This window comes from Somniosus microcephalus, chromosome 6 (genome assembly GCF_052327205.1).
Source record: "Somniosus microcephalus isolate GS21.2 chromosome 6, FLI_Smic_1.0, whole genome shotgun sequence".
In the NCBI taxonomy this organism is placed as follows: domain Eukaryota; kingdom Metazoa; phylum Chordata; class Chondrichthyes; order Squaliformes; family Somniosidae; genus Somniosus; species Somniosus microcephalus.
In genome coordinates, this window is record NC_140992.1 from 93,356,033 (window position 1) to 93,428,121 (window position 72,089).

The following is a 72,089-nucleotide window of genomic DNA, read 5'->3' on the forward strand; positions in this document are numbered from 1 at the left end:
GTGCTACCGATACATGTATGAAATAGATGAATGAATGATGCATCGGTCAACATTGCTAGCAATTTCATTTCATTTTCCAACTGAACTAGCAACAGCAGTATAACATAGCTGCCCAATGTTACCACACTGCTGCATTTGCCAAAGTAGAAGGGTTATTGATGCAGCGATGTGCCTATCTGGGTAGCAAGTTCCTGCTCCTCCCATGCCACCGCCACCTGGTCTTCTTCACCTGTGCATTGTAGCTAATCAGGTGCTACCTCCTCAAGTTTATTAACTGCATCTTCAGGGATGTACTGTGCTTCAGTTGTAAATGTTGGTGAGAGTGATGCAGAGTACTGTGAGCTGCCATATTGTTCTGGGTCACTGGTAGTACTATCAGACTGCTCTTCCAGATCTACAGTGACAGGAAGGGGCCAGCATGTTGGAATGTTGCTTTCAAAACACACCTTCAAACAAGGATCCCATTATAAGATACTAACTATGTGTGATGTTTATGTGGTTGTTAGCATGCCTGTATAGGAATGAGTAGAAGAGGAATCAGACATAAGAACTGATTGTACTAGCCCTGAGCTTGAGAGAGGCTTGTGGTTTCTCCTTCCCCTGCTCCCTCCTTGCTCTTAAACACATTGGGCCAGAAATTCGTGACCAAAGGCGTGAGTACGGTCGGGGTACTCACGCATCTGGCCGTTGGAAATGCCGGCGTTCAGCATGAACAGCGCATGCGGGGAACGCCGGCATTTCCAGACCTCGGAACGAAGGGGTTCATAGGCACAGCGCGTGCGACTGCACAGGCAGCGCGTGCGACTGCACAGGCAGCGCTTGCGCAGTGAACTTCGTAGATTTCATTCATGGATTCAGTGAGGGTAAGTCCTTACAAGTTACACTTGAAAAAAGCAGGTGTAAAGTTGTTCCAAGGCTGCGGAGGAAGATATATTTTATCGTGGAGCTTCTGAAAGGCAATATTTTTGTTTGGGAAAGGGAGGGAAGTTATTTTAAGAAATTTTAAGTAAGTTTTAAAGTTTAATTTTTTTTTTTTAAACGGGTTTTCAGAACGGTAGGTAGAAGGAGCAATTGTGGCTGTGTGAATGGAATGTGAAAATGAGTGTTCTAAAATGAGTAATGTAACATTTCCAGCGCTTTTAAGAAAGAAACTTTTCATCAGTAATAAGTAATTATGTATGTATGTCCGCATATATTCCTTTACGTATATGTATGTATGTTTTATATTCCTTTACTAATGTGTATGAATGTATGTTTTTAATTATGATTTTCCAATAAGTTACTTTCTCTGAAAGTCATAATTAAATAATACATTCATACACATAAGTAAAGGAATATATACATAACACGCAAAGGAATATATACAGACATACATACTTTCAGAAGCTCCATGATAAGAAATATCTTCCTCCGCAGCCTCTGGAGCAACTGTACCCATGCTTTTTTCATGTGTAAGTTGTAAGGACTTGACCTCACTGAAATCATGAATGAAAGCGGCGAATTTTACTGCGCATGCGTTTTGCCTCTGAACCCCTTTGTTCAGAGGACAGGAAATGCCGGTTTTCCCCGCATGCGCTGTGCATGCTGAAAACCGGCATTTCCTCCGGCCAGACGCGTAAGCACCCCGACCGTACTCGCGCATTTGGAAGGGAATTACTGGGCCAACATTTTACATGTAAAAAAATTGAAAAATTTAACAATTGTACGATTTGCCCCCTCGCATCTGCGACTGAGGGTCCAAGGAGGTGCATTGCGCAAGAGGTCATCGTCGTACATATCCTCACACTGTTCCCTTTCGGGAACTGTATGAAGTGGTGGAAGGATTTATGGCCTTGATTAACGCTCATTCCGCGACCGTAACCATCTTTGAACCAGCCATTAGGGTGGTTAGTCCTATGGCGTGAGGGTTTTACGGGCTCCCACAACCCATCTGAGGGGGGGGGGCCACCCACACCCACGGACGCATGTATCCCGCTGGATGTCCACCCAGAATTTATAGTTGGAGCTCCGACTCCACTTGCCGGGACTGTCTGGAGTGGGGTTCGAAACCCTACTCCTTCTGGCCCAGCGGCGGGGATGCTTACTGCTGCGCAAAAGGCCCACTCCGCACAAAAGGTGACACCCATACGTTTCCTGCGCCTTTTCCCTCCCCGTGACTGGAGCCCTATGCTGCCACTTGAAAGACCAAGCTATCATCTGCCCTTTTTGCGGCGCCTTTGACTTCTCATTACCAATTATGAGCAGGCGCTGCGCCTCCACCTCCTTGAGGAGATTGCTGAGGTCATCATCAGTTCAATTGTGAGTTCTTTTAATGCCGTGAATTGTGCTCATTCCAGCCATTTCACGTTGCTAATCGGATTGGGCCTTTGGCATAGCGGTAGGATCCCCGCCGCTGGGCCAGATCAGGGTAGGGTTTCGAACCCCGCTCCAGACAGTCCCGGCTAAGTGGAGTCGGAGCTCCGGCTCTAAATTCTGGGTTGACATCCAGTGGGATATTTGCGTCTGTGGGTGTGGGTGGCCCCCCCTCCTTGTATAGTTTGTGGGAGCCCGTAAAACCCTCCCGCCATAGGACTAACCGCCCTAATGGCTGGTTCAAAGATGGTTACGGTCACGGAATGAGCGTTAATCATGGCCATAAATCCTTCCACCACTTCATACAGTTCCCCAAAGGGAACAGTGTGAAGACACGTATGACGACGACATTGCTAAATAAATACATGGAATTAAAAAAAATCTTTTAGGGCTTTTAAAAGTCTTTAAATTGCTTTAATTCTGTTTAAAACTACTTCAGATTCTTCAAAATAATGTAAACCTTTTTAAAATTTTATAAAAGTTCACAAAACATTCATAAAATAGCAGATAACTTACTTTCCCTGCAGCTGTGTAACTACAAAGTCCTCTGCAGCTGCTTGGAGAGATTGGGGGCGTGTCCTACTACAATGAGACCTTAAGGGGCGTGTCTCACTTGCACTGCACGCTCCAGGCTTCGCGCTGGCTGCACTCCTGGGCGGTGTGATGTCATACGCTGCCCGGGATTCTTCTTTTTGAAACACCAATTCCAGGCGTCCCTGGAGGTGATTGGCAGGAGCGTCGGGTAAGTGCATATACGGGGCTTGCACGCGCGGCAAGCCCCGTTCACGAATTTCTGGCCCAATAATATTCTGGGTGGTCTCCTACAAGGGAACATAAGGCTTGTAATTTATAATCCCTCTTCCGTTTCAGGTGTGTTCCCTTGTATTCTGTGCCATCTTGTCATGCAAGCAAAGAGGTAATTTTCAAATGTTGTAATTTGAAAGAGTATCTGCATAGTGATTGTTATGCAACCCAACCTGCAGCGCCACCTTTTAGCAATCATGCAGCTAGGTTATGTTATATTTATTTTATGTCTGATGCCCTTTGAACATGTAAGTGTGGCATGGCTTTCATTTGTAAGTTGCAGCTTGAATGTGGGTATGCATGAGAAACAATGAAAGGGCAGTAAGGTTATGTGAGAGCTTGGCATAGGCCAACTGCAAATGTGGAGCAGGTTGACAAGCAACATTTTGTTCCATGAATATTCAGACCATCTTCCTGATAAATGGTACTGCTGGGTTGTCTCACCTTGCCAGATTGCAGAAGGTAGGTCAACTTCTTCCCCATCTATTCCCAAGTCATCTGCAGAGTTCACTGTGTTGACTCAGTCAGCACCTCCTGCCAGGCTCTGCACTGCTCTTCATAGGAGAGGTGTCCCGAAGTGCCAATTGTTGTGTATGTACCTTTAAGAGAAGAACTGATTCTATACTGCAGTACTGGCAGTGACCACCCCTGTATATAAAGCCATAGCAGGCTTCTGTATTTCAGTCTTAAGTTACCCTCTGTTCAGTAAATACCTGTTATTATTGTTCTCCTGCAGTCCGTGTATTATTTATACTCGGACACTACATTGGCGACGAACAGGTTTGAACTCACCTGCAGTACTGCATCACCTCACGGGGATCTTTCCTTGCGAAGAAGCTTCTTGGAAGTCGAAGTCAGAACAACGGGCGTCGACCGCGGGCAACCGCCCAAGGATTCATCGGAGTTCAGAGAGTTGCAGGAGAGGCTGTGGAGAGCTGGGCTTGGCTCCCCAGTCAAGGTGTTCCAGCAAATCGTGCTGGTAGCAGGTAGTGCGCTGACCCTTCCAGACTGCGGCGGGCTTGAGCTCGATCGAGCGGCTCTGCAAAGGGGCCGTGCAGCGTCGTCGGGAGGAAAGAGAGAGAGAGAGAGAGGGTGGAGCGCACAGGGCGTAGTCGGTGCTCAAGAACCGGGCAGCGTAGCGAAAATAAAACAAGGGGAAGGAAAAGTGAGATGCGCCGAAGCCGCGGGTCGCCGCCATTACCCTGCAGTACGCTAGGAGCAGTGTGGCAGCAAGGGGAAGAAGGAAAAGCGCGGGAGGCGCCATTTTATTCCATTGGCGAAGAAGGAAAAGCGCGGGAGGCGCCATTTTAATCCATTGGTGAAGAAGAAAAAGCGCGGGAGGCGCCATTTTAAATCACCCAAGATGCCGAAAAGTGGCAGTATCACTGCTTTTGACAACGAGGTAGAAGACTGGACCACGTATGTGGAAAGAATTGAAGTGTACTGCAAGGCAAATGAGGTGGCCGATGGAAAGAAGGCGTCGGTGTTATTAAATTTGATGGACGCGAGAACGTACAGCCTATTGCGGAATTTAATTACCCCAGCTAAACCAATGGAGAAAAGTTTTGAAGAGATTGTTAATATCTTACAGGAACACCTAAACCCTACACCGCTGCTGATAGCAGAAAGATTCAAGTTCTATAAAAGAAACCAGCACAAAGATGAGAGCAATGCTGACTATCTTACGGAACTACGCAAGTTATCAAAGCACTGCCAGTTCGGAGCAGGACTGGCAGACACCTTACGGGATTGTGGTGATTATTCTTGTGTTGTAAGAAGTATTGTGATTGGTTGCCTGCTTCCTGCCTTGAGAGATATGCTGTAAACTCATTGGTAGTTGATGTCATGTGATTTGTGGTGGCCATCTTAAATTCAGTTCTCTACAGCCTTGGTTGGGACTGGGTGTTGAAGATGTGCTGCTGGGTTTTTAAGGTTAATAAAGCCTAGATTTAGAAAGGCAAATCTACTCTTTATTTCAATTTATTAACCTTTTGTTAGAATGGAGCGATATCTTCAACCGGAACGATTTAATGCTGACCCTAATTCTGCAGGAGTGGATGATAAATGGAAACACTGGTATCGTACATTTAAAAACTTTTTGGGTGTGTTGGATCAAGAGTCTCTAAATAAGTTGAATATACTGATCAACTACATTGCTCCGGATGTGTATAAGTATATCTTGGACTGTGAAACTTACGAATTGGCTATTGCTACATTGGAAAAGATTTTTGTTAAACCAAAGAATGAGGTATTTGCACGTTATCTTCTATCTGCCCGTAGGCAGCAGGTGGGAGAATCTTTGGATGCTTATTTACAAGCACTTTGGCGCCTTGGTGCTAACTGTAATTATAAGGCCGTGTCGGCAGAAGAATATAAGGAAGAATCGGTACGGGATGCTTTTATTAATGGATTACTGTCTAGATCAATTCGTCAGCGGTTATTAGAAAATAAGACTTTGGATCTCAAGAGTGCTTTTGAGCAAGCCTCTACATTGGATTTGGCTCCGAGAAGTTCGGATTCTTACGCTCTTTTTAATCGGCCTGCGACTGTGGTTTCGGCAGTTCCGGATGAAAAGGAATTATGTGGACTTAATAGGAGTGGTTTACCAGATTCTGAAACAGTTTCTACTTCGGCTGCTGTTGCCTCTAGAATTCAGAAGTGTTATTTTTGTGGGAACGCCCGGCACCCTCGTCTGAAGTGTCCTGCTCGGGAGGCTGTGTGTAGTAAATGCGGCAAGAGAGGTCATTATGCACGTGTTTGTAAATCAATTGCCTCCTCTGTGACTATTCAGCCTTTAGATAGGGCGTTTATTGCATCAGTTTCTGCTGCCTTTGCTCATGGCCTAAATAAAGCTACAGTTACGGCCCAAGTTAATGGGTTAGAAGTGAAGGCCCTTATAGATACGGGCAGTACCGAGAGTTTTATAAGTCTTCAGTTTGTGAAGGAGAAGCGTTTGAAAATTTCACCTGTTACTTATCAGGTGTGTATGGCTCAGATGACTCTCACTTCACAAGTAGCTGGTTGTTGCCTTGTGAAATTAATTCTTCTAGGTAATACGTATACTGATATACGCCTATCTGTTTTGCCTAATCTCTGTGCGGATATTTTGATTGGTCATGATGTGCTTCAATTACACGAGTCTCTCAGTCTTTCTTTTGGAGGAACTAAGCCACCTTTATCTATTTGTGGATTAACTTCTTTATCCATTTCTCCATTATCACTTTTTTCCAATTTGATGCCGGATTGTAAGCCAATTGCTACCAAGTCAAGAAGGTATAGCAGTCAGGATAAAGAATTTATTAATTCTGAAGTACAACGTCTTTTATTGGAAGGAATCATTGAACCTAGTTGTTCGCCCTGGCGGGCACAAGTAGTTGTCACCACTAACAAGAGACATAAGAAATGAATGGTGATAGACTACTCTCAAACTATTAATAGGTATACTCAATTAGATGCGTACCCTTTGCCTAAGATTGATGAGCTTATCAACAAAGTATCTCAGTATAAGGTTTTTAGCACTATTGACCTAAAGAGTGCTTATCATCAGATTCCTATTGTTAAGAGGGATCAACCATATACGGCCTTTGAGGCTGGCGGAAAGCTGTATCAGTTTTGCCGAATACCATTTGGTGTTACTAATGGTGTTGCCTGTTTTCAACGGACAATGGATGCTTTTATAAGTGATAACTCTCTCTCTGACACCTTTTCATATTTAGATGACATCATGGTGTGTGGCAAATCAAGGGTGGAGCATGATTCTAATTTAGAAAGATTCCTTCAAGCTGCGGAAAAAGTTGGTTTAACTTTCAATAAAGAGAAGTGTATCTTTTCGACCACTGAGGTAAATCTACTGGGGTATATTATCTCGGGAAACAAGATTAAACCAGATCCAGAATGCCTGCGACCATTGATTGATTTACCTTGTCCTACTAATTCTAAGGCTTTGCAACGAGTTGTTGGACTGTTTTCCTATTATTCTAATTGGATTGCAAACTTTTCGCAGAAGATCCGGCCCCTTATTCAGGTTACAACATATCCTCTATCATGGGAGGCTAGGACGTGTTTTGATAATTTCAAAAAGGATATCCTTGGAGCAGTTGTGCATTCTATTGATGAGCAGGTTCCCTTTGTGATTGAGACGGACGCTTCCGATTTTGCAATTGGGGCTACTCTGAACCAAAATGGAAGACCTGTGGCCTTTTTCTCACGTACTTTGAACAATAGTGAGAAAAGACACTCCTCAATAGAGAAAGAGGCATATGCAATAGTAGAAGCACTGCGTAAATGGAGACATTATTTATCGGGGCGACATTTTATGTTGGTAACTGACCAAAAATCTGTGTCCTTTATGTTTGATGTCAAACATTTTGGAAAGATCAAGAATGATAAAATAATGAGGTGGAGGATTGAGTTGGCATGCTACCATTTTGATATAGTTTACCATCCGGGGAAGGATAATGTTGCTGCTGATGCGCTGTTGAGGGCTTATTGTTCTGTGATTCACGGAGATACGCTTATTAATCTTCATAATGCTTTGTGCCATCCTGGTGTTACGAGGATGATACACTTCGTATGCAGTAAGAATTTGCCCTTTTCAGTTGAAGACGTCAAGTGGATGACTTCATCATGTTCTATCTGTGCTCGGTGTAAACCGAATTTCTTTAAGCCTCAACGAGCTCATCTTATAAAGGCTACTTCTCCTTTTGAACGTTTGAGCATTGATTTTAAGGGGCCTCTTCCTTCAACGACTCAAAATCGATATATATTTACTGTTGTGGATGAGTTTTCAAGGTTCCCTTTTGCTTTTCCTTGCGCAGACGTATCAGCTGCTACAGTTATCAAATGTCTGACTCAACTTTTTGTCATCTTTGGGATGGCTGCGTATATCCATTCAGATCAGGGAAGTTCTTTTATGTCTTCCCAGTTGAAGGAATACCTCCAGAGTCGGGTAATCTCTACTAGTAGAACTACCCCGTATAATCCCCAGGGTAATGGACAGTGCGAACGATATAATGGGGTGATCTGGAAGGCAGTTATGTTGGCTTTGACATCCCGGAACCTTAAGAATACACAGTGGGAAATGGTATTGCCTGATGCCCTGCATTCCATTAGATCATTGCTTTCAACGGCTACTAATGTGACCCCCCATGAAAGGCTCTTTAACTATCCGCGGAGATCTACTACGGGATATTCGGTACCTTCATGGCTTACTATGCAGGGACCTGTGCTGCTTCGACGCCATGTTAGATTGTCAAAATATGATCCTTTAGTGGAGGAGGTGGAGCTGTTGGAGGCAAATTCCCAATATGCTCATATTCGATTCCAAGATGGGAAAGAAAGTACTGTTTCAATTAAAGACTTGGCTCCTTGTGGTGGCCAGCCCTCTTCTGAGGATATTAACAGTAGTCATGATTCAGATAATGTGGATGTCGTCACAGATACTACGAATATTTCCATTCCTATTGCAGATAATTATAATTCTATTAGTCAGCCCTCGATGGATGTTCATGACCATCCCAGTTTACCTCCTGATGGGATTTCTAATCCGGAAACCGTTGATAATCGGGATATGGATAGCCTTCCTGCAGAAGATACTTCCGTGTCTCCTGGTGTGGGAGGGCAAGGAATTTCACCAAGGTTAAGAAGGTTGACACGAACAAGATATCCGGTCGACCGATTGAAAATGGACTTTTAAAATAATTTGATAGTAATGTTTTAAAATTGTTGAAATATTATATTTGTATTGTTTTAGTTATAAATAATTAATTGTAAATTGTAAAGGCTACCTAGGTTGGAGTATGTTTTAAAAGGAGGGGTGAATGTGGTGATTATTCTTGTGTTGTAAGAAGTATTGTGATTGGTTGCCTATTTCCTGCCTTGAGAGATACGCTGTAAACTCATTGGTAGTTGATGTCATGTGATTTGTGGTGGCCATCTTAAGTTCAGTTCTCTACAGCCTTGGTTGGGACTGGGTGTTGAAGATGTGCTGCTGGGTTTTTAAGGTTAATAAAGCCTAGATTTAGAAAGGCAAATCTACTCTTTATTTCAGGGATAAGTTTGTCTGCGGGCTCCAGAGTGAAGGAACCCAGAAACGACTACATTCAGAAAAGGACCTGACGCTAGTACAGGCTTTGAGCGTGGCAGTATCCTACGAAGCAGCAGCACGGGGAGCTGCGGAAATACAACAGAAACCACAAGAATACAGTGCTAACAAAATGGCGTATGGAGCAGAAAAGTGCTATCGCTGCGTCAGAACAACGCATGATCAGAAGGACTGCTGGTTTAAGGACAAAGTATGCAGGCAATGTGGGAAAATGGGACACATAGCAAGAGTTTGCAGGTCGGGAAAGAAAACCAACACTACAAGAACGACTAAGGAAAAGTACAAGAAAGTAAAGAAATTGACAGTTCGGAAGATCAGGAGAGTGATAAGGACTCTGGGAGCAGGAGACTAAATTGTCTAAAGTTACACAACGTGATCGCAAAGGAGGATCACCGAACCATTTGGGTCACCCTCATGATACCAGGGTCCCCAGTAAAGATGGAATTGGACACAGGATCAGCCCTAACTGTCATGAATCGATGAGACTATGAGCGGCTATTCTCGCACATACCCTTGAAGGACACGTCCATTGTATTGAAGACATACACAGGGCAAAAAGTCTACCCCGAGGAAAAATAAGGGTGCCAGTTGAATACAATGGCAAGGAAACACAGAAACTGTATCTATATATACTACCAGATGGAGGACCACCATTATTGGGACGTGAATGGATCCGAAAAATACAATTGGATTGGCATTCCATTCAGGCGCTAACTGTGACTGATAAAAAGGATGATGACGTCACACCTGGACGACTGTCAAAAATTCTAACTGAGGCGAAAGAGGTGCTCCAACAAGGACTTAGGACTCTAAAAGGAGTAACGGCAACGATAAAAATCAAAGATAACGCAAACCCAAATATTTTTAAGGCCAGACCGTTACCTTACGCGATCCGCCCAGCCGTTTAAGCAGAGCTGGAGAGTTTGGAGCGTTCGGGTGTGCTGTCCAAGGTGGACTGGAGCGAGTGGGCCACACCCATCATTCCTGTAATGAAGAAATCATTGAGCAGCACGCCTGGGGAACCGAAGAAGGTTCGCATCTGTGGGGGCTTCAAGGTAACTGTGAACCCAGTCCTGCACACAGTACAATACCCACTTCCACGGATAGAAGATATTTTCGCCTCACTATCTGGAGGGAAACGCTTTACAATGATTGATCTGGCCCAAACGTATCTACAAATGGAGGTGGAAGAAGCGTCTAGGAAATACCTCACGATAAACACTCACAAAGGCCTTTACCAGTACAATTGACTGGTATTCGGGGTAGCATCAGCCCCGGCTATTTGGCAGAGGGCGATGGAACAAGTCCTGCAAGGGATCCCGGGGACCCAGTGTTATTTGGACGACATCCTGGTTACGGGCGAAAATGACAGTGAACACCTTGCCAACCTGGAGCAGGTGCTCACGAGATTACAGGAATATGGGCTACGAGCCAACCGCCCCAAATGCGAGTTCTTCAGGAGACAAATCTCGTATTGTGGCCACATGATTGATGAGGAAGGGTTGCATAAGTCACCGGACAAGATTGAGGCTGTAGTCAAGGCTCCAGCACCGGAAAATGTGTCGCAACTGAGGTCGTTCCTCGGGTTGGTGAACTACTACCATAAGTTCTTGCTGAATTTATCTACAATTCTGCACCCACTGAATGCCCTACTGCAAACTGGAGCAACATGGAAATGGAGTGATGAGTGTAAGCGTGCCTTTCAGAAATGTAAATGCCTAATCACTTCAAAAGAAGTATTGGCCCACTACAATCCAACACTACCGATTCGGTTAGCATGTGATGTGTCTCCCTACGGCATTGGAGCGGTGCTGTCACACAAATTCCCTGACGGTTCAGAGAGGCCAATAATCTTTGCGTCGCGCTCGTTAACCTCAGCCGAGCGTAACTATGCCCAGATTGACAGGGAGGCCCTCAGCCTGGTGTGGGGGGTGAAGAAGTTCAATCACTATCTGCACGGGCAGAAATTCACCCTACTGACTGATCATCAGCCCCTGGTCTCCATTTTTAACCCAAAGAAGGGCGTTCCGGTGATGACGGCGCAACGGCTGCAAAGATGGTCACTTTTTCTAGGGGCACATCAGTACGACATAGATTACAAGGGTACGAAACAGCATGGAAACGCTGATGGGCTGTCGCGCCTACCGTTGCCTACGGTAGAGGAAGCACCTGCAGTGGACCCTGTTGAGATATTCCATGTGACCATAGTCGAATGTCTACCTGTTACAAACTCAAGTATAGAGAAGGAAACCCGAAATGACCTGACACACTCTCGGGTCTATGATTTGACGGTGAAGGGATGGCCAGCACATGGCGACTCACTGTTGCCAGCATTCTTGCCAAGGAGAGAACAGCTGTCAGTGTGCCGGGGGACATTGATGTGTGGATCCTGAGTGGTAATTCCACCCAAGTTGAGAGATAGAGTGCTCAATGAGCTTCATGAGGGTCATCTGGGAGGGGTAAAAATGAAGAGCCTAGCCAGGGCGTTTGTGTGGTGGCCGGGAATCGATAAAGAAATCGAGGATATGACCAAGAGATGCACAGGATGCCAGAAGGTCCAAAACGCTCCACCACAGGCCCCGCTACATCCATGGGAGTGGTCCTCATCTCCATGGCAATGTGTACACATTGATTTTGCTGGTCCATTTATGGACTCAATGTTCCTAATCGCTGTGGACGCCCATTCGAAATGGCCAGAGGTCATCAAAATGTCCTCCACCATAACAGAGAAAACTATTGCAGTCCTATGGACCATCTTCGCCAGGAATGGGTTGCCAGAACAGATTCGCTCTGACAATAGGCCACAGTTTGTGTGAGAGGATTTCCGGAGGTTTCTGAGGAATAATGGGGTGAAGCATTACACATCTGCCCCATATCATCCAGCCACAAATGGATTGGCTGAGAGGTTTGTTCAGACCTTTAAAAAGGCCATAAAGGCAATGCATAATGACGACATACCACTACAACACAAGGTGGATAATTTCTTGTTTGCTTACCGGAATGCGACACATGCAGTCACCAACCAAGCTCCAGCCATAATGTTCTTCAACCGAAGGCTAAGATGTCGCCTGGATTTGCTCAAACCAATCATAAGACGAGATGTTGAGGATAAGCAATTCCAGCACATAAATGAGAAGTCAACCAGGAGCTTCAAGACAGGGCAACCAGTCTTGGTCCGCGACTACCAAACAGAAAAATGGCAGCCAGGAACGATATGCACATAGCAGGGACCACTAATGTACACAGTGGACGTTGGATAGAGCATCGTGAGACGCCATGCTGACCAGATTCTAGAGTCACAGGAACAAGCCAAACCCATACCACGAGCAGGTGCACCTGGTCATCAACCCGAAGTACAGATTGCGTCTACCTCAGAAGCAATGGTATTGGAAGCTGACGAACCAACCAATGACAATGAGCCAGAATCAACTCCACCGCAAGAACAGGATACTCGAGAAAGGCGCTATCCAGTCAGGATCAGGAAGCCTCCTCAAAGACTGAACTTATAAATGATTATTTCAGTTGATGTATATAGTACAGAGAAAATTGTAATAGTAATTAGTTATTATTTAGTTGTTAAATGAATGTTATGTACTGTTTATCTAAAAGGGGAGGAATTGCTGTGTATGTACCTTTAAGAGAAGAACTGATTCTATATTGCAGTACCGGCAGTGACCACCCCTGTATATAAAGCCATAGCAGGCTTCTGTATTTCAGTCTTAAGTTACCCTCTGTTCCTCATTCACAGCATTGCTGGCTGTGCAGCTGCAAGCACAAGCAGAGGGAGCAGCCAGACTAGGAGAGTGGACTAAAGTGGTGGTCCCCTGACCAGGCAGAGGAGGAGAACACTGGACCACCACCACCTCCACCTCCACCTCCACCATCATCACAGCAACTGAGGTGCCTGGAGGGAGAGGACAGAGGAGGAGAAGGAGAAGGGAGGCCAGCAACAACACCAACCAGGGGAGAGGCCTTTCCCATTACTGCCTCCCCAAATTGGCCTCCACTTCAGGAGAAGGAGAGAGGGGAGAGGAACCACTATCAACCAACACCAACTGTTCGGAAGGAGGGAGGAATATCATCTTTCAAAATATCTACAGGTGGGTGTTATTTGGGGCACTCTCCCAAAGACTTTGTATTTTAGGTGGGGGGAGAAAAGAAGAAACAAGGCCGGAACATCAAGGGGTGGCTGTGTGTGTGCGTGTGGCTCTTGCCAAAACTAGGCCACACGCACCACAAATAAGCATCCCTTCTATTGCCTGACCTGGGCCAGCTGGAGCTGCCTAGGTGAAGTGGTTAATTCCATTAATTACATCGTTAAGACCTGGTGCAGGACTGAGCCTGGGCATCTCCAGCTTTCCCAGGTGAAGACATCTTCTCCCCCTGCCAGAAGACCACCACTATCGGAGACTTTAAATTTCCATCAGGAGAGTGCACCCCTGCCAACACCCACCCACCCGCCATCATGAGTGGCGACCCTGCCTTTGCGGCCTCCCTCCTTCCCACCCGCCCTTCTCTCTCTCTCTTTGTCTCTCTCTGCCCCTTTCTCTAAGGCACCTCAATTGACTCTATTAATTAATTGCCTATTGAGCAGAGGAGAGAAGGCCCCTCCCCCAATCTCAGTCAATAGGGGGAGAGGTGTGCCTTCATTTCAAACAGTTCCCTCTGCTCGGTAGAGGACCAAAAAAATACCTGAGGCCATTTCCATCTTTAGGCCTGTGACTTGGGGTGAGTGCAGCCCTTTATAATACCACCCCAGAATGGCGACTGCATCTTCGCCGGTGACGGGCCAGCCAAGACGTATGCGGGAGTGGCAGCCACAGCCACAACTGCTCCCGCTGCTTCTGCTGCCCCGCCACCATTCAGACTGATGACAAAAAAGCTTGGGGTGAAGAGCTACACTCACCCCACTATGACTATTGAGGCCTGCGTTAAAGCCATGGCTGGGGTTGTCGGCCCCTCAGCCATTGTAGCGGCCTCAAAAATGTATGGGAAGGCTGTGTTCTTCCTGGGGTCGGAGTGGGCGGTGTCCCTGGCCATCGCCAAGGGGCTCACCGTGGGCGGGACCTTCCTGCCGGTGGACCCCCTCGAGGCCAACGCGCAGAGGGTGGTTATTTCGAACGTCCCACCCTATGTTCCTGGTGAGCTCCTCCTTCCCCATCTACGCCAACTTGGGGAGGTGAGGTCGGGGACCACACCCATCCCGCTCGGCTTCCGGGAGGCCAGCCTTCGCCACGTCTTCTCCTTCTGGCGCCAGCTGTTTATCCAGCTGGCACGGGAGGAGGACACTGACGGGGCATTCGTCGTCCACCACGAGGGGACCGCCTATCGCATCTTCTGGACGTCGGACGGTGTGCGGTGCCAAGCCTGCAAGGAGGTGGGGCACATCCGGAAAAATTGCCCACCTCCAAGGCCGCCGGATCATCTCGTGCGGCCGAGGCTGGCGCCACCGACGCTCCTCCCCCCGGATCTGCCCGCGCGTCGGGAACGTCTGATGCGCAGTCGACGTCGGGGGCCGATGCCACCAAGGCCTCTGGCGGGGGGGAGGGAGCGTGTCCGGCCGGAGGATGGCGCGGCGAAAAAATAAACACCCTAGGGCGGGTCCCCCCATGGATGGCCAGCCCTTGCCCCTTGAGCCCCTTACAGCCGTGCTCCTCGCGGAGTTAATCAGGGCAGATGCGAGCGGGAGGGGCCTCGTGCCCGAGTCTGTGGCCGCAACCGCCGCAGCGGTAACGCCGATATCTGCGGCCGGGCTCGGGCCCGAGGAGCCCGATAAACCTGCTCCGTCGGAGGGAGCTGAGGAGGAGGCCTCTGCAGGCATGGAGGTCTCCCTCGCTCCCTCCGTGCTAAAAAGAAGGCGCGACCCCCTGGAAGAGGAGGAGGACCGGTAGGAGGAGGGTCCCTCCGAGCAGGGGGAGTCGTCGCCCGCCGCGGGTACTGCGCCCCCCCCCCCCGCTGTCACCATCACCAGCGATCGGCAGGGGTCGCCTGTCCCTCGGGAGGCTGAGGCAGATGTGTCTGTCCAGCACGTGCCTCCCGGGGACGGGGACGAGACCCTGCCCGTGGGGGGGGGTCATGGAACAACCCGCGGTGGAAATAGATATTCTATCGGTGCCGTTACCCCTCGCCGGGTCGGGCGGCCTGGGGTCTGGGTCGGGCGAGCTCGAGGATAATGAGCTCACCCAATGCAACCCGGACATCTCCCAGGGGCTGCTCGACCTGGTAGAGGTTTTAATCCAAAACACCCCATCCGCTGGGCCGGAGGTTGGTGGCGGGGAGGAGGATGGCCCCCTGGCTGCGTCCCTGGTGCCAGACGTACTGGAGGAGCTGGGAATTGTTCTCTTCCCGGTTTCTCCGGTCGTTCCGGCGTCTGGGGCGGAGGGGAGCTCTGAACCGCTGCCGTCTTCTGGCCCAGCACCCCTAGAGGAGCCCAGGGAGGAATCCTCTGCCGCCGATCCTGGGGGTGGGATCCGGGCAGAGGCGGGGCTGGCTGGTGCGGCCGAGCCGTTCGCTGCGCACTGCGCGGCGGACGGGTCGGCCGCGGGTGACGACCCCCTGGAGGAGGATGGGGACTCGGTGATGGGCACGGAGGACGATTCAGACTCCAGCGCCGACGAGGCAATGGATGACCTCGTGCCCCTTGCCGAGTCTCCCCTCATTCCCGTAAGGGAACTCCGGGATTTTATGGCCACGTGCCTGGGTCGGCGCAATAAGGTCCGGCTGGCCCTCGACAGGTGGTCGGAGCTGGCGCTGCTCATCGTATCCGTCCGCGCCGCCGTTAAGATCATGGGCGCGGACGAGGGTGTGAATCCACTCGAGCTGCGTCGGCTCAGAACGTTTCTCAATGGGCTGCTGAGGAAGTGGCGGCTGATCAGCGGCTGCGCTTCCTCCCCCCGTTAGGTATAGGTAGAGGTTGCACTATGCTTCTGACATGAAGATAACCATAGCCAGCCTCAACATCAACGGCAGCAGGGAGGTGCGCTGCAGATTCAATAACTTCTCGGTCCTTCGGGGCGGGAAGTATGCGGTGTGCTTCCTGCAAGAAACCCACACCATTCCGGGAGACGAAGCCACGTGGCTCCTGGAGTGGCAAGGAGGGGTCAGGATGAGTCACCTCTCCAACAATTCCAGCGGGGTGGCTATCTTGCTGGCCCCGCATTTTCAGCCGGAGATCTTGGGGGTCAAGGAGCATGTGCCGGGCCGCTTGCTCCAGGTCACTGTTCGGCTGGGGGGCGTGCCGCTCCATCTAGTGAACGTGTACGCCCCTCAGGCCGGTGCGCAGCAAGTGCGCTTCTTCGAAGAAGTGTCTGAGCTTTTGGGCTCCGTCAACGTGAGCGAGTGCGTCATCCTCGGGGGGGATTTTAATTGCACCCTCGACGCGAGGGACCGTTCGGGTCCCCCGCGAAGCCCGGCGGCGATGGAAAAGTTGAGGGACCTGGTCGGGTCCTTCGACTTGGTGGACATCTGGCGAAATCTCCACCCCGACTCCAGCGCCTTCACTAGCGTGAGGTCTGGGGGAGGAAGGTCCAGAATCGACCGCCTCTACGTTTCCCGGGCGTACGTCTCCTGCGTTCCGGCGGCTTCCATGCGGCCGGTGCCATGCACGGACCACCACCTGGTGTGGGCGGAGCTCGCTCCGCTGCGCGCGCGGGGGGGGTCCGCGTACTGGCATTTTAACAACCTGCTGCTGGAGGACGTACGGTTCCGGGATTCGTTTTGTCGATTCTGGGCCGACTGGAGAAGGAAGCGGGGGGGCTTCCCCTCCTTGAGGCTATGGTGGGATGTGGGCAAGGCTCACATCCGTCTCTTCTGTCAGGAGTACGTGAAGGGGTCGACCAAGAGGCGGGAGGCCCGGGTCGGGTGGTTGGAGAAGGAGGTGCTCGACCTGGAGTCCCGTCTCGGTCAGGTCGTCGAGGACCCGGCCCTGCGGAAGATGTACGAAGAGAAGAAGGGCGCGCTGAAGGACCTGCAGCTCATCGGGTCCCGAGGCGCGTACGTGAGGTCGTGGCTCCAGCTCCTGCGGGACCTGGACCGCAGCTCCCCTTCTTCTACTCGCTGGAAAAAAGACAGGGGGTCCGTAAGCAGCTCTTGGGGCTGTTGGCCGACGACGGATCTCTGGTCTCGGATCCGGAGGGAATCAGCGCGGAGACCCGCGCCTACTACGGGGCTCTGTTCTCTCCGGATCCGTCCAGCGAGGATGCGCGCAGAGTTTTGTGGGAGGACCTGCCGAAGGTCAGCCCGGAGGGCGCCGAAAAATTGGACGCTTCGCTAAGCCTGGCGGAGCTGACCGGCGCCCTCCGCCAGCTCCCTAGGGGAAAGTCCCCGGGGCTGGACGGGCTGACCGTGGAGTTCCACAGGGCGCTCTGGGACGTCTTGGGGGGTGACTACGCGCGGGTCCTGGGGGAAAGTTTGGCGACCGGGGAAATGCCCCTCTCTTGGCGCAGGGCGGTCATTGTCCTGCTGCCTAAGAAGGGCGATCTCCGCCTTCTTAAGAACTGGCGCCCAGTCTCCCTCCTCAGCACGGATTATAAAATCTTTGCCAGGGCCATGTCTGCTCGCCTTGGCACCGTGCTGGCCCACATGATCAACCCCCACCAGTCCTACACGGTCCTGGCCCGGACCATCCACAATAACATCCATCTGGTCCGGGACCTGGTCCACCACTCCCAGAGGGCTGGTCTGTTGGTCGCCTTCCTTTCCCTGGATCAGGAGAAGGCGTTCGACAGGGTGGATCACGAGTATCTCTTCGGGACTCTGCGCGCATTCGGGTTTGGGACGCATTTCGTCGCCCGAATCCGAGTTCTGTACGCCGCCGCGGAGTGTCTGATTAAAGTTAACGGGTCCTTGACAGCGCCCCTTCGCTTCGGGAGGGGGGTGCGTCAGGGATGCCCCATGTCCGGTCAGTTATACGCAGTTTGTGTAGAGCCATTCCTGCGCCTCTTGCGGAAGAGGTTGACGGGACTGGCTCTGCAAGGGCCGGGCGTGGAGGTGGTCCTCTCGGCTTACGCCGATGACGTGCTCCTCACGGTCACGGATCCCGCTGACTTGCGGAGGATGCGAGAATGCCAGCAGATTTACTCGGACGCATCCTCCGCCAAGATCAACTGGGAGAAATGTTCCGGACTCCTGGTGGGTCAGTGGCGGGTGGACTCCCTGCCGGAGGAGTTCAGGCCTTTCGCCTGGAGCACCACGCACCTCCTCTATTTGGGAGTCTACCTTAGCCCTGCCGAGGACGCCTGGCCGGCGAACTGGCAAGAGCTGGAGGCCAAAGTCACCGCTCGCCTAGGACGCTGGGCAGGACTGCTCTGAGTGTTGTCCTACAGGGGTCGAGCGCTGGTCATAAACCAGCTGGTGGCCGCCATGTTGTGGTACCGGTTGCTCACTTTGATCCCTCCCCCTGCGTTTGTCGCCAAGATGCAGAAGAAGCTCATCGACTTCTTCAGGGACAAAAGGAAGCACTGGGTCTCTGCCGCAGTTCTGTGTCTCCCGCTTAGGGAGTGCGGTAAGGCGCTGGTGTGCCTTCGCACCCAGGCTGCGACTTTCCGTCTTCAGACGCTGCAGAGATACCTGTACGTCGAGAATTCTCCGAGATGGTGTGCGCTGGCGACGTTTTTCTTCCGCCAGCTGCACGGCCTCAATTACGACACGCAGCTCCTGTTTGCGAAAGTGGGCGGCAGGCGTGCCGGCCTGCGGGAGCTGCCTGTCTTCTACCAGGAACTACTATTGGTTTGGAACTACGTCGCTTCCAGGCGGAGCTCTACCCCGTCAGGAGCGGCGGCTCTCCTCCTCCTCCTCTGTTCCTCATTCACAGCATTGCTGGCTGTGCAGCTGCAAGCACAAGCAGAGGGAGAAACCAGACTAGGAGAGTGGACTAAAGTGGTGGTCCCCTGACCAGGCAGAGGAGGAGAATGCTGGACCACCACCACATCCACCTCCACCTCCACCATCATCACAGCAACTGAGGTGCCTGGAGGGAGAGGACAGAGGAGGAGAAGGAGAAGGGAGGCCAGCAACTACACCAACCAGGGGAGAGGCCTTTCCCATTACTGCCTCCCCAAATTGGCCTCCACTTCAGGAGAAGGAGAGAGGGGAGAGGAACCACTATCAACCAACACCAACTGTTCGGAAGGAGGGAGGAATATCATCTTTCAAAATATCTACAGGTGGGTGTTATTTGGGGCACTCTCCCAAAGACTTTGTATTTTAGGTGGGGGGAGAAAAGAAGAAACAAGGCCGGAACATCAAGGGGTGGCTGTGTGTGTGTGTGGCTCTTGCCAAAACTAGGCCACACGCACCACAAATAAGCATCCCTTCTATTGCCTGACCTGGGCCAGCTGGAGCTGCCTAGGTGAAGTGGTTAATTCCATTAATTACATCGTTAAGACCTGGTGCAGGACTGAGCCTGGGCATCTCCAGCTTTCCCAGGTGAAGACATCTTCTCCCCCTGCCAGAAGACCACCACTATCAGAGATTTTAAATTTCCATCAGGAGAGTGCACCCCTGCCAACACCCACCCACCCGCCATCCTGAGTGGCGACCCTGCCTTTGCGGCCTCCCTCCTTCCCACCACCCCTTCTCTCTCTCTCTTTGTCTCTCTCTGCCTCTTTCTCTAAGGCACCTCAATTGACTCTATTAATTAATTGCCTATTGAGCAGAGGAGAGAAGGCCCCTCCCCCAATCTCAGTCAATAGGGGGAGAGGTGTGCCTTCATTTTAAACAGCTCACTCTGCTCAATACAGGACCAAAAAAATACCTGAGGCCATTTCCACCTTCAGGCCTGTGACTTGGGGTGAGTGTAGCGCTCTATAATACCACCCCAGAATGGCGACTGCATCTTCGCCGGTGACGGGGCCAACCAAGACGTATGCGGGAGTGGCAGCCACAGCCACAGCTGCTCCCGCTGCTTCTGCTGCCCCGTCACCATTCAGACTGATGACAAAAAAGCTTGGGGTGAAGAGCTGCACTCACCCCAGTATGACCATTGAGGACTTCGTTAAAGCCATGGCTGGGGTTGTCGGCCATTCAGCCATCGTCGCGGCCTCAAAAATGTATGGGAAGGCTGTGTTCTTCCTGGGGTCGGAGCGGGCGGTGTCCCTGTCCGTTGCCAAGGGGCTCACCGTGGGCGGGACCTTCCTGCCGGTGGATCCTCGCGAGACCACCGCGCAGAGGATCGTCATTTCCAACGTCCCGCCCTATGTTCCTGGTGAGCTCCTCCTTCCCCATTTACGCCAACTTGGGGAGGTGAGGTCGGGGATCACGCCTATCCCGCTCGGCTTCCGGGAGGCCAGCCTTCGCCACGTCTTCTCCTTCCGGTGCCAGCTGTTTATCCTCCTCCTCCTCGTCGTCCTCCACGAGGGGACCGCCTATCGCGTCTTTTGGACGTCGGACGGTGTGCGGTGCCACGCCTGCAAGGAGGTGGGGCACATCAGGAAAAACTGCCCCGCCTCCAAGGCCACCGGTTCATCTCGTGCGGCCGAGGCTGGCGCCGCCGCCGCTCCTCCCCCCCGGATCTGCCCGCACGTCGAGAACATCTGATGCGCCGTTGATGTCGGGGGCCGATGCCACCAAGGCCTCCGGCGGGGGGGAGGGAGCGCGTCCGGCTGGAAAGAAGGCGCGGATAAAATCATAACACCTTGGGGCGGGTCCCCCCGTGGAGGGCCTGCCCTTGACCCTTGAGCCCTTTACACCCGCACTCCTAGAGGAGTTAATCGGGGCGGACGTGAGTGGGAGGGGCCTCGTGCCCGAGCCTGTGGTCGCAACCGCCGTTGTGGAAACGCCGATACCTGCGGCCGGGCTCGGGCCCGAGGAACCCGACAAACGTGCTCCACTGGAGGGAGCTGAGGAGGAGGCCTCTGCAGACATGGAGGCCTCCCTTGCTCCCTCCGTGCTAAAAAGAAGGCGCGACCCCCTGGAAGAGGAGGAGGACCGGGAGGAGGAAGGTCCCTCCGAGCAGGGGGAGTCGTCACCCGCCGCGGGTACTGCGCCACCCCCCCCCGCTGTCGTCATCACCAGCGATCAGCAGGGGTCGCCTGTCCCTCGGGAGGCTGAGGCAGATGTGTCTGTCCGGCGCTTGCCTCCCGGGGATGGGGATGAGACCCTGCCCGTGGGGGGGGGGGGTCGCGGAACAACCCGCGGCGGAAATTGACGTTCTATTGGTGCCGTTACCCCTCGCCGGGTCGGGCGGCCTGGGGTCTGGGTCGGGCGAGCTCGAGGATAATGTGCTTAGTGGTGCCATGCAGTCAGTGGCTGGTCTGATGCAGACACAGATTAGGGCCACATGAGCACTGACTGCTGCCACCCTCGTTGGATTGGCCAGGATTCACCGGGGTCCTCACCGCGACGCAGCAGGCCAGCAGTCTGTGCTTCAGCAGATTGCTCCGCATGCTGCAGTGCTGCCCTGTGGGAGTGCCAGTGTGTCATCTGACCAGGGAGTGCCTGCGCTCTGTCAGGATGGCAGCATTCCTGCTGCCAACACTGTCACTCCTCCACTACAGCTGCCACCACCCGTAGGACAGACTGCTGCCGCCCATGCAGAGTTGGAGCAGTCAGCAGCCGGGCCCTCCAGGCCCAGAGCTCGTTCAGGCCATCCCCCAAGGGCATCTGCCGACTCACTTTCTGACACTCAGCGGCCTTCCCCCAGCCTTGCTGCAGCCACTGGGGTCCCATTGCGGAGGAGCTGCAGGGTGGGAAGGGGCCAATCTCGCAAGCGAAGCAGATCACCCTTGCAGGCCAAAAAGTAGGAGGTCTGGCAAAATGCTGTGAATTTTTTTAGTGAAGGCCGAGGTTCATGGTTATTTTTGGTTAACTCTTTTGTTCATTGTCTCCAGGTTGTGAGAGCCAGTTATGTGTCTGACTGTTTTTTGGGGGGTTTCTCTGTATTTCTTTGTCATGAGGGAAGGGCACAGTGTGTGTTAAATAAATAATTGTCTTTATTCAGATTGTGCATGTTTGCTCTTTGAACTCTTTGTTGCCTTGACCAGCTCAGGGTTTGCGGAACCGTTCCATTCATGTTCTTTTAATGGCATAAGCCATTCCCTCAGAGGGGGCCTAGAACCGACTTGCAATAAGCCGCTGACGGACGGCCGTTGCACTTTGTGTCTCCTTCCCGTCTTGGTGCTCCTCCTCCTCCTCCTCCTCCTCTGGTGGTGCTCCAATGTCTGCTGGCTGTGGCTGAGTCCTGAGGATAGCCAGGTTATGCAGCATGCAGCACACTACAACGAAATGGGAGACTCGCTCAGGCGAGTACTGAAGGGCTCCCCCGGAATGGTCCAGACAGCGGAACCGTTGCTTTAGCACGCCGATTGTGTGCTCAATGATGTTCCTGGTCGCTTGATGGCTGTCATTGTATCGTTCTTCAGCAGGGGTGCTGGGCACACGGAGCGCGGTCATCAGCCAGGTGCACAAAGGATAGCCCTTGTCCCCGAGAAGCCAGCCTCCTTGGTGAGCCGGGGCTTCGAAAAGGTCTGCCACAGAAGTCTGGCACAGGATGAAGCCGTCATGGCTGCTGCCTGGAAAGCGGGCATTGACAGCTAGTATCAGCTGTCTGTGGTCACACACCAACTGCACGTTCAACGAATGGAACCCCTTCCGGTTGCGGTAATCCTCGGCATTCTCTAGAGGTACCCGCAGAGCCACATGCATGCAGTCAATGGTGCCCTGGACCATGGGGAAGGCCGTTATTCTTGCAAATCCCATTGCGCGCTCCTGCTGCTTGTCCAGGGTCATGGGGAAGGAGATGTACTGACGTCTCCTTTTGAAGAGGGCATTCGTGACTTGACGGATGCAGCAATGCACCGCAAACTGGGAGACATTGGCAATGTCCCCAGTAGCGGATTGGAAGGAGCCAGTGGCATAGAAGTTGAGAGCCACTGTCACCTTCACTGCCACCGACAGAAACGTCCTGCTCCTCAGCTGAGGCTGCATATCTGTCTGAAGCAGGTGGCAGAGCTCAGTGACTACCTCCCTTCTGAATCAAAGCCTCCAAATACACTGCTCCTCAGACATGTTGAGGTATGAGAACTGCTGGCGGTATACCCTGGGAGGGTAAGGCCTCCTGTGCTGACGCCTGTTGGCCCTCCTCCATCTGGCCATGATTGGCACTCTTTCTCGGCATCTCTGAGCCCTCTCAATGCAATGGAGAAACCCAATGTTTCCACCCATTGCAGCCCCCATAATATGTGGCCACTCAAGGCTATGGCACTGAGAAATCAATCCAACTGCAAAGTTCTGGCCTGAAGCCAGAAGTACCTGTGCGAGCGCTGACTCAATGCAGAAAGCTCTCTCCCTTTGTCTCTCTGCAAATCTCTCTGTCTCTCACACAGAAGGAGTGGTCCAAAAATGGCTACCACTAAGAAACCAGGAAGAGCCCCCTTTAAATAGCGCCCCCCCAACCCCACAGCGACTGAGAACTGTTCCAGTCAACCAGTCGCTGGGAGCGCCAGGCGGAATGAAGGGGGGCGCCACTGAAGTTCCGGTTCGGGGCGCACCAAAGGCGTTGCACCATGAAATGACGTAAGGATCTGCATGCGCAGCTGAGCGGGCATTGCGGTTTTGTGCCGCCGCTAAATGTCCGCTCAATTTCGCGAGAGGCGCAGGTCTCGCCGCACCCGGGCGCTAGCCGCTTCGCGCCCCACTTATCGCCCTCTTAAGGCGCTAACGACCGGCGCTAACAACTGAATTTCTCCCCTGTGGTGCTTTATGCCTGATTTGGAATATTGCACAGACCAGGGGTGCATGATGCTAGAGTTTCCTGATACCCAGAAAATGTCTCCTTCTCTCTCCAAGTTGATGAAGTATTTCTTGTTTCATCGCTTAGTTTTTCTGGGTTTTTTTTAAATTGAATCCTCAAAGTTGCACATTTAGCTATATTTTATAAAAATGTACTTTCACACGTATTCAAGTGGTTGTCATGTGGATAACCAGGTTCTGCATTTTTTTCTATTTTCACACATGCAGTGCACAAATAGGAACAAAGGAAACATTTTGTGTGCCTTGAAAAAAAACGGTTCACAGAAATTTAAAATATTTAAATGAAATTGAGTTCTAAGCAACTTAAAACTCATGTTTGTTGTACCCAATTTCATTTTGCAAAATCAACTGTGGCACCTGCTGCTAAAAATAAAATAGCTGCATAGAGATGCATTGTGGTTAGATGAGCTTGAAGTGAAAAACTTCAGTTACGCTTGAGTTCCCCATTGCATTAGTTCTACGTGCTGATGACTGGCTGACATTAACCACTGGAATATAACATATAATTGCTCATAGAGTACAGAACTAGCACAGAAACTAATAATGAAACTTTGATGATACTCTACAAATAGTGTTAGAAAATAATTTGATCTGCTGCCACCTTATTCTGCACCATTAGCAGGAAACCCTAGATGGAATGAGTATATGCAGCTGAGGTATCCACAGTCCAAGAATATTTTTTGTAAAAAAAACCTCCCTTACTCGACCATATTGTCCATTTCCAAGTGTTGATCACCCTTTATGTGGGCGCCAATCCTAAATTTGCCCTAAACCAGTTTGAATCTGTGCTCCCTTGTCCTATTTCCATTGCATAGCTTGAAGTAGTGCCCTGGATGTATCTTTGCTAATCCATTTAATATCTTATACACCTTTACATGGTCACCTCTTAGCTGTCTGAATTCAAGCTTGGACCATCAGGTTTTCCATTATTTCCTCATAATTCAATCGTCCGCCAGACGGGATCAGCCCTCTACATTTTCTTTCTCTCATCTCCAGGGTTTAAAAGCTTCACTTGGATCTTATGACCAAGGCTGTACACTGTACTTAAGCTGCCATATTACCAAGGAATGGTAGCACACTCTTATACTCTACTGATTTAACAACAGAATACATCATTCTATTGCTTGGTTGATTACTGCTCTGCAATAACTGGACATGTAAAATATTGAGTCTACTAACACCAAATTCCATAGACCTTAAATATTACCTACTTTCTTACTTATGTTGAGTTTCATCTGCCTCCTCATCTCCCATTTACAGAGTTCATCTAGTTGTTTTAGTCGGTGCTTGGTTGCCTCAGCAGACTTGAAATTTGCCGTAGTGTAGGAATGTGAAGAGCTTAAGACAAAGAATGCCATGCTAAAACCGTAGGAATCTGACCATACTGCACCTTGAGCACTGTTTCCAGTTATGGTCAAAGAAGATTCACCAAACCAGAGTCAAGAGAAATGCATCAAAACTTGAACATTTTCCTCACTTTGGTTACCCAGTATCAACATCAAGCACTGCTGAGCCAGTTGTAGATAAAGCTACACTTATTTTGCTCTATCAGATACCTTAACCCCAGATTTAGAAGAGTATTATGTACTGCATTACTGGGAATTTTTACATGTCCTGCATCCTGAGTGAGATTGCCAATTGGTGCTGATTATGGGCAGTTCTGTAGTTCTGGCTCACAATCAGCATATACTGGAATGCAAATACTCAAATTAATTTCATCAATAGCTGGCAGATTGAGATTTCTATCCCATTAGCCTGCATTATAACCAAACCTGGGTCGTAAGTATGAAAGAGTAGGCCACTAACCCATTGCACCATGAAGTCCCATATGTGTCTGACTGATTTAATTAATCAGGTTGCTGCACTTCAATGGAAAATTTGATATTGGTTCTGGCTTTATCTTAGCATAAATGGCACTCAGTGTCTCTTCCTTATAAGAAATAGGAGCACGAGTAGGCCATTTGGCCCTTCGAGCCTGCTCCACCATTCAATAAGATCATGGCTGATCTTCTGCTGCATCACTTTCCTCCACTATCCCCATATCCCTTGATTCCCTTAATATTCAAAAATCTATCGATCGCCGTCTTGAATATACTCAACGACTGAGCCTCCACAGCCCTCTGGGGTAGAGAATTCCAAAGATTCACCACCCTCTGAGTGAAGAAATATCTCCTCATCTCAGTCCTAACTGGCCAACCCTTTATTCTGAGACTGTGACCCCTGGTTCTAGACTCCCCAGCCAGGGGAAGCATCCTCCCTGCATCTACCCTGTCAAGCCTTGTAAGAATTTTGTATGTTTCAATGAGATCGCCTCTCATTCTTGTAAACTCTAGAGAATATAGGCCTAGTCTACTCAATCTCTCCTCATAGGACAATCCCCCCATCCCAGGAACCAGTCTGGTGAACCTTCGTTGCACTCCCTCGATGGCATGTATATCCCTTCTTAGGTAAGGAGACCAAAACTGTACACAATACTCCAGGTGTGGTCTTATCAGGGCCCTATATAATTGCAGTAAGACGTCTTTAATTTTATACTCAAATCCTCTTGTAATAAAGGCCAACATACCATTTGCTTTCCTTAATTGCTTTCTATACCTGCATGTTAACTTTCAGTAATTCGTGTACAAGGACACCCAGGTCCCTCAGAACACCAACATTTCCCAATCTCTCACCATTTAAAAATTACTCTGCTTTTCTATTTTTCCTACCAAAGTGGATAACTTCGCATTTCTCCATATTATATTCCATTTGCCATGTTCTTGCCCACTCACTTAGCCTGTCTATATCCCCTTGAAGCCTGCTTGCATCCTCCACACAACTTACATTCCCACCCAGCTTTGTATCATCAGCAAATTTGGATATATTACATTTGATCCCCTCATCCAAATCATTGAAGTAGATTGTGAATAGCTGAGGCCCAAGCACTGATCCTTGCATTACCCCACTAGTTACAGCCTGCCAACCTGAAAATGACCCGTTTACTCCTAAACTTTGTTTTCTGTCTGTTAGCCAATCCTCAATTGGTACCCCATCCACCACCTTAAACATTCACTCCCTCCACCACTGGCGCACCATGGCTGCAGTTAGTACCATCTACAAGATGCACTGCAGCAACTCGCCTTCGGCAGCAAGGCTCCTTCAGCGGCACCTCCCAAACCCGAGACCTCTACCACCTAGAAGGACAAGGGCAGCTGGCGCATAGGAACACCACCATCACAAGTTCCCCTAAGTCACACACCATCCTGACTTGAAAGCTCACCACCACCTTCTCAACGGCAATTAGGGATGGGCAATAAATGCTGGCCTTGCCAGCAATGCCCAGATCCCATGAACGAATAAAAAAAAATCCATGCTAGTATATTACCACTAATCCCATGAGCCCTAATTTTGTTTAATAACCTCTTGTGTGGCACCTTATCAAATGCCTTCTGAAAATCCAAATACATCACATCCACTGGTTTTCCCTTATCTATTCTGTTAGTTACAACCTCAAAATATTCTAACAGATTTGTAAAACATAATTTCCCTTTCATAAATCTGTGTTGACTCTGCCCAATCCTATTATTATTTTCTAAGTGCCCTGTTACCACGTCCTTAATAATAGATTCTAGCATTTTCCCTACTACTGATGTCAGGGTAACTGGTCTGTAGTTCCCCATTTTCTCTCTCCATCTTTCTTAAATAATGGGTTTACATTTGGTACCTTCCAATCCGCAGGAACCGTTCTACAATCTATGGAATTTTGGAAAATGACAACCAATGCATCTACTGTCTCTATAGCCACCTCTTCCAAAACCCTAGTATGTAAACCATCAGGTCACAGGGATTTATCGGCTTTCAATCCCATTAATTTCTCCAGTACTATTTTTTTACTAATACTAATTTCTTTCAGTTCCTCATTCTTGCTAGACCCTTGGTTCTCCACTATTTTCGGGAAGTTTTTTGCGTCTTTTCCTTGAAGACTGACACAAAGGCTGCGATTTTATCATTGGTGGCGGGTTGAGTGCGGGTCAGGTGGTCAGCGCGTTCCGGTCCTGCCTCCGCTTTCAGCCGGTCAGAAATTGAAATTTTAACTTAATTGCCCTATTGAATCTCTGCGTGCGCGCTACCCAGCCCAATTAGTGGTTTCGGGTCTGCTGCGCACCTCTGCTGATGTCTGTCGCATCACTGCTGCAAGATCCAAGGCCTCTCCCCACTTTGATGATGACTCCCTCCATGCTCTTGTGGATGGAGTGAGAGGGTGCAAGGAGGTACTCATAGTCATAGAGTTTTACAGCACAGAAAGAGGCCCTTCGGCCCATCGTGTCTGCGCCGCCCATCCATCCCTGTCCAGTCTAATCCCATTTTCCAGCATTTGGTCCATAGCCTTGTATGCAATGGCATTTCAAGTGCTCATCCAAATGCTTCTTGAATGTTGTGAGGGTTCCTGCCTCCACCACCCTTTCAGGCATTGAGTTCCACATTCCAACCACCCTCTGGGTGAAAAAGTTCCTCCTCAAATCCCCTCTAAATCTCCTGCCCCTTACCCTGAATCTATGCCCCCTTGTTATTGACCCCCCCACTAAGGGGAAAAGTTCCTCTTTATCTACCCTATCTATGCCCCTCATTATTTTGTACACCTCAATCAGGTCCCCCCTCAGCCTTCTCTGCTCCAAGGAAAACAACTCCAGCCTGTCCAGCCTCTCTTCATAGCTGAGGCGCTCCATCCCAGGTAACATCCTGGTGAATCTTCTCTGCACCCTCTCCAAAGCAATCACATCCTTCCTATAGTGAGGCGACCAGAACTGCACACAGTACTCCAGCTGTGGCCTCACCAGCGTTTTGTACAGCTCCATCATAACCTCCCTGCTCTTATATTCTATGCCTCGGCTAATGAAGGCAAGTATCCCATATGCCTTTTTAACCACCTTATCTACCTGCTCCGCTGCCTTCAGGGATCTATGTACATGTACACCAAGGTCCCTCTGACCCTCTGTACTTCCTAGGGTCCTACCACTCATTGTGTATTCCCTTGCCTTATTTGTCCGTCCAAAATGCATCACCTCGCACTTTTCAGGGTTAAATTCCATTTGCCACTTTTCCGCCCATCTGACCAACCCGTTTATATCGTCCTGTAGCCGGAGGCTTTCCTCCTCGCAAGTTACCACCCCACCAATTTTCGTGTCATCTGCGAACTTACTGATCATACCTTTTACATTTTCATCCAAATCATTTATGTAGATCACAAACAATAAGGGACCCAGCACTGATCCCTGAGGTACCCCACTGGACACAGGCTTCCAGTCACAAAAGCAACCTTCGACCATCACCCTCTGCCTCCTGCCACTCAGCCAGTTTAGGATCCAACGCGCCAAGGCACCCTGGATCCCATGGGCTCTTACCTTCTTGACCAGTCTCCTATGCGGGACTTTGTCAAAAGCTTTACTGAAGTCCATGTACACCACATCCACAGCATTTCCCTCATCCACCCCACTAGTCACCCCCTCGAAAAATTCGATCAGATTTGTTAGACATGATTTACCCTTGACAAAGCCATGCTGACTATCCCCGATTAATCCTTGCCTCTCCAAGTGGAGATTAATTTTGTCCCTCAGAATTTTTTCCAATAATTTCCCCAACACAGATGTTAGACTCACTGGCCTGTAATTCCCTGGTTTATCCCTGCTACCCTTCTTGAATAATGGTACTACGTTAGCTGTTCTCCAGTCCTCTGGTACATCCCCTGTGGCCAGAGAGGTTCTGAAAATTAGTGTCAGAGCCCCTGCAATCTCCTCCCTTGCCTCCCACAGCAGCCTGGGATACATCTCGTCCGGGCCTGGGGATTTATCCACTTTTTGGCCCGCTAAAACCGCTAGCACCTCCTCCCTCTCGATGCTAATATGTTCAAGTATGTCACAGTCCCCTTGCCCGATTTCTATGTCTGCATCGTCTTTCTCCATAGTGAACACAGATGCAAAAAATTCATTTAAAACCCCGCCTACATCCTCTGGCTCTACACACAGATTGCCACTTTGGTCCCTAATGGGCCCTACCCTTTCCCTGGTTATCCTCTTGCCCTTAATATACTTATAAAACATCTTAGGATTTTCCTTTATTTTGCTCGCCAGTGTTATTTCATGGCCCCTCCTCGCCCTCCTAATTTCTTTTTTAAGTATGCCCCTGCACTTTTTATACTCCTCTAGGGCTTCTTCTGTCTTTAGTCTTTTGTAACTGCCAAAAGCCCCCCTCTTATTTCTAATGCATTTTTGTATATCCCTTGTCATCCAAGGTTCCCTTTGCTTGTTGGTCCCACCCTTGACCTTTACAGGAACATGTTGGCGTTGTACTCTCTCTATTTCCCTTCTGAAAGTCTCCCACTGTTTTGATGTGGATTTTCCTATAAGCAGCTGCTCCCAGTCCACTTTGGCCAGATCCTGCCTTATCATATTAAAATCGGCCTTCCCCCAATTTAGAACCCTTATTTCCGAGCCGTCTTTGTCTTTTTCCATGACCACCTTAAATCTCACCGAATTATGGTCACTGTCGCCAAAATGCTCTCCTACTGACACTTCCACCACTTGCCCGGCTACATTCCCCAGAATTAGGTCCAGTACCGCCCCCTCTCTTGTAGGACTTTCTACATGTTGGCTCAAAAAGCTCTCCTGGATGCACTTTAAGAATTCTGCACCCTCTAAGCCTTTCACACTCTGACTGTCCCAATTTATATTGGGGAAGTTGAAATCCCCCACTATTATTACCCTATTATTTTCGCACTTCTCGGAGATTTGCCTACATATCTGTTCCTCTATCTCCCCCTGACTGTTTGGGGGCCTATAGTACACTCCCAGCAAAGTGCTTGCCCCCTTTTTGTTTTTAAGTTCTACCCATATGGCCTCATTAGAGGAACCCACTAATATATCATCCCTCCTTACAGCAGTAATTGACTCCTTAATTAATATTGCAACACCCCCTCCCCTTTTACACCCCCCTCTGTCTCGCCTGAAGATTCTATACCCCGGAATATTGAGCTGCCAGTCCTGACCCTCCCTCAACCATGTCTCCGTGATAGCAACAATATCGTACTCCCATGTGTTCAACAACAACTTCAGTTCATCCACCTTATTTGCAAGACTCCTTGCATTAAAATAAATGCCTTCCAGCCCTGCCATATTCTCTTTTGCCTTCACATATTTGCTCTGCCTTCCCAGCTGACTTGTTTTTCCCTCTGTATTTGGCCGTAAATCACCCCCTACTATAGCTCCACTCTGTACCCCAACCCCCTGCCAAGTTAGTTTAAACCCTCCCCAGCAGTGCTAGCAAACCTCCCCGCAAGGATATTGGTTCCCCCCTGGTTCAGGTGTAAACCGTCCGACTTGTACAAGTCCCACCTTTCCCAGAAGCAGACCCAGTGATCCAGGAAACTAAAGCCCTCCCCCTTGCACCATCCCTTTAGCCACGCATTCATCTGTTCTATCTTCCTATTCCTATACTTACTAGCACGTGGCACCGGGAGTAATCCAGAGATCATCTGGATGGAGGAAGCCTCCTCAGCAAAGCAAAGCAGCCTGGCTGCAAATTGCTGAGGAGGTCAACTCCCGATCGTTGTATGCTCACTCCTGGGTCCAGTGCAAGAAAAGGTTCAATGATCTGCTACGCTCAGGAAAAGTGAGTATAACATCACACTTACCCTCAATCTGCTCCCCATCTCCTCTCATCACCAGCACTCTGCATTGTCAACCTACTCCTGCACATCCCACTTTATCCTTACATCCCTTGCACCCTTAACCATCCCTCTCTCTCTATGTACAGAATCACTTCACTATTCGACTATGCAGCCCTCACACTCGCTATCACTGTTATGCAATACCAACAACTAACAACGCACAGGGAGGGCCCTTGGTATTGGCACCTCACTCCATCTTTGTCTCCTTCTAAGCATCTATGCTATGGATTCTCTACACTCCATCATTCTCACTCAAACTCCACTTGTGTCCCTCATTGCAGGAAAAGAGAACCCACAATAAGAGGGAGAGGGCCTCAACATACTGATCTAGAAAACTATCTTGCATACATTCCATGAATTCGTCCTCCACACTATTTTGGTTTGGTTTGTCCAGTCTATATGTAGATTAAAGTCCCCCATGATTACTGTATGGCCCTTGTTACATGCATCTCTAATTTCCTGATTTATACTCTGCCCTACATTACAACTACTGTTTGGGGGCCTATAAACAACTCCCACCTATGTTTTCTGTCCCTTGATTCTACTTCTTGATTTTTGGAGCTAAGATCCTTTCTCTCTACTGACTTTATCCCATCCTTTATTATCAGGGCTACCCCGCCTCCTTTTCCATTTTGCCTATCTCTTCTAAAAGTTAAGTATCCTGGAATATTTAGTTCTCAACCTTGGCCACTTTGCAAACACGTCTCTGTTATCACTATTAGATCAAACCTGTTCATTTCTATCTGCGCTATTAATTCATCTATTTTGTTACGAATGCGTCACGCATTCCGATGTAATGCTTTTAGCTTTGACTTATCTCTAGTTTTCCCTGATGTCACCTTAGTCACTGATGCCTTATACCTTTGTTACTCTCTCTGTCCCTTCCTGACCCACTCTGCTTATGTTTACCCAAAACTCTACTCTGCTCGAGAGCCTCGACATTTCTCGCATTGCTTTTAAATTTACTCTTTCCTGAATCCTCCCACCCCCCTTCATTAGTTTAAAGCTCTGTCTACGGTCCTAGTTATTTGGTTCACCAAGATACTGATCCCAACCTGGTTTAAGTGGAGCCCGTCCCAATGGAACAACTCCCTCTTTCCCAGTACTGGTGCCAGTGCCCCATGAACTGAAACCCTTTCCTCTCACACCACTCTTTGAGCCACACATTTAAACCTCTAATCTGTTTGTCCCTATGAAAATTTGCGCATGGCCTAGTTAACAATCCAGAGATTATTACCTTTGAGGTTCTGCTTTTTAATTTGAATCCTAGCTCCTCAAATTCCCTCTGCAGAACTTCATTCCTAGTTCTACCTATGTCGTTATCCACAGAGGCATGAATCTTTAAGAAACAGATAATGGGAATAGACCCTGTAACAGATACATTTCTTGCACCTTTGGTGCCTGTCCTATAGCTTGGAGTTGATTTAAAATATCTGTCCAACAAAGGCTGGAATTTTCCGGGGGGTCAGCGGGCAGGATTGGTGGTGGGTCGGGTGGTAAATTTGATATTTTTGACAGCGGATCAGGAACCTGCTGTCAACTCGCTTCCATGCGCCTTTCCCGATGTCGGGTATGTCAGTGCTGAGCAGACTCGACAAGCAGTGGCGGGCGACCCAATTCAGGTAATTAGTGGCTTGTTTAGAGCCACTTAAGAATGATTTTCAGTTTACTTTTTGCACGGGGTCCACGCTGGTGGTGGACCATGTCTGTCAAGCTGAGGTGACAGTTCAGTGGCCATTGAATCAGCTGTTGAGTTGACAGCTTCAAATGTACAGTAAAAGCTCCCACCTTACAGAGATATCTTCCCTCAGCCACAAGCTCTTCCTCATTGCATTTCCACAACAGATTCACCATGCTGCAAGTCTTTACACAAGTCTCCATCCAGTCTGGCCTCATTACCTCTCTTGCTATTGACAGATCACTTCTGTCATCTCTACTTCACCTGCCATCTATTCCATCAGCATGGGTGCCCTTTATACTCTCTCACCTTGGTCCTCAGAATCGCACCACAATCAACCCCAACACCAGCAGTACCAGGCACACCAGCAGCACTATCAACAACACCGACCTTCTCCACAATCAACTGATGCTGCACAGGACAGAGGACATCAGCACCCGATCACATTGCTGCCTGGGAGGCCAGGGACGGCCTCACCATGGCCAGATTTACTTCAATTGACGCTGTATACCCTGGTTGCCACATGATGTGCCAGGTTGGTACCACCCCACACCAACACCATAAAGCATCCCTACAATGCCCAAGCCATTCTTTTCACGCTCATGACCATTATGGGGAGTACCATTATGTCTCACCATTCACTGCAACTCACTAATGCACTTCCAAAGGTGCACACAAATCTGTCCAAGAACACAAAGTGTTGAAAATAAAGGCTTCAATATTTGACACCACATTAACAGAAACTTTACATGAACATTGCATGAAACACCCACGTGCCTACCCTTGTGTGTTGTTAGTTGGTATGATTGCACAAGGATGAGGGTGAGTGTGAGGGGTGGCTAGTGAGATGGGGATGTGATAATATAGATAGAGAGGGATGAGTGGAGGTGCAAGGTAAGTTGATGTTAGTAAGGATGTGCAGGAGTAGGGTGCGGAAGGCAGAGTGATGGGGATGTGATGACATTAGGATAACGTTGAGTGTGGCTTTGTACTAATGTTTTGTGATATACTGAGATCATTGAAATGTTTGTGGCACTGACCCAGGTCCTCCTGACCACATCCCTGCTGTGCCCTCCTGTGCAATGTGCAACCAGGCTGTGTCCTGGGGAGGTCTCTTCCGCCGATGGGAAGGGAAGAAGACCTCCCTGCGTGCTGTGACTCCCTCCATAAGCATATGGTGGGAGTCATGGGAGCGCCTGGGTGCAGCCCTGTGCCTTTGTGTAGCATTACCAATGTTTGCAGCACCTCAAGGCTGTAAAACACTGACAGCACAAATGTCAGAATAAATTTGGACATGGTCCCTTTAAGGAAACTGGTTGATGACATGTCATCAAATGATGTCACCAGACCCGCTTTCTCTAATTGGCTGGGAAAGCATTGGATGGGCTTAACAAGCCCAATCAAGGGAAATTAATTTCACAGAGCGGGATGGAGCCAGCAGCGGGGCCAGGACCCACCACAGACATTGCCCGCCACAGACCCACCGAGGTAATAAAAATCGTGGCCTGCTAAACGGATTATAGCACCACTTCCATAATTTCAATTGGGATCAGCTAACTTGGCACAGACCAAAGCTCACAACCTGGAACCTTTCTGATCTGTATGTCTCAGTTCAACTTTCAACTGTGCATTTACCAAATTAATTATCAATTTCTCTTTTGAACAACAGTAGTGATTGATAGAGATTTTTTTTTACTGTCACAAATTTCCACCCAAATTTATTTAAACTTTAATTTGTCCCAATTCTAAATTGACTCTGTTAACAACTTCTTTTTGGACATATTTGGAGATGTGCTACATCCAAATATTTTAAACAAAACTGTATTTCACTGATTGAGCACATAATACTAAATGTTATAATAGGAAACAACTGCATACGACCCAGTATCAGTCATTCATTGTTCTAATGCTATATGCTTTGAAGCGATTAGAGGATCGGGGATCTTTTAATCATTTCACCCCAGTTGTGACATCTTAATGTGCTGGTCCAGGTAACTCCGCTCATGGGTAAGAATTGCTGAAAACAAAACAGATTTTGCTCTGAATATCATAGATTACAAATTCATGATGTATACCAGTTTGTCATTTGATTATTACCTCCCAATTTCTTCACAATTTAATATATTTCCATTTCTCCCCTACAGCTAACTAATGTTACTTCTAACTGGCATAGGAACATAGGAACAGGAATAGGCCTTTCAGCCCCTTGAGCCTGTTCTGTCATTCAATTAGATCACGGTTGATCTGTATCTTAACTCCATCAACCCGCTTTCATTCCATAACCCCATGCTTAACAAAATTCTACCAATCTCAGTTTTTAAATGTTCAATTGAAGGAAGAGAGCTCCAAATTAAAGGTGTTGCTATGGGAACCTGCATGGGCCCTAGCTATGCCTGCCTGTTCATGGGATATGTGGAACATTCTTTGTTCCAGTCCTACTCAGGTCCCCTCCCTCACCTCTTTTTCCGGTACATCGATGACTGTATTGGTGCCGTTCCCTGCTCTCGCCCTGAACTAGATAAGTTCATTCACTTTACTTCCAATTTCCACCCTTCCCTCACTTTCACATCACAGAAATCACAGAAACCCCACAGTGCAGATAGAGGCCATTTCGGCCCATCGAGCCTGCACCGACACATATCCCACCCGATCCCCTTAACCCCTACATCAACACATATCCCACCCTATCCCAGTAACCCCACTAACACTAAGGGTCAATTTATCATAGCCAATCAACCTAACCCGCACATCTTTGGACTGTGGGAGGAAACCGGAGCACCCGGAGGAAACCCACACAAACACGGGGAGAATGTACAAACTCCACACAGACAGTCACCCGAGGCCGGATTCGAACCCGGGTCCCTGGCGCTGTGAGGCAACAGTGCTAACCACTATGCCACCGTGCTGGTCCATCTCCGAATCTTCCCTTCCCTTCCTTGACTTCTCCGTCTCCATTTCTGGCGATCGGCTTTCAACAAACATCCACTACAAGCCCACCGACTCCCACAGCTACCTGGACTACACTTCCTCCCACCCTGCTTCCTGTAAGGACTCTATTCCATTCTCCCAGTTTCTCCATCTCCGCCGCATCTGTTCTGATGATGCCACCTTCCATACTAGTGCTTCTGACATGTCTTCCTTTTTCCTCAACCGAGGATTCCCCTCTACCATGGTTGACACGGCCCTTGACCGTGTCCGTTCTATTTCCCGCACTTCTGCTCTCACCCCTGCCCCTCCCTCCCAGAACCACGATAGGGTTCCCCTTGTCCTCACCTTTCACCCCACTAGCCTCCACATTCAACGGATCATCCTCCACCATTTCCGCCACCTCCAACGTGATCCCACCACCAAACACATCTTCCCCTCACCTCCCCTTTCAGCATTCCGAAGGGACCGCTCCCTCCGCGACACCCTGGTCCACTCCTCAATCACCCCCAACAGCCTGCTCCTTCACCTGGCACCTTCCCGTGCAAGCGCAGGAGATGCAACACATGCCCTTTTACCTCCTCCCTTCCCACTGTCCAGGGCACCAAACACCCCTTCCAGGTGAAACAGCAATTTACTTGTACTTCTTGCAATTTAATATACTGTATTCGCTGCTCATGATGCGGTCTCCTCTACATTGGGGAGACCAACTGCAGATTGGGCAACCGCTTTGTGGAACACCTCCGTTCAGTCCGTATGGGTGACCCTGAGCTTCCGGTCGCCTGTCACTTTAATTCACCGCTTCACTCCCACTCTGATCTCTCTGTCCTCGGGCTATTGCATTGTTCCAATGAAGCTCAACGTAAGCTTGAGGAACAGCACCTCATCTTTCGATTGGGCACTTTACAGCCTGCCGGACTCAACATTGAGTTCAACAATTTCAGATAATAATCCCTGCCCCCATTTTTCATGCAGTATGATTTTTGCCATTCCCATTTGCAACATTTTATCTTTCCTGCCTCTTACAAAAGTACAGGATGTTCTTTCTATTCCTTCCTCCCCTCCTAACCACCCCCCCGTCTCTGCACCTGCTTAATATCTGTTACATCTCCAGCTTTTTCCAGTTCTGATGAAGGGTCCCAGACTTGAAACGTTAACTCTGTTTCTCTCTCCATGGATGCTGCCTGGCCTGCTGAGTATTTCCAGCATTTTCTGTTGTTATTCCAGATTTTCACTACCTTCTGTGTGACAAAGTGCTTTCTGACATCAGCCCTGAATGGCCTAGCTCTAATGTTAAGGTTCTGCCCCCTTGTTGTGAACTCTTCCACCAGAGGAAATTGTTTCTCTCTATCTACCCCATCAAATTAGTTCATAATCTTAAATGCCTCAATGAAATCATCCCTTAATCTTCTATATTCAAGGGAATACAAGCCTAGTCAATTAACCTTGTATTGCATATTCAGATTAAATGTTCTTTTGCATGGAATAGTGGAACCAAATATATATTCATCACTCACATGCTAAAATAGCATATCTAGTCACATTGACCACATGTACTAAATGTTTTAACTGGTGCCAGTGCTTTTGTGGTTTGCTATCTATACAAATGGAATTAGATATTGAAGTCACTAATTGAGATTTTTTCAGAGTAATTTTGAATATATATTTAAAAAGGCGATTTAATATATTCACACAAGAAATTTTAGTTCTATAAAAGCATTAAATCTAGAAAAATCGAGAAAAATGTCTTCAGCTTGAGCCCCTTATTGTACATCTGTGCATTACCGTGGGACAGAGGCATTCAGTACATAGGAAGATAGGAGCAGGAGTCGGCCTTTGAGCCCCTCGAGTCTGTTCCGCCATTCAATGAGGTTCAATGGCCTAACTCCATATACCTGCCTTTGCCCCATATCCCTTAATACCTTTCATTAAGGGATAGACAGCCACCACATAAAAATGTTCTGTTTTCACATCCGTGTTTATTTTGTGTGCACTACCTCATCTTTCTGATCCACGAACATATTTTTGATATCAAAGTTTTAATTTTCCAGTATAATTATTTACCAATTGTTCCAGGGAGTTAGATCCATGCTATAACCTCTAGCAGTACCCGCATCGCACAGAAAGTTGTATGTGGTGCAGCGGCGATAGATGTCCTTTTATTTAAAAACAGGTGCAAAACTACCCCATTGCTGCAGAAAACTACAGCAGTGTTGGGGTGAAGGTTAACGTGACTGAGAGTTGAGCGGATGGTCGGCGGACGAATCCGCTAATGTCTCGCAGATACCCATGTGGGTGCTCGACTCTGGCATCTGCCTGCTCCCCGAGTTTGACTGACACAATTCTTTGATGCCGTAGAAATAGTAGATTGCGTCCAGGCAACAGTTTACATTGGCCAAGTACAGGCAGAAATGCAGAGCGCTGCGCAGGTGTTCGCAGTAGCTTTTGGAGAGGGAACCATTGATGGTTAATGAGTACAGCAGCAGCCCGGTGTGATAGGGCGTGAAGCAGATCAGGAAGGTGAGCAAATTTGAAAGGATGATCTTGGCGGATTTATCCGTCCCTCTGCTCTGTGTCTCGCTGCCTTTAACTTTCAGGCTATGGACGGTCTGCAGGGAGCAGAAAATCATTGTAAGCGCACATATAAAAAATAGTATTTCCAGGGGGGCAATGAAAGCCATTCGCAAAACAGTTGACGAGAGATCGTAAAAGCAGGAATCCGAGTCACTGGTTATATAGATGTAGATGCTTCCTGACCACACGACCAGCCAGATGGCAGCGCAGATGAGCGCGGTTCTCTTCGGAGACGAGATGGCTCTGGCCACGAAAGGATGTTTTATGGCGAGGTAGCGATCCGCACAGATCAGGGTTATCAGCAGGATGCTGGCGTAGGTGTTCACGAAGCACAAGGACTCCAGAAACTGGCAGAACCCCTTCCCCAGCCTCTGGGACCACTCCTTGCGGACATAGTAGCCGTAGATTTTGAAAGGCAAGGCGAAGAGCAGAAAGACATCTGAGATGACGAGGTTGGCCATGTAGATGAGCGGTTTCGTCCGCGCCTTCATTCGACAGCAGATTATGCACAATGTTACTCCGTTCAATGTTGACCCGACAACAATCGTTGGCAAAGTAAATACAAGCAGAATCACCTGATGTGACAAATCAGTCTGGTTCCGCGAGCCATTGACTTCACAAGTCATCGCTGAAAGAAACCGAAATAGAACAGTATGATGGCAGGGTCAAGACAGGCTTTCAAATCAAATGATTGTTTCCCTTCATTGCAAGGGTGACTACACTTCAGAAGCACTGCATTGGTCTGTAAAAGCGCTTTGGGGCGTCCTTGGGTCGTGCAAGGCGCTACGCAAATGCAAGTTCTTTCTTTTCCCCACGTGTTACACCCTGTCCGCACCGTCCCAGACACCATCGATAAGCAACTGCTGTTGAAGCACTCACCACCCGAAGTCGGATCTGTCCGCCGAGTGTGCCTAAAAATGACACAGTAAATGCAAGCCTCCTCTCAGAAATAAAAAAAATCACCCGAGTTGGACGAGCGGTTCCATACGAGCTGAATGGTGCCGCTCCTAATATCTCCCGTTTTGCCAAGTAGTTTTCTTAACATGGGATGGAGACTGGTTTTGGCTCAGACACGATGGGCCGAATGGTCTCCTTCTGTGCTGTATGATTCTAACATGTACCAAAGACACTGATGCGAGAAGCGGATATCGTCAGCAGTAAAGGACTTTCCAAAGAACGAGCCGAAAGTTTCATGAGGTGGTGCCGTCAGACAGCGCGGCACTTACAGGTAGGGAGGATGTGCAAAATGACTTGGAGGTTGGTCTTCTGTGCAATTTGTTGAATTGACCTCTTCCTCTTCCTCGTTGCTAAAGATATGATAAATAATTAATAATGATTTCACAATCAAATTATAATTCTATTTAAAAAATATTATGGATTAAAGACATTTTTTATTGTCAATTTAAGATTTCTAAATACATTTGTACAGTTTTTTAAGTGGAAAAAACCCAACAGAAAATCAGTGTGAAAATATTGGACCCCAAAAAGCCTGGGAAAATTTGTAGAAAATCAGTTTTAAAAACAGGTTTTATTTTGAACATGGTTAAACTCAATGGGCTAAACATTCGATAAGGCCTGAAAACGGACATGGGCTCAGGATGCATGACCCGCCAGCACCCATTGAAAGTAATGTTGGCAGCACACGGCATCACCCAAACACATTGCCCCACACTCACTGACACACTTCCCTTTCTCTCGCAGGCCAAGCTGGCTCACAAACACAGACAGCAGCATGGCTGCATATCCTGACCCAGCTGGAGGAGACTGTACTAGACATCATTCGATGAGCCGTCACTGAGGTCGTGGTGATCGGTGAGGCTAAAACCATTGAGGATAACGTATGCTCATACCGAATCCTTCTTCTCACATCCCACTTCCATCTCATCCCACAATCTCGTCTCACTTACAAGCTGCTGATGGTGTAAGCATGCACAGCTTGCTTTCCCCCCTCCCCGCACCACAATCCTACCCTTGTGCCTTTCTCCTTTCAGATACCCAATAACTTCAAGCTTCCCAGCCAAGAAGAAGCAGATAGTGATGGAGAAGAGACACCGTCACTCGATCTGACACCCACAAGCACCACCTCAGAAAATGGCACTGCGCATACTTTAGAGGGTAGTATAGAGGTGGGATCTGCATGTGGTGAGTCACCGGACATGAGTGGCCTGCAGCCAGGGCAGGGAGAAAGGGTAGCACAGGTGCCGGCTTCCCAGAGGACGAGGGCACACACAAGTTCTGCTGCAGAGGACTCAGATGAGGACTTCGATGGGGCAGCCTTCAGAAGAAGGGTGATGGCCATGCACACAGACATGCTTGGTGCATTGGCAGGCCTGCCAGAGAGCCTGTTGTCACTGTCAAGGAGCATGGAGGAGTCTGACTCCAACTTGGGACAGGGCTTTGCACAGAGCTTAGAGCCCATGGTTTCCAGGATGGAAGTGATGGGCAACTTCATTAGAGCACTTGTGGACCCAATCATGATGCAGCATCTGATGGGCGATGTCTCAGCTTCCATTGCAGCACAGAGCAGGCCAGAGGCTGGGAATTCTGCGGTGAGTGTCTCACCTCCTGACTCCCCAAAGCCTTTCCACCATCTACAAGGCACAAGTCAGGAGTGTGATGGAATACTCTCCACTTGCCTGGATGAGTGCAGCTCCAACAACACTCAAGAAGCTCGACACCATTCAGGATAAAGCAGCCCGCTTGATTGGCACTCCATCCACCACCTTCAACATTCACTCCCTCCACCACCGGCACACTGTGGCTGCAGTGTGTACCATCTACAAGATGCACTGCAGCAACTCGCCAAAGCTCCTTCAACAGCACCTTCCAAACCCGCGACCTCTACCACTTAGAAGGATAAGGGTAGCAGATGCATGGGAACATCACCACCTACAAGTTCCCCTCCAAGCCACACACCATCCTGACTTGGACCTGTATCGCCGTTCCTTCACTGTCGCTGGGCCAAAATCCTGGAACTCCCTTCCTAACAGCATTGTGGGTGTACCTACACCATATGGATTGCAGCGGTTCAAGAAGGCGGCTCACCACCATCTTCTCAAGGGCAATTAGGGATGGGCACTTAAATGCAGGCCTAGCCAGCGACGCCCACATCCCATCAATGATTTTTTTAAAAAGTAGAAGCGACCTAAAGTCTGAGTACTCCAGTGGAAGCTCAGACTTCTGTCATGCAAGCTCAGCTTGCTGCCACGTAAGCTCACATTGCTCTCACACAGGCTCAGCTTGCCGTCACGCAAGTTCAGACTGCTGTTATTGTGGCTGTATTTAACAGTATGGAAAGGGGCTTGCAGGGTCTCACAGCAGTCCAGCAATCTGTCCTCCACCAGAGGCCGAAGGGCCTCTATCCGTGCTGTATTACTCTATGACTCTATGACTCTATGACTCTATTACTAGGATTACTGAGGTGCTGCCCCGGGGGAGTGCCAGTGGCCCCATGGAGTATGAACCAGCAGTCACCTCTTGAAGGGATAATTACTAGTCCTAGCCCTTTTCGGGCTACCCCAGATCAGGTGTATTCCCCAGACATTCACCTTCAACTAAAGTTAGAGATAGACAAATTCTATAAGATGCTTAATTGGGTCTAAAGATCCAGGCTATCTCTCTCTAAAGGAAAGGAATGACTTGAAAATGTTACCATCCTCCAGATAGCACTTTTAATAAGTTTAACTAGACTGTAACCTTCCGGATATTATGAGGGTCCGGAATACTCCCCCAGAATTCTGCAACTCCTCACAAAAGAGTGTACAGAAATTGAGTTCACGAGTTTGATGCAGAAATACTATGTGAGACAATTCTAAAAATATAAAAATGTATTAAAGAACCACCATGTAGTTAACAGCTGGTGATTTAATCGCAACTTTAACAGTTCAAGATATAAAATAGCTTACAATTCTTATTCTCAGAGATCATTATTCTCAAATCTTAACTTTGTTACATTTTTACATTTCTTATTATTTCTAATCCAGGATATCCATCAAAATCAAATAAAAGTACCTTTGGATCCCGGAGACTTAAGGAGTTGAAAACTTACAGAGCCTGCCTCTGAAGTTGAGAATCGCTTACCCCTTCCAGCAACTTCTGACTTTCTATCTGAAAGTTCTATATTTTATACTCTTTCTCAGTGGTATATCCTTTGAAGTTTTCTGCTGATGTAAGCTAATTATCTCAGTCATTCTTTCTGTTGACTTCTTTCTAATCTTACTGTCAGTTCAGCTGTTAACTTGCAGAATCCTGTCTGTACCTTTAGGTGTTCAAAGCTTATCATAAAAAACGGTTATAACAGATGTATTTATTTGATGCCATTCTTATGAAGGTCTTCAATTCAATTCTTAAATCACCTAGCTGGCTGTAAGCAGATGTTGTGTCTCCTAAATGTTCCATTTTCAACACAAACACAATGTGATTGCTTGGTGCATCTATTGATGTAATATTTACAAAGTCTTCTGTTGGTATCTTTTACAACATGTAAATCAAAAACACTTCAACTCGGGTGTTCTATGCATTTCTTAGCTACTTCAATTGGTTCTATCAAGAATTATGTCTCCTGTCTTTCATTTGATATTACTTTTACAAAGGCACATGTTCCTTTAATGTTCTGTGTTTCTGTTCGAAGTGTTAGTTTTTAACACTTTAAACTGGGTAATGGTATTGTGTTTCTCCCAAACTGCAGACTTTCTGGAAGCAACTCTTTGCTTCTTCAATAGGGCCATTGTTTTAGTATTAACAACCAATTCCCATTTCAAAAGCTTGTATGGTGTTTACAGCTTTGTGTTAACAACTGATCTTATCTCAAAAGCCTGTATTCTGTTTACAGCTTGTGTCGTGGAGGCTTTTAGATTTTTAAACCCAGTTTTCATGTTTTAATAAAGTCAGAATTCTGTTCATAGGATGGTGTATTTCTTGGAATATGGCTATTTCCTTTACACTCTCAGGATGACTGTATTTGTCCTCCCACCACTACCACTCCTCCAGTGCACTTGCTGTTGCCGGTCAGCCAGCCAGCCAAACTGCTGCCGCCCAGGTGGTGCAGTCTACAGCCGGGCATTCTAGGCCCAGAGCTGCTCGCGGTCATCCTGCAAGGCCATCTGCAGTTTCCCCACTGAAAGTCAGCAGCCTTCCACCAGCCATGCTGCAGCCATTGGGGCAGCACATCGTAGGAGCACTAGGAAAAGGCACATGACAGACAAGCATTAAGGGGATGCACAAGGGTGATTAGTTGACTTTGTTATGTAGTATTAGATTGAATGATTTATAAATTAGGTTTGGAATGTTTGTTTGGTGCTAGTTTTCATTTCAGCATTGTGGCCAAGAGGAGGCTGTGATGTTCTGTGACAGAGTGATGATAAGGTGGGGAAATGTTGAGCAACAAGGATCTGGGGTTTTAGTCAGGGGAAGTGGAGTCTGATGACTCATCCAGACAACCCATCCAGAATGTGGATTTGCATGCTGCCTCCTCCCTTCCTCCTCCTCCTCCTCCTCAGGTGATCGTGGAACCTGTGGTGGCAAGGGCTGTGCCCTCATGATAGCCAAGTTGTGGTGGATGCAGCAGACCACCACAAATTAGAACACCCATCCCAGTGAGTACTGGAGGGCTCCTCCCGAATGGTTAAGGCAGCAGAAATGTTGTTTGAGCACCCCAATGGTCTGCTTGATGGCATTCCTTGTGGCAGCATGTCTGTCATTATATGACTGCTGGCCAGGAGTGGTGGGGTTGCTGAGGGGCGTCATCAGCCAGATGTAGAGCGGATAGCCTTTGTCGCCTAGCAGTCACCCTCAGGTTCAAAATGGTGGCTGAAAGATTGCTGGCACACCGGACTGGCGCAAGATGAAGGAATCATGACTGCTGCCAGTTTAGTGGGCATTCACCATCATGATGTACAAAAGCAAAATACTGTGGATGCTGAAAATCTGAAATAAAAACAAAAAATGCTGGAAATACTCAGCAGGTCAGGCAGCATCTGTGGAGAGAGAAACAGAGTTAATGTTTCAGGTCGATGACCTTAAGTCAGAACTGGAAAAAGTTGGAGATGTAACAGATTTTAAGCAAATGCAGGGGCAGGGAAAGGGGGGAAGGGAGGAAAGAACAAAAGAGAAGGTCTGTGATAGGGTGGAAGGCAGGAATGATTAAATGACAAAAGAAAGAAAGAAAGAAAGAAAGAAAGAAAGTCTTGCATTTATATCGCGCCTTTCACGACCACCAGACTCTCAAAGCGCTTTACAGCCAATTAAGTACTTTTCACGTGTACTCACTGTTGTAATGGGGTATGATAGTACAAAGCAAAAGGAGATGGTAATGGGACAAGTAAGGAAATAAAAGATGAGTCTAGAAGAGGTGGAAATGGAAATGGCAGAATCATCAACAGATGCCATGTGAAAAAATAGGGGCAGAGGTTATGGTCTGAAATTGTTGAACTCGATGTTGAGTCCAGAAGGCTGTAAAGTGCCTAATCAAAAGATGAGGTGCTGTTCCTCAAGCTTACGTTGATCTTCATTGGAACAGTGTAAGAGGCCGAGGACCGAGAGGTCAGAGTGGGAATGGAGTGGGGAATTAAAGTGACGCCATCATGATGAGCTGGGCATGGTCGCACACCAACTGTACATTAAGTGAATGGTAGCCTTTGCGGTTATGGAACATCTCATCATTGAGTTGCGGTGCCCGCAAAGCCAACGAAGTTCAGTCGATGGTGCCCTGCACCATGGGGAAGCCCGATATCCTGGCAAAGCCACATGCGCTCCTCCTGTTTTCCTCTGTTTAGAGAAAGGAGAATGAAGTCCCTTCTCCTGGAGTAGAGCCTCAGTGACATCCCGGATGCATTGATGGATGGCAAACTGTGAAATGTTTTCTATGTCGCCTGTTCCAGCTTGGAAGGATCCACTGGTGAAAATATTAAATGCCAAGGTCACCTTGAGGGCCAGTGGCAGAGCCGTCACCGCCCTGCTCTGAGGCTGCAGGTCTGGTTCCAAGAGCTGGCAGAGTTCTGGGGCCACCTCCTCGGTGAAGCGGAGCCGATGAACACGCTGCTCCTGGCTTAGGTGCAGGTGGGTGAAGTGCTCCCTGAAGACCCTAGGTGGTTAAGGCCTCCTGCTGAGAGCCCTCCTCACCCATCTCCTCCTCCCTCTGCGAGCAGCTTCTCTTTGCTGCCTCTGCTCCATCTCCCTGTCATGCTGCAGCGCGAGGGGGACTGTAACTAGAGCCCCCATGACTGGGTGCAGGTGGTGTACTCAGAGCCATTCCATCAGCAGCCAATGCTTTTCCAACATCAAGCAGTACTCCCTGTAAACTTTTTAAAAAACTTTTTAAATGTCTTTCAGCAACCCAGTATAAACTCTGCAAGAGCAAGTACAATAGCAACAATCAATTTACTTGCAAGTTGGATGTATCCCTTTAAATAACACTGGTGGGGTTGGGGGGAAGGGAGTCCCTCGTGCAGCTGACCGCATGTTCAGCTGTGCATGTCTAGGAAAGTGCGTTGAATGGAACGTTGACATCAAAAATGGCAGATTGTGCATCAAATCAGATTTACACGATTTGCCTACTCTGTATAATGCCAGCGCATGCACATACCGCCCACGCTATTGCCCTCACTAAGATGGTGAACAATGCAGGCCGTGCCGGAAGTGGGCGGAAGCGAGGTGGACAACAATTTCTTTTTTAAACGGCCGTATCTACTGGCGCTAAGGTGTTGAATTTCGGGGCCAATGAAAATGAAAATAAGGAGTTATGAATAATGGGTGGCTGACCTGATATCGGCTTTTTACACTATCGCCCACAGTCAAATTTACCCCCAAGGAGGTTGTTTTTGTCTCTATTTGAGCAGGAATGGAACGATAATGTGCCTCAAATTGTGGTGCATCCCTGGCCATACTGTTTCTGCCAACAACCAGCTGGTTTTGGAGCAGGTCATGAAACAGGAGGGCAGTACCCCACCCAAACCTGGCAGGCAGTACCCCACACCAAACAGGTGGGCGGTACACCACCCAAAACAGCTGGGAAGTATCCCACCCAAAACAGGTGGGCAGTGATCCACCCAAAACAGTCGGGCAGTGTGCCACCCAAAGCAGGCGGGCAGCCAGTGATCCACCCAAAACAGGAGCACCTGCTTAAATATGAAACTTTAGTGTTTCATTGGAAGAGGGTTGATGACTTTAGAGGTACTAGTGCAGCGTGTGCACGAATGGAGGGAAATTAATTGTGGAAGGGAGGGGGGTTATGCTCTATCCCCACAGCACTAAGTTTACCCGAAAGCAGAAGAAATAGTTGAGTTGGTGAATTCGGAGTCCAGAACTCCAGGACATGAAGTGATTTAAGTAAGAGGACGGCCTCAGGCAAAGCTATTGCCGAGGATTATTAGCTATACACTGCAAGTGTCACTTACCAGTATAAATGATCTTTGACTAACCCCATTGATCTTGTTGCTACTGCATGCGTGGCAGTTATTACGGTATTAACCATTGCACTGCTGGCAGAAGGACTGTAGATTATTGAGGGAATTCCTTGAATGGCGATAGTCAAGTTGTTCAATGAACCTGCTTATTACACTCGCATGCTATAGGCATATCAAGACCCTCTCCAACTAAAACCTTATTCATCATTATCCTGACCATGCACATATAACATTACAATGCCATTACAATGATTACAAACTGTGCATCTCCTTGATATTGCTATTGTTTTCTCACCTTTGCCCTCTCTCATGACTATCGTTCACTTGCAAGACAAGAAGGTATCCAGCAGGAGGCAGGAAATCCATACTGAGGAAAAGCATAGGAATACAGATCTCTGAACACATTCAGCGAGGCCATCCTGTATATCATTGGAGGAGAACATATAGGGAATTGGGGTGCTGAACTTGGAGGCTACCACAGAACTGATTGCTAGAGCTATTATTATGCTCATGTCCAGCACTGTAGCACAAATGTATTTTAGTGGTATACAGCGAAGTAATTGAGTACGCAATGGGCTTCCATGACTCTACATATTGACACTTTGCCCTCTTTTCTTGTACAGAAATGGAAGGCCTCTGCCACTGCACACAGCTTAGCCTGAGTCTCCTAAGATACTGTTCCTCCAACATTCCCAGCTAGTTCTGCTTGCTGGTATATCTGCTGCACTTTGTAGCAGCGGGAAAGCACTGTGCACCTTGTGTGCCACCTGACAGCGTGGCTGTCTTTTCCTGTTCTTCATCCTCCTCCACCAAGTGCAGGCTAGGAGCTGCACTAAACCCAATTCCCATTCTCAATATTTTGCAAGTTCAAGTAGTGAACATCTTTTTACCGCAACGACTGTTTGGTACTGAAACTAGCGAGTTTTCAGGTACTACTGCAGTGCCCATTTGAAATAAGAATTATGGAAACTCTGGAAAATAGGGAACTAATACCTCAACAAGCAATAATACCATCTTGAATCACTTTACTTGTGTAGTGCCCACACTATAACCCTCAGCAACCACTTGGTCCTGTAAGCAATTTTGATATGCTCCCAAAGCAGGATTTAATTGCGCATCTACAAATTATTGGCCATTATTGGCCTCTCAAGCATCACTCTAAATAACCTCCAATTTATACAGAACTCCACCACCCTATTTCTACCCTGCACAAAATCCAACTTACCTATAACCCTGACCTTTGCCGGCCTTCATTGGCTTCCTTTATCTTAGTGCCTCAATTTTAAAATCCGCATCCTCATGTTCAATCCCTCTATGGCCTTATCCCTTCCTACATCTGCAATGTCTTCCAGCCCCAAAACCCTGCCATCACTCTCCGGTTTCTAACTTTAATCAAATGCCCCTACCCCCATCTCTCCACCCCCTCCCCCCAACCCCCCACCACTGAGTGGCACAGCCTTCGGCCATCTTGCCCCACACTCTGGAACTTTCTCCCTAAACCCCTTTCCTGTTGTTACATCTCCCCCACCCCATCTCTTCAAGACCCTTCTTAATGCCTACTTCTCAATGGCGCTTTCTGCAATTCCTTCCTCCCTCTCCTATTGGGCTCAGGTCCAATAGCCAACTGTAAAATGCCGTGGAAGTACCAAGGCATTCATTCATTTCTACCCTCAGTTGATTGTTGGGCTTGTGCCTCTATTCAATTCGGTTACTTCGCTGATGAAAACTAAAGTTTCACTTGTTGTTCCCTTCGCCTCTGCCTGCAATCGGTTTACAGCAAATAACCCCCCCCCCCAAAAAAAGGAACATGGTCTTTTGAAAACCTTGCAGTTACAACATTAGCATTTTTTACAAATAATTTCCTGCCATCATAATTGGAAACATTTCAGTGTGTTGGTTTGTCTCTGTGTTCGTGTCACTATTGCGGTGGACGAGCAACTTCCGTGGTATCTGCATCGCAGCAGAGAATGGAAACTAAAGCCATGGGCGCCCTGTGTGTGAGTGTCAGCGCTCACTAAAACCAGCCCTGAGATGCGCCCGAAACAGTTTGTTGATCCCGAATTAGGAAATTCGTTTTATTTTCCCGCGAACAAAAAGCAAGTTTATTGTACTGTGAAAAGTAACCTGGTTAGTTCTACTCGCGGTGATCTGCTTATCTTGTGGCACCGGCTGTGTAACATAATAGCTGACCTGTATTAAGTTCGTAAGTCTTTATTGCTCACATTATACCCAGTTTTATAGCATTGGCTCTCTAAACCCCCAGTATTAACTGAACCTCATAGTCCCAACAGACCTAGAGATCGCAGATCCCTACAAGGAACCCCTCTTTGTCCCTTTCTGATTAACAGGATGTCTCTCCTCCCGAATTACTGCCAACAAATTTTCTCTCTCCACACCCACAACTGAATAATGTGAGTGACAATGCAATGTGCTGGACTTCACCTGTCAGCTACATGGGCTGTATGTATTGTCCCTGCTGTGAGTGATGATTCTCAAACGAATCAGTTTAGCTCGCTACCACCAATACCTTTTGCTTGTTAACTGCTTAGCCAATTTTTTGATGAAGTAACAGGGATGGTGTAGTGGGGACAGTTGGTAAATAAAGCGCCCTAGAGTATACCTGTAACTGGGGTATTGAATAAATGTTTTAATTAATTAAAGGAGTAAGTCATGGGAGGAGAGCTCAGACCCGTGTTCTGCTCCTCTTGCTCCATGTGGGAAATCAGGGACGCTGCCAGTGTCCCTGACGACCATGTGTGCGGGAAATGCATCCAGCTGCAGCTACTTGCAGACCGCATTGCGGCGCTCGAGCTGCAGGTGGATGAATTTTGGAGCATGCGCGATGCTGAGAGGCTCGTGGATAGCACGTTTAGCGAGTTGTTCACGCCTCAGGGCAGGGCAGCACAGGGGGTGACCATCAGGCGGAGCAACAAAGGCAGGCAGGTAGTGCAGGGAACCCCTGCGGGCATCCCCCTTTCAAACAAGTATACCGCTTTGGATACTGTTGAGGGGGATGACTCACCAGGGGAAGGCAGCAGCAGCCAACTTCCTGGCACTGGGGGTGCTCCTGCTGCCCGGGAAGGGGGGAAAAAGAGTGGGAGAGCAATAGTGGTAGGGGATTCTATAGTAAGGGGAACAGATAGGCGTTTCTGTGGCCGTAGACGTGAATCCAGGATGGTTTGTTGCCTCCCTGGTGCCAGGGTCAAGGATGTCACTGAGCGGCTGCAGGGCATTCTGGAGGGGGAGGGTGAACAGCCAATGGTCGTGGTCCACATTGGTACCAACGACATAGGTAAAAAGAGGGATGAGGTCCTGCATCAAGAATTTAGGGAGCTAGGTAACAGATTAAAGAGCAGGACCTCAAAGGTTGTAATCTCTGGATTACTCCCAGTGCCACGTGCTAGTAAGTATAGGAATGGGAGGATAGAGCAGATGAATGCGTGGCTAAAGAGTTGGTGTAGGGGGGAGGGTTTTACTTTCCTGGATCACTGGGCCTGCTTCTGGGAAAGGTGGGACTTGTACAAGTCGGACGGGTTGCACCTGAACCAGAGCGGGACAAATATCCTTGCGGGGAGGTTTGCTAGCACTGTTGGGGGGGGTTTAAACTAACTTGGCAGGGGGATGGGATACAGAGGGGAGCTGAAATAGGGGGGGATGTGCTGCCAATTATAGAGAAAAAAACAAGTCAGCTTGGTAGACAGGGCAAATATATAAGGGCAAGGCTGGATGGCATCTATTTTAATGCAAGGAGTCTTGCAAATAAGGTGGATGAACTGAAGGTGTTGATAAACACATGGGAGTATGATATTGTTGCTATCACGGAGACATGGTTGAGGGAAGGGCAAGACTGGCAGCTCAATATTCCGGGGTACAGAATCTTCAGGCGAGACAGAGGGGGAGGTATAAGAGGAGGGGGTGTCGCAATATTAATTAAGGAGTCAATTACTGCAGTAAGGAGGGATGATATATTAGCAGGGTCCTCTAATGAGGCCATATGGGTGGAGCTTAAAAACAAAAAGGGGGCAAGCACTTTGCTGGGAGTGTACTATAGGCCTCCAAACAGTCAGGGGGAGATAGAGGAACAGATATGTAGGCAAATCTTAGAGAAATGTGCAAATAATAGGGTAATAATAATGGGGGATTTCAACTTCCCCAATATTAACTGGGATAGTCAGAGTGTGAAAGGCTCAGAGGGTGTAGAATTCTTAAAGTGCATCCAGGAGAGCTTTTTGAGCCAGCATGTAGAAAGTCCTACAAGAGAGGGGGCGGTACTGGACCTAATTCTAGGGAATGTGGCCGGCCAAGTGGAAAAAGTGCTAGTAGGTGAGCACTTTGGTGATAGTGACCATAATATGGTAAGATTTAAGGTGGCCATGGAAAAGGACAGGGATGGGCCGGAAATAAAGGTTCTAAATTGGGGGAAGGCCGATTTTAATAGGATAAGGCAGGATCTGGCCAAAATGGACTGGGATCAGCTACTTGTAGGAAAATCCGCATCGGAGCAATGGGAGGCTTTCAGAAGGGAGATTGAGATCATACAATGGCAACATGTTCCCGTAAAGGTCAAGGGTGGTTCCAAAAACCACAGGGAACCTTGGATGTCAGGGGATATACGAGAATGGATTAGGAAAAAAAGGAGGGCTTTTGGTAGATACAAAAGGCTAAAGACGGAGGAAGCCCTAGAGGAGTACAAAAAGTGCAGGGGGATACTTAAAAAAGAAATTAGGAGATCAAGGAGGGGCCATGAAATAACACTGGCAAGCAAAATAAAGGAAAATCCGAAGATGTTTTATAAGTATATTAAGGGTAAGAGGATAACTAGGGAAAAAATAGGGCCCATTAGGGACAAAAGTGGCAATCTGTGTGTGGAGCCGGAAGATGTAGGAGGGGTTCTAAATGAATTTTTTGCATCTGTTTTCACTATGGAGAAGGACGATGTAGACATAGAAATAGGGCGGGGGGACTGTGATATGCTCGAACATATTAACATCGAGAGGGAGGAGGTATTGGCGGTTTTAGTTGGCCTAAAAATGGATAAATCCCCAGGCCCGGATGAAATGTATCCCAGGCTGCTGTGTGAGGCAAAGGAGGAGATTGCGGGGGCTCTAACACATATATTCAGGACCTCTCTGGCCACAGGGGATGTGCCAGAGGACTGGAGAACCGCTAATGTAGTACCATTATTCAAGAAGGGTAGTAGGGAAAAACCAGGGAACTACAGGCCAGTGAGCCTAACATCAGTGGTAGGAAAATTATTGGAAAAAATCCTGAGGGACAAAATTTGTCTCCACTTGGAGAGGCAAGGATTAATCAGGGATAGTCAACATGGCTTTGTCAAGGGAAGATCATGTCTGACTAATTTGATTGAATTTTTTGAGGGGGTGACTAGGTGTGTGGATGAGGGTAACGCAGTGGATGTGGTATACATGGATTTCAGTAAGGCCTTCGATAAAGTCCCGCACAGGAGACTGGTCAAGAAGGTAAGAGCCCATGGAATCCAGGGTGCCTTGGCACATTGGATACAAAACTGGCTTAGTGGCAGAAGGCAGAGGGTGATGGTCGAAGGTTGTTTTTGTGACTGGAAGCCTGTGGCCAGTGGGGTACCACAGGGATCGGTGCTGGGTCCCTTGCTGTTTGTGGTCTACATTAATGACTTGGATATGAATGTAAAGGGTATGATCAGTAAGTTCGCGGATGATACAAAAATTGGTAGGGTGGTAAATAGCGAGGAGGGTAGCCTCAGTCTGCAGGACGATATAGATGGGATGGTCAGATGGGCGGAACAGTGGCAAATGGAATTTAACCCGGAAAAGTGCGAGGTGATGCACTTTGGGGGGACTAACAAGGCAAAGGAATACACAATGAATGGAAAGACCCTAGGCAAGACGGAGGGTCAGAGGGATCTGGGTGTGCAAGTACACAGATCCCTGAAGGCGGCGGAACAGGTGGATAAGGTGGTAAAAAAGGCATATGGGATACTTGCCTTCATTAGCCGAGGCATTGAATATAAGAGCAAGGAGGTTATGATGGAGCTGTATAAAACACTGGTTAGGCCACAGCTGGAATATTGTGTGCAGTTCTGGTCGCCACACTACAGGAAGGATGTGATCGCGTTAGAGAGGGTGCAGAGGAGGTTCACCAGGATGTTACCAGGGCTGGAGCGCTTCAGCTATGAAGAGAGACTGGGCAGGTTGGGTTTGTTTTCCTTGGAGCTGAGGAGGCTGAGGGGGGACATGATTGAGGTGTACAAAATTATGAGGGGCATAGATAGGATGGATGCTGAGGAGCTTTTTCCCTTAGTAGAGGGGTCAATAACTAGGGGGCATAGATTCAAGGTAAAGGGCGGGAGGTTTAGAGGGGATTTGAGAAAGAACTTTTTCACCCAGAGGGTGGTTGGAGTCTGGAACTCACTGCCTGAAAGGGTTGTGGAGGCAGAAACCCTCACAACATTTAAGAAGCATTTGGATGTGCACTTGAAATGCCATAGCATACAAGGGCTACGGGCCAAATGCTGGAATATGGGATTAGATTAGACAGGGCTTGATGGCCGGCGCGGACACGATGGGCCGAAGGGCCTCTATCCGTGCTGTATTACTCTATGACTCTATGACTCTATGATTGATGAAGGGAATGCAATGGATGTTGTCTACATGGATTTTCAGAAGGCGTTTGACAAAGTACCACATAGAAGGCTGGTTAAGAAAATTGAGGCTCATGGAATAGGTGGGTCAGTGGCAGCTTGGGTAAGGAATTGGCTTAAGGACAGAAAACAGCGACTTGTGGTAAATGGCTATTTTTCAGACTGGAGAATGGTAGACAGCGGTGTTCCCCAAGGGTCAGTGCAGGGGCCACTGCTTTTTTTGATATATATAAATGACCTGGATATTGGAATACAGAGTAGAATTTCTAAATTTGCCGATGATACCAAACTTGGGGGTCTGGCAAACAGTGATGATGATACCAATCGACTGCAACAGGACATAGAAAGGCTAGCAGAATGGACAGACAAGTGGTAAATGGAATTTAATACAGAGAAGTGTGAGGTGATGCATTTTGGCAGAAGGAACAGGGAGAGGCAATATACACTTAATGGCACAGTTTTAAAGAGTGTGCAGGGACAGAGGGACCTGGGAGTTAATGTGCATAGGTCCCTGAAGGTGGCGGGACATATTGAGAGAGTGGTTAGCAAAGCTTCATAAATAGAGGTATTGAGTACAAAAGTAGAGAAGTTATGCAGAACCTTTATAAAGCGCTGGTTAGGCCACAACTGGAGTATTGCATCCAGTTCTGGTCACCACACTTTAGGAAGGATGTGAAGGCTCTGGTGAGGGTGCAGAGGAGATTTATAAGAATGCCTAGGGGATGAGGGATCTTAGCTACAAGGACAGGTTGGAGAAGCTGGATTTGTTTTCATTAGAGCAAAGGAGGTTGCAGGGTGATTTGATAGAGGTGTACAAGATTATGATGGGTTTGGATATGCTAGACGGGGAAAGGCTGTTCCCACTAGTTGATGGTACAAGGACTAGGGGACACAGATTTAAGGTTTTGGGCAAGAGATACAGGGAGGACGTGAGGGAAAACTTTTTTACGCAGCAAGTGGTGAAGACCTGGAACTCGCTGTGACAGAAGTGGTGGAAGCGGTCACTCAATGTTTTCAAGGGGAGACTGGATAGGCACTTGAGGGAAATAAACTTTCAGGGCTATGGGGATAGAGCGGGGCAATGGGTCTGACTGGATTGCTCTACAGAGAGCCGGCATGGACACGATTGGCTGAATGGCCTCCTTCTGTGCCGTTATGATTCTATGACTCTGTGACAATTCTTGCTCCTCCTACATGAAGGCACCATTGAGCTGCACAAACATAATAGGGTTGGGGTGATTTCAGTACACCCCAGCTCTTTCACTACTCAGAAGTCTGCTATATTAACTGTCATCATGCTGTCAGCAGCAACAGAAATCTGCCCTAAACACTGCTTACGATCAGCAGATATACCAACCACCCAAGTTGCCCCTTATTTCATGGCAATCTACATGTATTTAGACAGTGCCTTGTGATAATCAACCATGAAGAGCCCATCGACACAACTAATATGAGGTGTGGGTTACTGTGCTCGAGTGTAAGTTATTGGTCCTATATTATTGGGCTCACTGGATACAGTTCCTTCTTCACTGGCAAAGCTCCTCATCTCCTGGTCTGCCGTGTTTATGCTCTTTGAAAAAGTGTCATGGGATCTTTCATGCCGACCTGAACAGCAGACAGCGCCTCAGTTTAATATCTGAAAGATGGCACCTTTGACAATGCAGCACTCTTTCAAGTACTGTAATGAATTGTCCGCCTAGATTATGCGCTCAAGTCCTGGAGTTGGACTGGAATAGATAACATTGGGAACCGTGTTTATTTACCACAGGAAAAGCACGCAACACCTGGGTTGCCCACCAGAGATGAGCTAGTACAGTGTCCAGGAGAAGTATATGTAGGGGCAAATTTTCTATGGTTGGCAATTGGAACAATACACAGCAGGATATGCATTGGACCTCACCCTGCATGACTCCCCACCAAAGTCTCCAGGCTTGTATAATTATCTTTCAATGCGATCTCCCTTAGTGGAATCCAACTTCCATTGGAAGCTTATTTTGAAGGGGGCAATGGGCAGGAGGAGAGAGATTACCAATGCAGGTGCAGGACTTAAAGGGATGCAGTAGCTACTTAGAGGCAAGCAGACACTCAAAGGTCAGTGGCCGAAAGCAGAATGCAAAAAATACCTGGATGGAAAAAATAACTGGCTGAGAAAAAAAGCCCATGGGCCAGTACTAAATGTGCAGCAGGCTGACCGAGTACATTTTGTGACATGCAGTTGTGGTTACCTACCTAGTAAATGGCAGTATTGGGTAGTCTTTCCTTGATAGTCCCCTTAAGGTCTGCCATCTCCTATCATATTTATTCCCAGGTTCTGAAGATATTGTACATAATGTTGTCCCTGACTGCCAACTCCTGCCAGAGCAATCCTTCAAGTCTGCCTTCACCTTCAAAGAAGCTAGGCACAAAGGATAGCATTAGAATGAAAGTAAGATAACCGGTGCTTGGGAAGCATCTCTGGTCAGAAAATCAGTTTGCAAGTGAACCTAGAAGGAGGTGGAAGATTAACTGCTGAGGGTAGTAGTGACCTTAACTGCCTCATCTATCCCTGTGGTGGAGATTATCTGCATGTGTCCATACAGCAAATGGTACATATCTGGAACGGCTTCTGTGCTGACCCAGAGCCTGCAGAGGCACCTGCTCTTGGTCATTGCCAGTTAGGTGTGGCAGGATGTGTAGGTGGTATATTGATGGGTGGGTAAAATTCAGCTTTGGCATCAACTAATCATCACGCTTTCTTTCATCTTGTACCACTTCAATAAATAATAACCAACATTGGGGCACTTTAAAAGCAAACCCCATCATTAATTTTAAATTGACTTGCCAAAAGTGTCTCTATTCTTTTAAGAGCTCCCTCCTGCATACAGCTTACCTTTAATGCCCATGTCAGCAGGGATATTGAATGCCAGGCAGGATTCTGCCTGAAGATCAGGAAATCCTGACTTTTATGTATAGGTCCTTATTTCCATGCAGGATGCATGATTAATGAATCATTTGCGTAAATCTATATACTGACACTAAGGACAGCTGGGAATATCTTGCTGGTCAGAAATGTTAGCCTATAATGTGTACCAGGCATTCATATAGTCAGCAAATCACTAAAAATGACTTTGGAAAGCACATTTCCATGTGCACATTTAAACAGTTTCAAATCGAACACAAGTAAGAGACTATGGGCTGGATTTTGTCAGTGTGGGCGGGCTGGGGCGTGTCAGGTGGAAATCGTGTCAGGACCCCGACTCCTAAGTGATGTGTTGAAAAAGTGGGATTTTTCCCTAATTGGGCAACTGATTTCCTGCATGTGGGAACCACTGGCCTAATGAGTCTTTTCATACAGAAAGTCGCCTCCGATGACGTCATCAATGCTGTTGGATTTAAGACCTGCAAGCAGCCTTGATTCTACTGGAGACTGGAAACGCTTTGGACATTGTATGAAGGACTTAATTTACCGACCATGTCCACCAGCAAGCAAAAGTGTGCACCTCGCTTTGATGAGCCCTCCCTCCAAGCTCTGGTGCAGGGAGCTAGATCTAATAAGGAGGTGCTCTTCCCTTCCTCAGGGAGAAAAAAGCCACCACAGCAGACCAAAGCTGTGTGGCTGCAAGTGACCCAGGAGGTCAATGCCATCTCTATGTGTTGCAGAACCTGGCTGCAGTGCAGGAAGAGGTTTTGTGACCTTCTTCACACAGGAATAGTGAGTATGACTTTCCCATCACCCTCAATCTGATCCCCATCGCCTCTCCTCACCAGCACTCAGCTTTGCTAACCTCTTCCTCCACATCCCACTTGACACTGACATCCCTGCACCCTTACCCATTCCCTCTCTCTCTATGGTCACATTCACTTAACTATTTGATATACCTATCAATTCGTCCAATAAAAAGCGACGAGTTAGGAACGTAACTAAAGGTTTTTATTGACTAAATAACAGAGCCCACCCTCGTGGGTGATCGGGTCCAACAAGGAGGAATACCAGCCAGTCGACTACCTTTATACCTGGGCAGGTAGGTGGAGCCATGGGCGGAGTCGGAGGTGGTCAGCCCAGGTATAACAGCGCGACAAGAGGCGACCTCGTATCGTGATACAACAGTGATAACGGTGATAACAATACAACAGTGATAACTATAGTGTAACGATAAAAGTGGTTTACCACATTCACCCCTTGTTTAGATTTGAGTCCGGCGGGGTGAAGTGTACTACCAGTTCTGGTATGTCAGTCTGTCCGGAGGCCTCGTAAGCCTCTCCGATCGTCGCAGCGGCGGTGCTGCATTATCCGGTGTTAGTGCTGGTGTCTGCGTGGTCGGCGAAGGCTCGTGGGGTTCCGGCATGCCGTCTACCTGGGCTGGAATTGGGGGGGTGGTGGGGGGGGGTAAAGGTGATGTCTCCGGAGTGCCCGAGGGTGCGAGGTCTCGTAAGGAGACAGTGTCCTCCCGCCCGTCTGGGTAAGCCACGTAGGCGTACTGGGGGTTGGCGTGCAGGAGGTTCACCCTCTCGACCAGGGGGTCTGTTTTATGGGCCCTCACGTGCTTTCGCAGCAAGACGGGCCCCGGGGAGGTCAGCCAGGTTGGTAGAGTGGTTCCCGTAGTTGACTTCCTGGGGAAAACAAACATTCGTTCATGGGGGGTGGCGTTAACGGCAGTGCAAAGTAGTGACCGGATGGAGTGCAGCGCTGTCGGGAGGACTTCCTGCCAGCGGGAGGTTGGGAGGCCCTTAGACTTTAAGGCTAAGAGGACGGCCTTCCATACCGTCGCGTTCTCTCTTTCCACCTGGCCGTTCCCTCGGGGGTTGTAGCTGGTGGTCCTACTTGCTGCAATACCTCTCGCTAGTAGGAACTGACGGAGTTCCTCGCTCATGAAAGAGGAGCCCCGGTCACTATGTATATAGTTTGGGAACCCGAACAAGGCGAAGAGGTCGTTCAGGCATTTAATGACCGTGGTACTGGTCATGTCTGGGCAGGGGAAGGCAAAGGGGAAACGGGAGTACTCATCAACAATGTTGAGGAAGTACACATTACGGTCAGAGGACGGGAGGGGCCCCTTAAAGTCGATGCTCAGGCGCTCGAAGGGGTGGGTGGCCTTGATCAGGCTTGCTCTGTCCGGCCTAAAGAAGTGCGGTTTGCACTCGGCACAGGTCTGGCAGTTCCTGGTTATGGTCCTGACCTCCTCGATGGAGTAGGGCAGGTTGCGGGCCTTAATGAAGTGGTAAAGTCTGGTGACCCCGGGGTGGCAGAGGTCGTTGTGGAGGGTCTGAAGTCTATCACTTTGCGCGCTGGCACATGTAATTCGTGACAGAGCATCGGGGGGTTCGTTCAGCTTACCTGGCCGGTACAAGATATCATAATCGTAGGTGGATAGCTCGATTCTCCACCTCAAGATCTTGTCATTCTTGATTTTGCCCCTCAGCTTGTTATTAAACATAAAAGCGACCGAACGTTGGTCGGTAAGGAGGGTAAATCGTTTGCCTGCCAGGTAGTGCCTCCAGCGTCGTACCGCCTCCACAATCGCCTGGGCCTCCTTCTCGACCGACGAGTGTCGGATCTCAGGGCCCTGTAGGGTCCTTGAGAAGAAGGCCACCGGTCTCCCCTCCTGGTTAAGGGTGGCGGCTAGGGCGAAGTCGGATGCATCGCTCTCGACTTGGAAGGGGATGGACTCATCCACTGCGTGCATAGTGGCCTTGGCAATGTCTCCCTTAATGAGGGAGAAGGCTGCGCACGCTTCCTCCGTAAGGGGGAAGGATGTGGACTTCATGAGGGGTCTGGCTTTGTCCGCATAATTGGGCACCCATTGGGCATAGTAGGCGAAGAGCCCCAGGGTTCTCTTAAGTGCCTTAGGGCAGTGGGGGAGGGGTAGCTCCATGAGGGGGCGCATTCTTTCGGGGTCGGGGCCGATGAGTCCGTTCTCTACTACACAGCCAAGGATGGCAAGGCGCGAGGTGTTAAACACACATTTCTCCTTATTGTAGGTGAGGTTCAGCCGTTGGGCTGTACGGAGGAATTTCTCCAGATTCACGTCGTGGTCCTGCCGGTCGCGGCCGCAGATGGTGACGTTATCTAGGTAGGGGAATGTGGCCTGCAGTCCGTTCTGGTCAACCATCCGGTCCATCTCCCTTTGGAAGACCGAGACCCCGTTGGTGACACCGAAGGGGACCCTAAGGAAGTGGTATAGGCGCCCATTCGCCTCGAAGGCGGTGTACTGGCGGTCCTCGGGGTGGATAGGGAGTTGGTGGTAGGCCGACTTAAGGTCGATGGTCGAGAATACGCGGTATTGTGCAATCTGATTGACCATGTCAGATATGCGGGGAAGGGGGTATGCGTCCAGCTGGGTGTATCTGTTTATGGTCTGGCTGTAGTCGATGACCAGGCGATTTTTATCGCCGGTCTTAACGACCACGACCTGGGCACGCCAGGGGCTGTTGCTCCCCTCGATGATGCCCTCCTTCAGGAGACGCTGCACCTCAGAGCTAATGAAAGCTCTGTCCCCAGCGCTGTACCGCCTGCTCTTGGTAGCGACGGGTTTGCAGTCGGGGGTGAGGTTAGCGAACAGGGAAGGTGGCGGCACCTTGAGGGTGGATAGGCTGCAGGTGTTACGCGGTGGGCGGTTTAACCTTCGCTGGTTGTCGACTGTGAGTGGGGGGAGGGGTCCACCGTATGCTAGGGTTACACTTTGGAGGTGGGATTGGAAGTCCAGCCCTAGTAGGACGGCAGCGCAGAGCTGGGGGAGGACGAGGAGTTTAAAGTTTTTATACTCTGTACCCTTAACCGACAAGGTCACAGCACAGTAGCCGCTAATGTCCATGGCGTGGGACCTCGATGCCATCGAGATTCGGTTGCGCGTTGGCAGGACAGGGAGGGAGTAGTGGCTCACCGTGTCTGGGTGGATGAAGCTCTCCGTGCTTCCGCTGTCGAACAGGCAGGTCGTGGCGTGGCCGTTTACTTTGATGTCCATCATCGACTTGGACAGGTGGTGTGGGCGGGCTTGATCCAGAGTGACGGAGGCTAGTGTGTAGGTAAGCGAGTCGTTGTCGTCTGCGGGCGAGGCGGTCGTCGGGTCCGGGGGCCCGGTGGCAGTCGGGCGTGGTGGGTAAAATGGCGTCTCCCACGAGGTAGGACAAAATGGCGGAGAAGATGGCTGCCCCCATAACTCACATGAGGCACTATTGGGGTCGGTTGCCTTGATCAAAGATGGCCGCCCCCATGACTCACGTGTGGGGATACTGGCCTCAGTTGCCGTGAAAGAAGATGGCCGCCCCCACAGTTCGCATGAGGCACTGCTGGCCTCTGAAGATCCGCTCCTGCAGGCCTTAGAGAAGTGGCCTTTCTTCCTGCAGGTTGAGCAGGTAGAGTTCCTGGCTGGGCAGCGCGACCTCGGGTGCTTCTCCTGGCCGCAAAAGAAGCAGCCGGCGGCCCGATCGCGGGTGCCCGATGTCGGAGCTGGTACCGGGGGTGGCGGGCCCGGTCGGGTCCGGGACGCCGACGCTGAGGTAGGTCCCGGGGGCGGCGCTGCGAAGGGTATTGCGGTAGGGGTCGGGCCCGAGTCCCAGGGTCGCGAGCAGTACCTGGAAAACGCCTCCTGGTCCTGATGGGCCACCTCCAGGGAGAGAGCGAGGGCTTCAGCTTTGTCCAGGTCGAGGTCTTTAGCTTCAAGCAGTCTTTGCCGTGAGTAGTCGGACCGTAGGCCTTTCACAAAGGCATCGCGGATATTATCTTCCGTATTTTCAACAGCCGTCACCGCTTTAAAGTCACAGTTCCTGCCGAGTGCTCTTAGCGCCCGTAAAAATTCAGCTACAGACTCTCCTGGCTGTTGCGGGCGGGATCTTAGGAGGTGCCTGGTGTACATGTAATTTACCGGGCTGCGGTACTGCTGTTTCAGTAGGTTGATAGCGGCCTCGTATGTAGTCGTATCCTGGATGAGTGCGTATACTCTCGGGCTCGCTTGGGCGTTCAGAAGTCTTAGTTTGGATCTCTGCGGGGCGCCGGATTCTTCCAGGTAGGATTCGAAGCAGTCCAGCCAGTGTTTGAAGTTGAGGGCTGAGTTTGCTGCCTGTGGGTTTAGATCCAGGTACGGTGGTTTGAGGGCTTGCAGCCAAGCCGGCTGGTGTGGCTGGTGTAGCCCGGTGTCTGAAAGCTGCTGTGGCTGTGCTTCTGGGAGGGCTCCTGGCTGGTCAGTAGTAGACATCTTTAAAATTTAGTCAATAAAATTGATATACCTATCAATTCGTCCAATAAAAAGCGACGAGTTAGGAACGTAACTAAAGGTTTTTATTGACTAAATAACAGAGCCCACCCTCGTGGGTGATCGGGTCCAACAAGGAGGAATACCAGCCAGTCGACTACCTTTATACCTGGGCAGGTAGGTGGAGCCATGGGCGGAGTCGGAGGTGGTCAGCCCAGGTATAACAGCGCGACAAGAGGCGACCTCGTATCGTGATACAACAGTGATAACGGTGATAACAATACAACAGTGATAACTATAGTGTAACGATAAAAGTGGTTTACCACACTATTCGACAATGCAGCCCTCACACTCCCTATCATTGTGACGAAATGACAACAACTTACAACACACAGGGAGGGCCTTTTGTCTCCTTCTAAGCATCTATGCTATGGATTCTCTACACTCAGTCCTTCATTCTCACTCAAACTCCACTTGTGTCCCTCATTGCAGGAAAAGAGAGTCCACAATAAGAGGGAAAGAGCGAGGACAGGAGGAGGGCCACCCTCAGTAGCCCAGCTCACCACCTCGGAGGAGGCGGCCCTGGAAATTGCCGGGATCGAAGAGAATTCCGAAGTGGGGGACAGACAGTCGGGCGCATCACAGCAAGCTGGTAACAAAATAGTTTGGCATCTCTCTCATTGACATTGCATGAGTGACTGATAATGATTTTGATGCTCTAATAGATTGACTTATGATCATCTGCACAATTCAATGTGCATGCAACCTTTACCTCACATCTCTAACTCTTTCCATTACTCCCCCACAGGACCATCGAGAGCCCCTGTCCCCACTGTCCAGGAAGAAGAGGAAGCTGCAACCTCTGAGGGTGCTCCGTCAGCAGAATTAAGCGCACCCTGCACCAGCGCAGACACTCACACCTTGGTGGGACCTTCGGGACATAGAGTAGAGTTGTCACCTGGTGTATCACAGCTCACAAGTGAGCATCAGTGGATGGTGGAGACAGGGACAGCAGTGGAAAGTCCTCGTCGCAGTGGAGAGGACGCTCCCAGCTCAGCTCCGCTGCATGTCGACTCTGTGCCTCCGGGTTCATCCAGAAGGAGAGCGGTGCTGGAACTCCAGGAACAGGTGCAAGAGTCTCTGGCAGGTTTTGTCTCCAGGGTCGCTGCGAGTGTGAAGCAAATGGAGGAGTCCATCGCTAACATGAGCAGAGCCTTTGTGGAGGCATTGGTGCATGAACGCATCACCACGGAAAGGATGGCAACCTCCTTGGAAAGGAAGGCTACCTCCATGGTTAGGTTGGCTACCATAGAGGAGAGGATGGCTACAGTAGAGGAGAGGATGGCTACGTCCATGGAGGAGCTTAGTCGCCAGGGTATGGAAAACATGGTAATTGTTCAGAATAGATTGATATCTCTTGAGGAGCGATGGTCAGCTATTGAGCAAACAAACCAGACCTTCATGCAAGTCCTCTGGAGTAAGACTTCCAGTGCAGAAACGGGTCCTCATGGCCCCCCTGCAGTGCAGCAAGGTGCTGCCCAGCCACTTGCTAGCTCTGAAGTGGGGCTGACCCATGAGAGGGATGTTGGTGGCATACAACAAGGAAGTCGGGCTCCTCTCCAAGCGCTCACACAACCATGCCACTGCAGAGCCCTCGGTCAGAGCCCCACCAGAGTCCCTACCCAACTGAGATCCGCGTCTCAACCCCTGCACAGCCACAGGAGCAGCAGACTGTTGCCGAGCCCCCACAGGTTCGCAACCCCAGAGGATGCCCGCCAAAGGTGTTGAGACAGGAGCAGCAAGAAAGTGAGCAAGGGGCCTCCACATCTGCTGAAGCCACAGGGGAAGCACCACATAGGAGCACGCATAAGAGGAAGATAATGCACAAGTAGTCACAAGGGTTGTCACTTGGGTTTAATGTTGTGTTTAATTTTGAAAAGCCATCAGTTGCTTATTGTCATAAAAAATTCTGATAGCAAACTGTTGCAGTTGTGGCGTGTGTCATTTCGCTAATGGGACTTCCACATTGAGGGCTTAGGGCGACTTGCAATTGTCAGTAGGGTGGTCCGAGTGATAGGAATCCACAGGTTCTTGGCCATTGTCGATGGTCTGATAAGAAGGTGCGAGGCAAAAGTGTTTGATTGTGCAGGCTAAGAAAATCTGGCCAAGGTGAGTGCATCCCTTACATCCCGGGCAGCAATGTGGTCGTGCGCTGGCGCCTTCTGGCCTGTGCAGCTTCAGGTGGGTGAGCAGCAGCTTGGCGCTCCTGTTGTTGCTGCTGCTGTTGGTGGTGCTGTTGTTCATGGTTTTGCTGCTGCCACGGCTGGACTTCGTCCGAATCTGATGTCCAGGAGGAAAGGAAATATATGGTTCCCATGCTTCTGGTATATGCCTCAGTTGAGGAAGCGCTCAGTCAAGGTGGCGAGAGGGGTTTCCCAGGAGGTCACACTGGAGATGGGTGTCACGCTCCAAAATTCCACAACAATGGGTATGCCTGCTAAAAGTTCCCCTAGACCTGAGACAACAAAGTTCTGCCACCTGCAAATGATGATTGCTGAAAACTCCTTTTTAATGGTGGAGGTGCAGCTGTTAGTAAGCAGTCCACTTGTGAGGCCGCTAGGATTCACTGGCGTGTTCCAGAGGAGATGTGTAGGACGTGGGAAAAGTGGTAAAATCAGAAAGGCCTCTCAAAATGGGATTATAGAGGCACTTAACTGGTTCTTAAAGGCCTTAAGGGCCTATCCTGCCTCTTGGAGGTGGGATGGAAACGGGGTCAGAAAACACGCATTTGGGAAAATTGCTCGGAGGCGGGATGGAGGCGTGATCCCCGCCCACCATTTTTTGCGATTTTACCACCTTACACGCCTCCAATTCCGCCTCCTCGGGCCTGGCAAAATCGAGCCCATTGGGAACAAAAATGTTGTTTGGGAAAATCCCAAGCAGTGGTTACACCAGTGATAATGGATACAGTCAGAAACTGAAAATGTTGGCTAATAAAATTCAAATAAAATGCGCTGTTATTTTTATATGAAGAAAGGCACTTGATTCTTTACAAGCTTTGTTGTTCCATCTGCACAACAGTTGCTGGGAATAACACACTATTTGGGGAAACGCATCAGAAGAAGCCGCTAACCTGATGTAGGGGTCAGCAGTGGCAGGGCTCTGAATGGGAGGAGTCAGCTGCCTGTGTGAGGATCATAAAATATGGGGGGAAAAGGTGTACTGGATGTTGACAGGCCTGATGGGTATCTTGTGCTGTGTAATGAAATAAGACGAAAGGCATGCGGAAATTATTGGAGCCAAGTTTGTAGGCAAGTTTGTGAGTGTTTTATGTGGAAAGATTTTTATCTGTGGGTTAATAGTGGTGTGGATGAGCAATTTCCATGGCAGCTGTATCTCAGTTTTCTTTGCTGGAATCTAATTGGATTGAACTTTTTTTCTGGTAGAATACAATTGTGTAGTTTTGTTTGTGGAGTGTGATTGGGAAGAAAAGTGAAAATGGGGAAAAAGGTTTTACACAATGTGATTTGTTACTCAATGAATAATGAAAGTAGAAAGTGACTAAAGTAACCAATTTAGAAAGAAAAAAACAAGGCCTACAACCCTCAATGTCCTTTCTCTGCAGTTGATAATTCAGCATGCTTTTAAAGATAACCCCAAATCAACCACTTCTAAGAGTTTGTTTCACAGGGGTAATTTCCTGACTTCGTGCTCGAAACTGTGCAATCGAAACATGCACAGCTGCAGCTGAATTTCTGATATGCTTGCCCAGCACACAAAGACAGAAAGTAGCTGTCACATGTTTATGATCACATAGGTAAAAATGTTTATCTAATCTCTATTGCTTGAAGTTTGCAAATTTTGTATTTAAGTCATGGTTTTATGCTCACAGCCCAAGTTAAACAGCTTGCTTACTTCAATCTTATCTGTACCTTTAGAGTTATGCAAGGTTACTCTATTCCTAATTCAACATATAAAACTTGTATGCATTATAGAGTTACCAGTTACTTGTCAATAACTAGAATGGAACTAGAAAACTGACAATGGTGCATTTTGAATTCCTTTTAATTACAACATCATATTTGTATTGCATTCTCTAAGTAAGTTTATTGAACAATGTTTTGTATAGAACAATTAACTTTTATGGCTTTTTTAAACAAAAACATGTTTGCGTAGCGGGTTTGAAGAAAGAGCTATGGACTGGAGGTGCAAGAATGGAACTTGGCAGGAAAGGTAGAAGCAGATGGGCTGAGGGTGCATCATTCCATTACCTTCAACTCTGAAAACTTTCCCTGGAAGATAAAAATTAAGATATGGGCAGATGAGTATACTTTAACTTCATTCTAGAATTTACTTTTTGATTGACCCCTTTATGTCTCCACAGGAACGTCACAACATAAAGGTATGGAACCCTCCACAGACACTACAAGAAGCAGCTCACCTGGCCCCTGCCACCATTCCAAGACTTAACCCTCAGTGATCAAGTTACATCCACCTGGAAGGTTCTAAATAGCAGTTATGGAGAGAGCACTGAGGTGAAATCACTGAGCAGAGGAGCTAGAGGTGCAGAATGAGGAAGAAGAGGAGCCCCTCGGAGGAGGAGAGTGCATCCTCCAGCAGCTGCACAAGCAGTGGACCTAGATCTTCATGGCCTTGCTATCAAAGGAAGAATGCTTTCAGAGTGTGATAGATTGTTGCAGTCATTGGGTGATAGCCCCAACGGCTTCTGCTACACACCACGGGCTATTATGATCTGGGATACCTTCTCCAGATTGCATGATACTCTCAGTACAATCCAGCCATCAGAAATCTCTGTTTTAGAATGTCAAAAATCACTCTAGTGGATGCAGTATATCTCTGCTTCACATCATTAGGTGGAGCCCCCAGCGGTAACATAAAAAGTGCCAAAGGTAGTGGCCAAGGTCTCTAGCAGCGAGCCCTTCAATTCTTTCCCTTTTTCAAAGAAAGGTAGAATGGTAGGTTGACTGAGGATGAAGGCATCATATGAGCTGCCAGGGAGCAAGGCATTCACCTGCAAAATCTTATGCCGGTGATCACACACTAGCTGCACATTAATGGAGTAGTAACCTTTTCAAGGGGCAAACTCGATGCAGAAGCCCACAGACTCACATGGGTTCCATCAATCACACCCACCCGGGACAAACCAGCAAGTCCCTACTCTTTGCACCAAGTGTTAACATCAATCATCCGCAAGTTAAGCATACAGAAATTAGGTACAGAATAAAGCTCTCTTTATATTGCCCAATTACTGTGCCTAAATCACTAAGCCAGGAATTATATATCCATTTTGACATCAGCCGTATTCATTCCCTCTTTGAATAAAACTGTCAATTTAGTATCAAGGTACAATTTATGTTGTAGGCATGTGGATCTTCCAGGCACCAGGCTTAGATTGTATTAATTTCTTAATTTAAGACACTTATGGAGAGGACAGTATGAGATGAGCACTTGAGGCTCAATTCAGGTCCCTGAGGTGAAAGGACAGTGGTGATAATTCACCAATCAAGTGCTTCCAGTGGACAGTGACACTCACAGGGAGTGCAGCTGGGCAATCACAGCCCACACACTGTGATTTCCCACCATTAACATGAATGGATGGAAAGACACTCGCTACAGAACCAATGGGCTGGATTTTTACCTTTGAGTGGGTTTCGGTGCGGGGGGGCCGCGTAAAGGGTCGCCATCACGAATGGTCCATCAGCGCACTCTACACTGCATCTTTAACTTCATTAGATCGCTTGACTGAGTCATGTGGGTTTCCCGGCCAATTAAACGGAGCGTGTCTGATGAGGGCATGGATGACTCGACTTCAGCTCACCTATTTAAAGGGGCAGTGGACAGATGAGAGTTGCAGGTTGTTGCAGGTGGTCCATAGGTGTTTGTAAGAGGTGCCTGTCAGTGTTACAGCTAGCAGTTTGACTTTGACTGTGAGGGTGCAATTATTTAGAGGCATCGATGCAGTCTCAGCACCAGAAGGCTGCGCCCAGGTTTTCAGATTCCACCCTGGACATTCTGCTCCAGGGAGTGAGAGCAAGGAAAGAGGTCCTCTTCCCTGGTAACGGCAGGAAGGGGCCAGCCGGTGAAACCAAGAGGGCATGGCTCAAGAAATGAACAGCAGGGGTGTTGTCAGCCGCTCCTGGATTCAATGCAGGAAGAGAATTAATGACCTCAAGTGCTCATCTCATAATGTCCTCTCCGTAAGTGTCTTAAATTAAGAAATTAATACAATCTAAGCCTGGTGCCTAGAAGATCCAAATGCCTACAACATAAATTGTATGATTTAATGAGGTCAGGAAAGGTGAGTGCAGTGCCACATTCAACTCCACCCTGATGGTCAAGACACCCCAACGCTATCACTCTGCCTTCCCAAGCCTACTCCTGCACATCACTCCTCACACCAACCTACCTTGCAGGTGCACCCATTCCTCACTGTCTATGCACCTACTCACATCCCATCTGACTAACCACCACTGACACTCATCCTCATCCTAATGCAATCATAGGAAGTAATGCCACAGAAGGGGGCCATTTGGCAATGTCATGTCACTCCCTCATAGTCACCATCTACAGATGTAGCCCATCCATCCCCTACACTCATTCCATCACTCTCACTCAAAATTCTCTTCTTCCCTTCTTGGAGGAGAAGAGAGCACAGAATAACAGGGAGAGACTGAGAACCAGAGGTGGCCCTCCAATTCATAGTACATTGATGCCTGCAGAGGAGGAGGTGCTGGAATTAAGCGGAGTGGCAGAGCTGCTGGCGGTGGGAGACAGAGAGAGGGAACCCTTCCAGCAACCTGGTGACAGAAATAAGTATCACACAGCCACATGGCATACAACAGTCACTCATGGTGACTGATGTCAGCAGCCAGTGAAATATCATGATGTGCATAATGGTACTGACGTAATAAAGACTCACTACGCACTTCGTTGAACATAAAGCAAGGCTTTAATCGACTTGTAACAAAACATGGAGGTCTAGTTAGTAGTCACTAGCTTCCTGTTTCCAGATTGTCTCTGGCCAAGTTGGGCCCACGCCCGAGTATTTATAGTCCTCAGACGGCGCCCTCAGCTGGCCGTCCAGTAGTACTTCCTGAGTTACTTCTTGTAGAAGTTGCGATTTATGACAGGTACCTTTAAACATTCTTATTATAAGAGTTCTAATTCATGTCTTTACTCTCCCACAGGTCCATCAAGTGCCACCCCACCGCCCCCCTCCACCCCACTGTCCAACCAGAGGAGGAAGACGACTCCTCAGAGGAGGCTGCAGTCTCTGAGGGTCCACCATCACCAGACCCATGCGCACCCAACACCAGCACAGATACACGCACATCAGTGGGTCCTGTGAGAGATAGAGTAGTGTTGTTACCAGGTGTCTCATATCACAAGTGAGCAAGAGCAGATGCTGGAGACAGGGACAACAGTGGAGAGTCCTCCTCAGAGGATGCAGGACGCTCCCAGCTCTGCTCAGCTGGATGCAGATGCTGAACCTCAGGGGCCGTTGACAAAGAGGGTGATCTTGGAGGAGCAGCAACAAATGTGCCTTTCCAGCCATGATGTGCGTGATTGTAGGGAGACTGGAGGAGTCCATCTCCAACATGAGCAGCACCATATCGCAGGCAATGGGGACGATGTACTGTTCCATGAAAAGGATGGCCACCTGCATGGAACATCAGTCAAATGAGAACATGCTTGCTGTGAACAACAGCTTGCAGAACCTTATTGAACTCATCTCTAGGAGGGATACCAACATAGACTTGGGCATTCAGCACCCCACTGATGTGCAGCAAGGTGCTCTCCAGCTCCTTGCTAACAGGGAAGTGCATGTGGCCCATGAGAGGGATGATGGTGAGAGGGGACATGGAAGTGCTCTGCTCAAAGCGCTCACACTTCTCCCCCATTGACTCACCCTCAGTCAGAGCCCCACATGCTGCCTCGGATTCCGATGGCCAAGTCTGCCCCTGCACAGTTTCAGGAGGAGCAGTCTTTGACAGGGCCCTCACAGGCTCCAAAACCCAGAGGACGTCCATCAAAAGTGTTGCAGCAGTCAGAACAGGGAAATGAGCAGCCTGCCACTACCTCTGCTGAAGCCACAGGAGGTTCTCCTCGTAGAAGCACTTGGAAAAGAAAAATGACACAATCGTAGATGCACAAGGGTAGGCACATGGGTGTTTGCCAAAACGTTAGTGTTAATTTTCAGTTCTCTTTATGACGTACATAAATTTATTTCTTTGCACCACTTTCCCATCTTGTCCATTTTTTCCTGCTACCTGGGAAGTGGCTTTGTCACTTGGAGTGAATGGTGAGACATTACTTAACCTTGAGCAATGGGGGTGTGTGTGACAGGAATGGTTTGGTCATTTTAGGACTGCTTTATGGTGTTGGTTGGGCGGCAGGGCGGGGGGAAGTTGGTACAGCATCTAGGAGCCAGATGGGTGCAACTTAAGTAAATTGGGTGATTATAAAGCCATCCCAGGCCCCCTGGGCAGCAATATGCGCCACTGCTGGTGCCATATCCACCTTAGGTTTCTCCTCCTCGTCCTCCTCCTCCTCCTCGTGTTCCACCTGTTCCTCCTCCTCCTCCGAAGAGGCTGTGCGCTCTGCGCCTCTCTCCTCCTGCAGCTTTAATCCTCGCTGCTGTGCTATGTTGTGCAGTGTGCAGCATACGAGGATCATTCTGGAGACCCTGGCTGGTGCGTACTGAAGGGCTCCTCCAGATCTGTCAAAGCATCTTCAGCATGCCGATTGCTTGCTCTATGACACATTTGGTCGCCATGTGGTTTTCATTAAAATGCTCCTCAAGGGTGTCATCAGCCACATCTTCAGTGGATAGCCCTTGTCTCCAAGCAGCCAGCCAGTAAGTCTGTTCGGAGGCGCGAAGAGCTGAGGGAGGGTGGACTGGCGCAGCACGAAAGAGTCATGACAGCTCCCTGGGAATCTGGCACACACATGCATGATGATCTTTTTATGGTTGCAGACGAGCTGCAGATTGAGGGAGTGTTAGCCCTTCCAGTTCACAAACACTCCTGGGTGATGTGGAGGTGACTTGATGGCCACATGTGTGCAGTCGATGATGCCCTGCACCTGTGGGAAGCCAGCCAGAGTCGCAAAGCCGAGCGCACATTCAGTCACACTGGCTTCATCAGTGGCAAAGTTCACATAAATGCCTGACTTGTGAAACATGGCATCGGTCACCTGGGTGATGCATTTGTGGGTGGCCAACTGCGAGATTTTGCAAATGTCTGCTGCAGATCCCTGGAAGGAGCCTGATGTGAAGAAGTTGAGGGCGGTGGTGATTTTGACAGCCACTGGTAAGGCATGTCGACCAGGTCCTCTCAGCAGCAATTCTTCTTCCAGCAAGCTACAAATGCCTGCAATAACCTTGCGTGATAGCCTGAGCCTCCTGAAGTACTGCTGTTATGTCATGTCCAGGAAGCTCATCCTCTGCATATATACCCTGTGGTGGGGGTATCGCCTCCGGCACGGTGCAGGCCTATGCTCATCCCCTCTCTCCTGTGGAGCATCAGCTCGTTGAGGAGAAGGCTGCAGTTGTGGTTGTTGCTGCTGCTTGTGTTGTTGTTGCTGCTGCTGCTGGTGTTGCTGGTGTTGTTGGTGCTGGGGCTCATCTTGGTCCGAATCTGAGGACCCATGCTGATCTGATAGACGTCAGGTAAAGCAAAGAGCAGAGGCACAATCCTCCAAAGTAGTGAGAGTGATTAGCAATGTAGTGAGAGTGGCTTCCGAAGTTGCAGAAATCACCTGCAAACTCCTGAAAGCAAAATTGTTACACAAAATGGTGTCAGCCAGAGCCTTTCCCTTAGGCAAGGTGTAAGGTGTCTGTATTTATGTGCTTTTTCCAGCTGTCACTTAATGAGCTCGTCTTGCCTTCACAGGCGAGGTTCAGGAAGTCCGTGAATTCTGTACATAAGCAGTAAAAGCTGAAACCTCGCAGTAAAAGCTGAAACCTCACAT

The 72,089-nt window shown here is 48.7% G+C and overlaps 1 protein-coding gene across 1 annotated transcript; it reads right to left on the reverse strand.

Annotated features, from left to right (window-relative positions):
* Positions 1 to 38,053: 38,053 nt before the first annotated feature.
* Positions 38,054 to 40,083, reverse strand: LOC147115890 (G protein-coupled receptor 35-like). Its single transcript, XM_085989462.1, has one exon. The coding sequence runs from the start codon at positions 39,510 to 39,512 to the stop codon at positions 38,538 to 38,540; it is 975 nt and encodes a 324-aa protein (XP_085845588.1). The 5' UTR covers positions 39,513 to 40,083; the 3' UTR covers positions 38,054 to 38,537.
* Positions 40,084 to 72,089: the final 32,006 nt, after the last annotated feature.

What these genes read in the sequence shown, in the direction of transcription:
- LOC147115890 (XM_085989462.1), bottom strand. Translation starts at nt 39,512, where the DNA reads ATGACTTGTGAAGTCAATGGCTCGCGGAACCAGACTGATTTGTCACAT.